Raw genomic sequence first — 70,933 nt, 5'->3', positions numbered from 1 at the left:
AACTGGTTGGTGAACGAAGCCTAAAAGAATCTAATTAGGATCTCAGAATTTTGAAACCCATATGATCTGTTTTCACTTCCCACCGGAGTTCTTTTGGGATAGAACCACCAAGGCAGCTAAATGGAGCTAATACATAGGTGCTACAAAGGATAAACCTCTGGATTCTGGTCACTATTGACAGTTTAAGTATGTAACCAAGTATAATAATAAAAAAGTAATCAACCAAGTGGAGCATATCTTCCATATGAAAAACTAGATAGAGGGAGAAATTACCAAATTGACTACATTCTGAAATCTAACAAAAATCCTAAGTGAAAACAAGCTTTAAAGAAAACCAATTAAGAAAGATTAATCAATGGAATGATACCAAACCAGTTAGCAGAATACAAGAAAAAAGGAGCTGAAACAGTCCATTCATGACTGCAGTGAAAGACGGACTTGGTTATAAGTTCATCAGCTTGTGTGCAAGACGAGGTCCTTGGTTTGAACAAAGGTGTTGGAGTTTTACTTTTAAAGAGAAACGACAGCCAGTAGGTGGAATACGAAAATCCCTTGAAATATTCATTACGCTAAAAATTTTAAAAATATAAGTTCAAGTTACTTCTTCCTTGAGACTATTTTTTTCGATAACTCCAGATTGTTTACTTTTGTTCAGATTACTCCTTATATAGCTTTGCTAATGGTTGGAGCACATCACAGGTTAACAGATCAGGAGCAGGAAGATGGCATCATAAAAGGCCAAGTGGCAAACAACTCATAAACTATCAGTTTAAGGCTTCTTAGAGAGGATACTGCCCAACAGAGAAATGAGACCTCAAGAAATAGGATATCATTGCTTTAAGGTCTCTAAGCTCATAGTTCACTAAAGAATATCAAACAGGCAAGGATTTAACAGAATAAAGCCAGGGTAGAAGCTGAGATCGTGGAGGTGGCCGGTTTCCTACTAATCACAGGATTAGGTGATATGTCGACTCCATCCACTTTTACAACGTAATAACCTTTATTATCTGCATTGATTTCAATCTAGGAACTCAGGCATATTGAACACACAAAAAGAACTAAAAGAACTGAAAAGCGATTAACTCAACCAGAGGCTGAAACTATCTGAACAACAACAAATCACAAGAACCCAATCAATACAATAGATAACTGAACAATTCCAACTCTTTAGTTGGGAGAAAAAAATAAAAATTTTAAATCAGATCCAGGCATGATAATCATGTAAACAGAAAATAATAATTCAAACAACTGGTGGAAGCATTGAGTTAAAATCAATGAACAATAGAAGCAAAGATAGAAAAAGTTTGAATCTTGGGAGAATATTTAAATGGGTTACCTTAGATTCAAAGGATTTATCTCTGTTCTTGGTGAGGAAGTAAGGAGAAGTAAATTTCTGGCATAGAATTGAGGGAACAAAGAAAATGTCTAAAGATTTTCCCAAATCTGAAAACAAATAAGGTTGGGAAAGAATATACTATAAAATTGTAAAATAATAAATGAAAATATGGGCATTTTTGTCTGCAATAAACTTGACTGTCCACTGTATTTAAGTTGGAGCTTTTACCTCCAGTTGGAAATGAGGCTGGTAGTGAAGTTCAAACCTTCAACTGCACCTCACCATTGTTTCTCCAAACACCAACACAGTGCAGGGAAAAAGAATATTCCTTCAAAATTCCATCTCACCATGGCTGATTCTGCATTCAAAGGAAGCCTAAATCACCAAAAAAAAAAGGAAGCCTTCTCTACCTATTTTTGGTCCATAAAAATACACAAGTAACCAGAACAAAAAACCAAATATTGAAGGACAATAAGAAGAATAAAGTAGGAGAAAGAGAAATATATGGGTTTTTAGTATTTTTCCAGTTTCTAAATCCTAGTTTTGGTTTCATTTTTTTTTTTTATTGTCTTCCCCTTTCAATTTAAAGTGATTAGAAAGAGGAAGCAAATAAGATGAAAAAAAACACTCAACACATAGAGAAGAAGAAGAAAAAAAAGAGCTTTTCCACTGTTTTTCTTTTTCGGATCTGAGTTTTTTCTTTTTTGTCGTTTTCGTGTGGGATACTAATATGGCAAGTTAATGTGCCACTAGAATGAATTAATGGACCATCTCAGCTTTCTGTTAGGTATGTGACAGTAGTGATTATTTTGTTATTTTTTAAAAGTAGAGTGATTAAATTAAAATTAAACTGATTATTTTGTTAACTACTTCAAAGTTTGAATGGCTATTGGTGTAATTTAAAAAAAAAAATCTAAAACTTTGAAGGTATCTTCCGAACAGCCTCCTTCGGCTTCCAGGAACATTCCCGAAGTTTCCGATAGACAATTTTAATAATTCATCTAAAAACATTTTCATTGTGTACTAAAATTTTACTTGCAATCAGGGTATTCACCATTAATAACACTGATTAATTCTCTCACCTTCCATACGTCGTTTTACCAGACTCCCCGGGGTTCCCTCATTACCGAAACAGTCGACGGCTCAAAACCAGTCTTAGTAAGCTGCTAATAATAGGTGAAAAAAAAATAGCAAACAGTTTAATCTGTGTGGCAAAAGACGTTTGTAGAAATGTGTTTGTCTATAGCCTAACTTATACTTAAACCAAATGGTTTGGCCATTTCTTGGCAGCTTTCTCTAGCTCTAGCTACAGTTATGTGGGTGGTGGCCTGCCAAATATCTTTGCTTTTCTTTATGCTATTTTCCTCTTCTGTTTGTTTCATTTATAATCATTTTATTTGTTCAGGAACAATTTCTTTTTAAAACTCCAAGAAGTTAAGAAATATCAGTTTCAATAGGGATGTTACTTGAAGTTAGTCATTGTAATAGGGTATTGATGTTAAGCTGTTTTATTTGCATTTTTTAAATTGATTCTTCAGTTGTGATTCACCTTGTAAACTTTTTCATTTATTGATGATATGACTGCTTGGGAATGTGCTATGTTGTGAATGATAATGCTAGTATAGGGTCTCACATACCATAGAGTACTTTCAAAGTTTGCAAGTTCAAGTGTCGTTGCTGCAACAGCTTCTCTAGGTGGCTTCTTAAGTTGACTTACTGGAAGTCAGTCCCAGTCCATACCTTCACTAGATTTTCCCCTACCAGGTGTTGCCTTACCTTGTTCATTACATGATCATGTTGAACCTGGTACAACTAAGATTACAACTCTGCCAAATGACTTTAAAATATGCCAAGCAGAATCCTGCAGCATCTATAGGATTATATGTTGACTGTGGTTCAATCTACAAGTCACCAGCCTCATTTGGGGTCTCACAGTTTCTTGAGCGTATGGCCTTCAAGAGCACAACTAGTTGCAGTCATTTGTGTATTGTGAAGGAAGTAGAGGCAATTGGTGGCAATGTGATTGCTGCAGTTTCTTAGGAGCGGTTTGGATATACCTTTGATGCATTAAGGACATATGTTCCTGATTGACTGTGTAAGAAACCCTGTTTTCTTGGATTGAGAGGTCAATGAACAGGTAAGTCTTAATCTTGCTGTTTTTGTGCTAAGTAGTTTTGTGCAATTTCAGATTAAATGTCTGAATTTCGAGAGAGGAGAAAAAAAACCAAAATAGGGAGGTTGCTGCCAGGAATGGCTGCCGCCTTGAGAAATAAAGAGGAAAGGAAAAAAGAAAGAAAAGAGAAGAAAAAGAACGATAAAGGAGGAGATAATTCTGTATTTTTGTGCATCTCTTTATTTACAAACTTCTTTTGCAATTATACATTTAGTGTCTTTACTATTTTATTTAATTTGATCCAGTCAGCATGAAAGTGTATTGGTTATATTAAGAGCAAATCTTGGATGAGTATCAGACATTATCTGCATTTACAATCATAGTGGCATATTGGAATACAAGCTACCACTGTAAGTCTGCTCTTATGAAGTTCTCTATTTCTATCTCTATCTTGTCCAGCCCCCTTACGTTTTTATGTAGCAGGAACTCAAGTTGATATCTCAACTTTTATTGTTTTTCTCTTTGAATTGTTGGGAAGGGATATTTTTCCTATCTATTGTTCTTTTCGGTTCTTTCCTTTCTTTTTGTCTTGTTTTCTGTTTCCTATGGCACTGTAGATGTTCAGGCCACTAGGTTTGCCCAAAATTTAGGTCAATTATATATTGTGGTGAGGTTTGATGGTGTTATGGGACAGCAGGATTTTGGTGTTCATATTTCCTTTGGTAGATTTGAATTATGAAATTTCTTGCATAATAAAAGGTCAAGATTCATGACAGCCGTGGGAGATTCATGTTGGCATCTTCCATGTAAAATGATGTTGTCTTGTAATAGTCATACTGGCATAGCTGAACTATGTTGTGGTTCTTCCTGTGCCTAAATTTTTAATGACCATTTTTTAATTTAGTGACTTCCCATATTAATTTAATTGCATATAGATTAATTATTTGATTTAATTAAGTGTTATAAAAATATTATTTGGTTGATTTAAATAAAAAAATCTCTAAGATATGTTTTGAAGCCATTCAAATTAATTTCCACGAAACAGTAGATCCAATTTACTTGATTTAAATAAATCCAATCTTTAAAAATTTGTTGCTTCATAATATCAATCTTCAAATATGGACTAATACATGTCCATAATATCAACTAATTCATGGCCCAACTATATTGTTTCAAAAAATTGCTAACTTCAAATACGACAAATTATAAAACCTTGGGCAGTTATCAATATAATTGTAAATACTTGGTGTCGTTGCTCTTAAGTGCCTCAACAATTTTAAAACATTTTTTTTAAAAGCAATATCAATTGGAGTCTATAGGGTACCAAACTAACAAATTTAATTTTATTAGGCATAAACTTCTATTGCATTTTATTAGAGTTCATTCAACTAGAGGTGAGTATTCAGTCGAGTCGAGTCAAAAAATTTCGAGTCAAGTTAACAAATCCTATTATTTATGCTCGATGTTGTGTTTATATGGACCAATTATTTAACTAGTAGACAAAGTACAAGATTATTTAACTACATAAACAATATAATAATTTTGACTTTTAACTTAATAGCTAAACATTTATCAAAACGAAATAGTTTTGCCTTTTAACTTAATGGTTTTGACTTTTAACTTAGAAAATGTAAACATTTATCAAAACGACATAGTTTTGCATTTTCTTAGTCAGATTTTCGAATAACTCAAATTGTATAATTCACATTCGAGTTAAACCAAAAAATTTGATATTTTTATTCGAGTTGATCTGAATAACTCGATTAACTTGAATTGTTTAACTCAAAATTTAAAATTTTTATTGAGTTTTTTGAGTCGAATCGAATTTTACTCACCTCTACATTCAACCATTTCATTCAATCTTGAAACATTAGATTTATTCGTGGGTCGAGATTAAATAAAATATAGCATGTTATTTGACTAAACTTGACTTTACTCAAAGCGTAAAGTTACTTTTCTACCCAAATTTAACTCAAATAAGTTTAAAAGAATTTGAGTTTGACTTGATCTGCATTAGAGGTGATTATGGGACAGATTATAACAAAATTTTAGGCCTGTTTTATAAGCCCAACCCAGCTCGACTTGATACCAAAAATAGGCTTAAATTTTTGTTCAAACTTGGTCTGGATAAAAAAAGTTAAAACTCGATCCGCCCGTATTATTATATATATAAATAGATTTAAAAAATATAATAAATCAAATATATTAAAAAATAAAAAATAAATGTTTATCAACAAATTGAAAGTAAATTAAAAAGAAGTCTTTATATTTAAATAGCACTAAGATAAGTGCCTCTAAAAATAAAATAGTAATAAAATTAACAATAAAACAATACTAATACAATATCCAAACAATAATACATAGTAATATAATAGTGAAATGACAGGAAAACAGTGACAAAATAACAATAACTTTTTTTTGCAAATTTAGGTCGGGTCGGGTTTGGGCAAAAAAAAGCTTACTTGAGGCTCGACCCATTTTTAAATGGGCTTTATTTTTTTTTACCCAAACCAAAATTTTAAGTCTAAATTTTTGTACAGTAAATCAGTGAGATTAGGATTGAAATATATGACCTGGCGACACAATCGTGTATCATCTGATAATTTCCTTAGGGTGCAAGTTAGTGAGTTAAACGGCCTATGTAACGCCCCGGAATTGGGTTAGAATTATTAAAGTTAGTTGGTTGGGTCAGCGGTTAGGGGGGACTGTTAAGTTAATTTTTGTGTTTTAGTGCCAAAATAAACCATCTAGGTTAATAGCTAGTAGGGGTGAGCATTCGATCGAATCGAATCGAAAATTTTCGAGTTAATCGAGTTTTCGAATCTCATTTTATCATCCTAACTTTATTTGAAGTTTTCTCGAATCGAGTCGAGTGAGATGGAATTCGAATCGAATCGAATTGAATATATTTGTTCGAGTTAAATTTTAAAAAATAATTTTGGGTCCTTGTAACCATTGTCACCCATCGTAATAAAATTTGTCCACCTTAATCAAATTTTTTATTAACTTTCATCACTTCATAATTTATTTATTAATTTTTTTATATACTGATTAGCTTCTTTGCTTGCTTAGTTGTTTCAATTATCTTCAGATTATTGTCACTATGTATTTTAGAATTAAAAAATATATTAAATGTAAAAATATGATTTTTTAATAAAAATTATTTTAAAAATAAAATGTGAAATTGATACCAATATAAAATTTTAACACGAATATTTTATGGCATAATTAATAATTCAATTTTAATATAAATATTCAATATGACTAAACAAGTCAATAATATAAATAATATAAAATGTAAAATTTAATTTAATAATATAAATAGTAGATATAAATAAAATTATTATTATTTATGTTTAGTGAATTTTTTTTTGGATATTTTGATTTTTTATTTGAGAGTAAAGGGTGGGAAGTAAAAGTTTAGGGAAAAAATAAAAAGTTTTGGGGAATAAAAGTTTGAGGGAAAGTAAATAGGGGAGTAAAATTTTGGAGGGAAAATATTAAAAAAAAATTGGAGGGGGAGGGTTTGGGATAGATGGGAGGTGGGATGGGAAGAGAATAAAAGTTTTAGGAGAAAAGTGAGAGGGAGTAAAAATTTTGGGAGAAAATAAAAGGTTTTGAGGGTTTTTGGGAGTAAAATTTTGAGAAAAAATAAATGGGAGAGTAAAATTTTGGTGGGAAATGGATTTTGGTTAGATTGAGGGTTGGGAGGGGAGAGGAGTAAAAGTTTTGGGGGGAAAGTGGGAAGGGGTAAAAGTTTTTAGGGAAAAGTAAAAAAGTTTGGGAGTTTAGGGTAAAAATGTAAAATATTATAGTTTGATATTCGAATTATTCGAGTTATTCGAATTCGAAAACTTAACTCGATTCGAACTAGAAATTTGAAAAAAAATTCAAGTTGATTCGAATAACTCGATTAACTCGAATAACTCGATTCGTTTAACTCGAAATTCGAATTTTTTTTCAATTTTTTCGAGTCGAATCGAGTTTTGCTCACCCCTAATAACTAGGTGTTTGGTAGTTTTGAGTCCACGTGTGAACAATGTGGAAATTTATTTTCTCTTTTTAAGTATTTTTTTTATTTACAATTTTAACTCCTTAACATATATGTTAAGCCTTTAGAGGGTTTTTGATAAATTGGATATTAATTAAATTGTTTTGGATAAGAGGATAAGAATAATAAAAATAAAATTGTTTTTGTAGTTCCACACTTTACTTACTTCCCCCATTTTTTTCCCATCTTGGCTTTCACGTTTGTTTTCTTTTTATTGCTAGGATTTCCTTTCTGTCGTTTCTTTTCCTTCAAATTAAACCCAGCCCAATTTATTTTCTCTTCTCTAAGAACCGAACTTGTTCTCAGCACTCAGCAGCCGACTTTCACTTAACACAAATCCTATCTCAATCTCAGTCGAATCGGGAAAACCCACCATTTTCTTACCTTTTTGCTGTCCATTTCTCTTCCACCACACCAATACCCAGACTCAGGTTTGCTTTCTTCTAATTTCCCTTTCGTTTTTCTTTTTTCCAATTTCTTCAATGGATCTTTATTGAATCTCTAGTTCTAGAAATTGATTGTTAACTTTGATGTTTAGTAACTAGTAGAACTTTTCACGGTTAATGATTTGCAATTGTTTAGTTTATTTTGGCATTTTCTATTTTTTTTATCATGTTGTTTCTTTCTTTTTTTTTAATTGATATTCCTGGCAGATATATTTTAGGGTTTTGTTTTGTTTTGTTTGCTTTTTAATGTTAATTGGTCTCATTTATGCTATAAGAATTATTGTGTACAAGTTCTCGAATTGCATTGCAGCTTTTAACTTTGGGGTTTCAAATCACATGCCCATTTATTTATGTACTGCTACTAATTTTCGTATTCTGGATATTTACCTGCAATTGATACTCTCAAACCCTCTTGCTTCAATCGTACCTTACTTACATAACCCCAGCCGCAAGCCAACCTTGCATCGCTTGCTCAATCGTTGCTGCTATCTGCTTCAGTAGCCTGCTTCTCCAATTGGCTACTGCCAATTGCTACATTGAATTGCTGCTACACTGACTGCTACTACATTTGTTGGTAATTTGCTGCCCATTTCAACCAAGGCAACCTGCTACCTTATAGTTTGCTTTGCCGCTATTTTGATGGTCAAGTTGTCCTTATTCCTGGCTGCTATTGAACCGATTAAGGCCTTTGTCGCACCAATTCTTTAGTAAAGTTATTGCCTTTAGAAGCTGTTGTTGTTGCCATTCAAAATTATTGTTACATTTCCAACTCATTGTCTTGACAAGTGTTTTAGTTTGCCACTAAGAGTATAAGCTTGTGAAGGTGCATGCTTTACATTTATGAAATCCATGCTATTATTAGTTTCATTTGTTCGGTTAAGTTGAGTTAGCAATACTGGAGAGTGGGGTGAATTGTCGAAAGCAAAGGTCATTGAGGATTGCCTTAAATTTTGATTAATTTAAATGTATGGCTTTTTTTAATTTTATTTTGTGAAATTGATTTAAGTTGATTGTGATTGTGTCTATAAATTGTTTTTATCATTATAAAAATGCTCAGTAAAATGTGTTGAAATCTTTTGGATATAGTCGACATGTTGTAGAGTATAGGGATCCCCATATTGTTTATTGTATTATGTGGATCGCCTTGTGTGCCCAGGAGTATGGTTATTGTTGCATTTTGCGCATTGGTGTTTGGTTGGTTATTGATTAAGGCGCGTATACCGCACACCGAAATATTGCGATTGTTAAAAGAAGTGCCTTGCACCTTCTTCATTGATTGTTTGGTTCTCGGTTGAAAACTCATGTGTTTGAATGTATTTCATATACTTGGGTTAATTTTAAAATTTTTATTTGTATTAAAAAATGTGAATTATATTGACATTTTGTGAAAAATCATTCAATCATTATTTTTATATTGCTATTGAAATGTTTTAAGGATTCTCCTTGTTTTATTTAAGTATTCTCTTTATTGTGTAGTGATTCAATTCGGGTAATTCGGGAAATTCGGTTATTTTTTAACCAAAAATAAAAAAGCATATAATTTTCTGTTAATTCGGTTAACCGACCGAATTAACCGTAAAAAATTCGGTTCGGTTAATGTTTTTTAAAAAAATTTCGGTTCGGTTAACGGTTAAAATTTTTGGAATGTCGGTTAATTCGATTAATGCTATTTTAGGTCGGTTAACTGAATGAAAACCCCTACGTGAAACTTCTTCTTAGATGGCAATTGGCACCTCCAAATCATTGCTAGCTGATTTTCATGCAAGTCATCTTTTCTGTTGCTAATGCTAATAATATGCATGGTTAAATGGCCTGCATTTGAAAAGTTTTTTAGCTTAAGTTTTTCCTGCATATTTGTTACCTTCCTGTTACACTTTTTTTCCTTGATCCTTAATTATTCCAAATTTCCACTTATTATGTAGTCATCTTCTGATAATTTCCGTATAATAGTACTACTCTTGATATATTTTTGGACTCAGTGTTCTCATTTTGTACCAACTGCCATTAATGTTGCTATCAAGGAGCTTATTTCTGTTGCAACACCTGGACAAGGTTGGCTGCTCTTTATTTTTGCAATTATTTTCTTTGCAGCAACATTCACTCAATGGCTTGTTATTGAAATGCTCTTCATGATGTTCGTTGCATTTGACTGGAAATATCTAGATCGTGGTAAACAATCAACCAAGTCTGCCATTTTGATGAATTTAGAATCCGGAGTATTATATTTTCTTTTTCTTTTTTATTGTAGACACCTTCGATTATGATTCATGCTCAATGGCCAAAAATTGATGTTTACTTATGAGATGTTTTCTGCAGATGGTTGCTTTAGAAGACATTGCTAAGCAAGTCTCGACATATGGTGAGAGGTATGACTGTTTACAAGGTTCTTATCTTTCCTTTATTGCGAGGGATATGACACTGCTAGTAAGTTGCTTCTCATAGACTTCAATATCTTTCCTTTGCTGGTGTGGTGGTAGTTCTCAGTTTATTTTAACTCGAAACACTGGATTCAGTTCTTTTATTGGAACACATGTTAGATTAACTTGTTGGTTTTTTTCACGTTTTGCAGCCATCGATGTCCCAAGCTACGATTCAATTAGCTCTAAGTTCAAGTGAAAATCAAAATTGCTTTCTTGTGTTAAACTCGACAAGAATTTTTTTCCTCAAGTTTGAAAATAGGGAGTTTAGGTGATTTCATTGTTAACAAAAAATTGCTTATCCCCCTACCCAGGCAAGGAACATATTATAGTGACATTACTTCTGAAGACTGAAAACAATGGGGGACTCCCATGTTTTCTGCTGAATTTCATGACCTTGGTCATGGTTGGGGATAAAAGTCCATGTTCTTTTACACTTACAGCATGTTTGGTTGGCATGAATAGCCATTCCATTCCTTGCCTATTCCCGCGCTACAGTAATTACAGCCCTATTCCAATGTTTGGTTCACCGTTTTACTAATTCCACAGTTTTGCTATTACATCCTTATTCCCTCAGCAGCTGTAATAGGTATTCAGGGTTTTTAGCTTGGAATAGCTATTCACCTTTTTCTGATTCACCTTTTTCTGATTCACATTTTGAGACCAAAATAGCCTACCTTCTTCTCCCCAAAAATTTCCCATCGATTTCATATCCCCAAATCAAGTCAAATCGATTTGCCTTCATCTTCTTCCAGCCAAAGGTAGGTTTTCACAATTTCTTGCAGTTCTCGGGTAAGAACAGTCATTTTATTTAGGGCTTCACCATTCTTCCGCTTCTTGCAGCGACTGAGAAACAGTAGCGGGAAGGGAGGTAATCTTTTTCTGCCCTCATCAAGCTTCATCCTCTCCGACGTTTCCCTTCCATTGATTGCAGCGGTAATCTTTTTGCTTCTTTTCTTCATTGATTTTTCCTTCTTACATTTGGGAACTTAAAACCAATTTCTGCCCTCAGCTCCATCTTCTCCTACGTTTCTGCTCTTCATTTTATCAGGAACGAAAAATGTTTTTTCACTCTTTGCTTAAAACCGATTTATTGGGTTAGGGCAGGGAAGATAATTTTTTCTTTTCTTTCTACTCCTAACTCTACAGCAGATACATATACAGGTCATTACCATCAGTAGCAGCTCGCACTCTTTCCTTGTTTATTTTACAGGTTAGCTTTGCTTTTCCTCAAATCTGCAATATTTGTTATATTTGTTCTCCTAATTTTGATTCTTTTCTTACGATTTCCATTGGGCTTTTCTTTGACTGTTTCTGTTGCATGTTCGATTGAACAGATGAAATTATATATTCAAGGTGGTTCTATTACTTGTTTATTCTATTGCATGTTTGACTGATGAAATTATATGTTCATGTTTTATCATTTTAAATCGATTGAATGAAAGCAGTAAGATCAATAATTCATAGCAAAGTTATGCGCTATGCAACTTGCCAGATAATGGAGAAACAAAAGAAAAATGCTAATCTTCCCGTATTAGAGACAGTAGAAAAATCCGAGACCCCGGCATCACCTGCTGTGAACTGGGTAGAGAAAATCAGGTCAGTGAAATGTAAAACAGATGTCAAATTGTAGAAATGTTTTAAGTTCGGGTTTCTTGTTTCAACTAGTTTAGTAGTCTACAGTGTACCCTTCATTGAGGCTGGTAATGCCAGCACAAATAAACTTGCCAACATTTTTCTTTATCATGAGCTTTAGGATGATTACTGCCGCCAAAAGCTCAGCACCAAGTTGAGCTTTAGGATGATTCTATAGTCTTAATAAGAGAGGGGGAGGGTCAAGGATTTACCCGGTGTGAGATATCACATTGTTTGAGGAACCCTAGATGCTGTCACCTGTCTGTATGAAGGATCGCCAACAGGATGAGATGTTTTAGTTCTAATGGAGCAGGCTAGCATACACTAGAAAAGAGATCTGGATCTTGATTGAATCTTTTGTGTGTGGGTTCTTATTTAGTTTGTCAGTAGGATTTTGCTTGAGAAGTGTAATATAGTTTTTTGACAGAAGGGTCTGTGTGGTTGGCATATTACTAGTTTTATGTTCGTGATACTGTGATTTGAGGTTGGAAGCTTGTATCAAGGGGTAGGCTATTAATATCTTGTTGATTTATCTATATATTGGTCTCATACTTCCAACTTGGTTGTTTTAGACTTTCTAGCTTCAAATTTATTCTACATGCTGATAGTAAGGTTCCTGCTTAAGTGGGCATCTTCAATTTTATATTTTGTTTCCTGTTGTTACTTTCAAAAGAAGCTACCTCTTGATGTTATGGTATCATGATCAAGTGTTTGTGTTTTTGAATAATCATTCTTTAAGTGGGATACATTCCTGAATCGTACCAACCCAAAAGAATTTTGAAATGCTTTATCATTGTTCAAATGTTTCTGATATTTGTAAACTAAATCTCATATTATATTAACTAAAGATTGACTTTTTACCTAATATACCAGCCATTAGTACAATGATGGGATGAGGAATGTTTCCATGCTATACAATTCTCTTTTGAAAGTTAGATGATATCTTCCTCTATTTCAGAAGTGCTCTCTAAAAGCACCCAAAAAAGCTCTGGTGTTTCGTTTGAATGCTGCACTAAAGTTTAGCTCCTTGAACTATGGTGGTTACAATTTTGGATAGGATTTTTAGAAGCTTATCAATAGAATTAACGTTCTACATTGTCATTTTGATGCCTATATGTTTATATGTTGAAGCTTTTCTGAAGGGAGACATGAGCAGAATATGTCAATGGGACCATAACTACATCATGCTGACTTCTACAGCTTAGCATATAGATTTGATGCAGTGCATTTGAGGAAATTCAGTTTACTTCTTAATTTATGTAATATGATGAAAATCTATGCAGTCTTAGATGAGACTCAATTTCTACTTGCTTCGTAACTATCTTGGTAGTATCAGATGAGACTCAAATTCATGCTTCCTTGAGGAATCATGTTGATGTAACGCATTTTTTTATAAATTTGGTCAGCCTGTTGTCATCAAAATAGTGTGGAGCTCCTGGAAAAGCCTTTTGGTGAACTAGAATTTGGCTTTGGTTTTGGACTGTAAAACAGAAATTGTTTGCTTGATACTTGAAAGCTTTAAATGACTCTACTTTATATTTCGGTACTGTTGATGATATTTTGGTAATGAAATCATGTAAATATTATGTTTATGCAAAATATAATTCTCAAGTTATTTATTACTTTTAATCCAAATGTTTATTCTAACTGCCATCCTGTCTTTGGGAAATTTCCCTCAAGTTTTAATGAACAAAGAAATAGAAATAGAAATTATAATCCAAATGTTGCACATAAAATTAATATATGAATATATGAATATTATGTTTGGATATTATGATATATAAACTAATGAAATTATGTAACTTTTTGTTAATATATGAATATTATGTTTGGATGTAAAATATAATTCTCAAGTTATGTATTACTTTTAATATTTTTGTTTTTTTATTGTAGAATAATTAAATTATTTGTTTCACTAATGATATTTTAGCACATTAAATAAGTATTGCGGTTTAAAAATAATAAAATAGATTATATATTATTTTTATACTATTAATTATGTTAAAAAATTAAATTATTTATTATTTATATTAATAATCTTATTAAAATTTAATAACAATAACAATAATCATCTACCTAACAAAATTTTTGCTAAGGGTATTCTAATCATTTTAGTTTTTTTCTTATGCTATTACAATATTATTCCATTCAACCAAACACAAGAATACCATTACAGTTCTATTCTAGTCCATTCAACCAAACAATTGAATTACTATTACAGTTCTATTTCATTACAGCTCTATTCCATTACAGCGAACCAAACGTATTACCCACAGCTTCTACCAATGTTCCTTAGAAAGCATACATTTTGACTGGGAATTTTTTGGTCAAATTCTGCTAGTAGCCCCTGTACTATGTGTAACTTGTGAATTTAGTCATTTTAATTTGGTCAATTTTAGTCCCTATACTTTTAGAATTAGTTAGTTTTAGTCATTGTATTTATTAAAATTTAAAATTTTAGTCTTATCCCAAATAGTTTAGTTTTGTACTATTCATAAATTCCTAGATTTATTATCAATAGATGGGACAAAAACTGTGTGTTGCATAAGTTTGTGATTATTGAAGTTCATACACTGGCTTAATCCATTCTAATTCCCAAAAATGAAAAAAGAAAGGTGAGGAAGTTGTGAAGAAAGAAGGGTGGAAAGCACCATAAACATGAAATTGGATTGGAACAGAACAAAAGCAATTAGGGCCGAAATTAGATGAACCTAACATCTTAAAAACTCGACTCCACTGGCGGAATCTTCCTTGTGGAACGGAGATTTCTTTTTTTATTTATTGGCGACAAATAATACCAACACACTTGCGGCAGTATTCCATTCTTGTGAAAACAAACTAGGTTGGTAAGCAGCAGCTAATATCCTTTCTTTAATTTTCAAACTTGTTTGTTTACCAGTTTTTTCCTTGGAAGGTAATTCTTTTCCCTTTTTCTTTTTTCATTCTTCACTCATTAAATGTGACATGACACGTGTTATTGTCGGTTATAAAACAGCTTGACTCGTTTGTCATGAATGCGTATAATCTAGAAATATCTTCATTTTAGCATTCTCAATGTTTTGTTATCGATATACATTTATGTATTTGAACTCACATTTTCAAATGCAAAGAAATTTTAGTTTTGTTGTCATGGTCTTCTATAGATTCAAATCTACTTGAATATATAGAGGTGCATGTGAAAAATAACAAAACAATGAAAAACCTCGAGTACTTAAAAAAGAATGTCGAAACCATTTTTTATTGAAAAAAACGAGAATCGATTTTGAAAATGGAGTTGGGAGTCACCACCGATTTTTTATTAAGGTGTGACCAGTTCACCGTTAAAAACGATTTTGGTTTGCGAAATTTTGAGAAAATAAGTTCGGGAGTCAGTTACGTACGAGGAAGGGCTAGCACCTTAGTAACGCCCAAAATTGGTACCAAATTGATTGTTTAATATCTTAATGTCGAAATTTTGAAAAGATTTTAAAATACAATCCTTTGAAGTTTAAATTTGAATAAACCAAATTGAATAATAAGACGCACTTATTTCGAAGAAATAAATTGCCACACTCAGTGAGTTAGGTTGCAACAATTCAATCGTCAAAATTAAGTATGTCCTTTTAATTTTTAAATTTTAAAATTCATGCATTTTGAGAAGGTTATTTGGTTATTTAAGCCAAACGAGAAATCAGAATCCAGTAAGTTAGGTTTCGATTTCTCGAAGTTCTTAAACATCAAACATTGCCTTTATTTTAAAATCGGGATAACAGAATGTCACATCCAGTAAGTTAGGATCCAACATTTTAAAATCTCGAAAGCTTTATTTTTAAAATTATATGGTTTTACCAAAATGAATACTTGATCATCTAAATTCATCGAGAAAAATTGAAGCCCAGTAAGTTAAGGCACAATTCCCTCAAAAACTTATGCACATCAAGCCCTTTTTTTAGGAACTATGAAATACAATAATTGTAGCGCTTTAATAAAATATAATTCTTATAAACAACATAATTGAATAGCAATCACTACACCAAAACAGGCTTTGCGCCGCTAAAAGTATTTGCAACGCTTTGAGAAGCACCGCAAAAAAAGCCACTAATGACAGCATCGCTAACTTTAACGGCGTTTTTAGAAACAAATGCCGCTAAAGACCACGACCTTTAGCAACGCTTTTCCCAAAAACGCCGCTAAAAAACATGACCTTTAGCGGCGCTTCTCGCAAAAACGCCGCTAAAAACATACCTTCAAAAAAATTATTTTAATCAAATTATATTTAATTTTATGATAAATATTATATTATGTTTTATTTTCTAAATTTGAATTTAAATATACTTTTAAGGATAAATAAAAAAATATTATTTAAATTAAATTTTCTATGAAAATTTTAACTTTAAAACTAAATATAAAAATTAATAAATTTAGTTTTAAAATTTAAAATAATAAATTAATAACACAATTAAAATCCAAAAGTTAGAACACTAGTTGTCGTAAATATTAAAGTAAAAATAAAAATTTAGAATCAAAACTAAAATAAATAATACATGTGAGAAACTTGTATGGCTTCTTCCATCTGTATTGTGCATTTTGGAACAACTTCCTAATTACATTTCAAAATGGCAATGAGTAGGCATGAGTCAGTACAACTTTAAACAACCTTAAATAGTTTTATGTATTACGAAATCTACACAAGTGAGGAAAATTGCACTAGTTTAAAAAAGTAGACCAAAATGCATAATATGAGGATGAACTTGCTTGGAAGTTTTCTCATCTGCATGTTCTCATGTTTTCTCTGGGAAAATTAGCAGAAAAGCTGGTTAATTTTTCCAAGGGTAAGTGTTGGAAATGCCTTGATAATGGATAAAAATTAGGTTGCATGAAGCTCATCCATGAGAAAATATTCCTAGCAAATGATGGCAAGAAAAAGGCACCTATTGTTCTTGCTCACATCCTCCTAATCTCTCCCCAGGGTCATAGTTTGTGAACACCCGAAACTCATTTCCAAGTTTGCTTGAATGTCGTGGCCGAAAATTACATGCACGCAAACCCAAAAGCTCTGCAGCTCTATCCCTCTGCACCTCTCCTGCAAGTCATTCTCTTAGCTTTTACTTAAAAAAAAAGCCACTAAAACAACCATTAACATCCATACTTATATTTTGCACTATATTGGAGTTATCCATATATGGCAGTAAAGATGACTAACTCACAGCATTTATTACAAGTTATGTTCAGTTGGAAAGGAAGTAAAAGCTTTACCCGTAAGCAAAAGCAAGTGAGATTCTCGTGGTTGAGCAAGAAAAGATATTGTTTAACTTTCTCTAAACACTCCTTGCTCTGCAACCATGCACAACATATGTAATATACTGTCAAAAATTTCCTCCAAACATGAACTCAAGTGAACACCAGTACAGCCATGGCAAAGTTAAGAAACAGGTGCCCATATAAAATATCCGCTCAATCGAGATTATGAGAAAAATAGAAACTGATGCTCTAACCCTAAATGTTCCATATGAGACCCAAATAGTGGTTTACCTACCATCTTGTGATTGAAATATGTCAAAATCTTCACATTCTCCGACGATAATATATTTAAAATAGCTTTGTAAAATAAATCAGTAGGATTACAAATTTCCCAGACTTAAAAACGTATCACAGGAGGAATTTTATATCAAGGTAAAGTGGTAGAGAATCTGTGGTATTTACAAATTAAAAGTCTTTGATTTCGTTTTCATCAAAAAGAAAATCTCATATTAATGGGCACAAGATAAATAAGCATAGGCAAGTGGGTTTTATACTCTGTAATCAAGATAAACAAGCAAGTTCGTCCTCATATTCAAGATAAACAATAAGATGCTTGGAAGTAATATGTGGAAACTAAGTAGAAAATAAATTGTAGATGCAAAGCATGGGAAGAAAGTGATCTGAGATTATGCATTCTCAAATGATCAAAATAATACAGGTCAGACTATTGATTTCCATATGCTGCCTGCATTCTTTCAAGATCTAAAACACTTAGCAATCAATAATACCAAACCACGAGAAAGGATGCAGATTAATTGAGACAGAATCTTGCAAAATCTAATCGTAAGTATATTTCATGTTCTTGTGGGGAAAAAATTATCTCCCTGCAGAGTAGCAACTATAAACCTATAGTTGGAAAAATGTAAAACATGAGGATTGGAGAAAATACTCACCACAACAATAATGATGAAGAGATCTTCCCAGTGTTTTTCATCTACTAGTTGAACTGCAAGACTATCACTTCCATCATCCTCCTAGAGGTATTAAAAAAGAAGAAAATATAAGAATTGGTTACTCAAAGGTACTACCCTTCCTGATGAAAGATGAACTGTTAAATACATGCAAAAATGAACCGTTCAATACATACAGAAAGAACTTACTTTTCCCATAATCCACTTAACGAATCCACCAAACAAACTCCGACAAGCACTACCTGAACCTTGCCTACAAAATATTTTTAAAAAATCAATAAATAATCAATTGAATTACAATTAAAATTCTTGCATCTCTATAAGTAAAAAAGGCCATACCTAGCTATAGTAGAAAGTTGACTCTCATCTTCACTGACATTCATAAGCTTTGCAAGTGCAAAAACTGCATCAAACCCAAAACCATTAGTCCTATAAACTGTATTAAACAACAAAGTAAAAAAGAAAAAGAAGGTTAAAGGGTCTGCACAAGGCTAGCTAAATTTATTCCTCTGCTTAGCATGGTTTGTATTAACTTCATTGATCAGATTCAAAGAACAACATATAATCTGTAACTAACTGAATTTATTTCTTAAACACGGAAAGCTACAAATTGATATATGGTTGATATAAAACTCACCGTTAGGAACCAATAACGAGACCTTCCCGAGCGATGTTTGTTGTCACACGAAGCACTGCTTTACAAGACAAATATTTAAATATCAATACAAATACAGAAACTCTTCTTTACAAGACAAATATTCTAAGCTATCAATACGAATCTCATATTTAGTAAGTTTGAAAATTTCATAATTAAAGCAAAAGATATTTAAATATCAATAATATAATAGATATGAACAAAAATTAATTATAACTCATAAACTAGTAAAAACCAAATCCTAAATTTATAAATTTATAATATTATATATTAATTTTGCATTATAATTAATTTTGCATTATAATATTATATATTTAATTTAATTTAATGTAAATTACATCACATATAAAATAAAACAATATATTATTAAATATAAAATAGACTAGGTTGGAGTCCAAATCTAACCCTCTCGTACATATAAATTTAATATTTTAAAAATAAATAAATTTGGTTGATGTATCAAACTTAATATAAAAGAATTGCACTCAACTGGCTCATGTAAACTGCAGACTTTGAATATGCCTAAAAATGAAAAGGCCAACAACGTTATATATCGAATGGAGATAAAAAGGCTATTTTAGATGGATTGCAATTAAAAATTGGGAATTAGTATTAGTACCAAAATCTCAGTATGCATGGCAAAGCTGATAAAATAGGCCAAGAAATAGCAACTTACTAGTTGGTGTCAAACCACTTGGTCATTTCCATGGCAGGCGCAGAGGCATTTCCTCTGGTCATTGAGAAGTAATGATTTCATCATCAAAATAAGCAATTCAAATCCATTTTAACAATTATCATTAACCATCAATGCACACATAAACTTAACAACAAGTTGACAACTATGAACCTATATATTGAACAGTCAGCACTTCCACTTCAATTTACAGATCCACCAACAATAGAGTAGCATCAGGATACAGATCCACCACCTTTTAGCACCATTTGCAAAACTATCATAAGTTTATATGCTCATAGCTGAAAACAAATAATAGAACCTATAAAGCTAAAATATTAGAAACTGACCTTTTCCTTTTCCAAAATTTCTCTTATGGGACAAGGTAGTGCTGCCTCTTTGCTTGTCGTTGAACAGTTTTACTAGCAGATTTCTACTCCATCTGTGGAAACTTAATCTTTTTCATAACATCAGTCTTCCCCTCAGAACTTGCTCAGTAATTCAACAAAGAGCTCGTTAAATTCACAGGATAGAAATTTTTAAAACACAATATTCGACAACAAATGCAAACAAAATGATGAGGGAAAAAATCAGTCAAAAATAGGATAAAAATAGGATAAAATTCCTTAAATGATATGTGGATAGAAAGTGGTGAACATGATTGATTCAGGTCATCGCTTGATAAAATTCAAAAATTCAGTACTTACCATCTCTTGGCTGGGCACCTTTAAATTTTCTACTCTCTCTGCCAGTAAATTTATGATTAAAGACATTTCCTCTGGTTGTCCCTCTTGACGGGTGATCTACATTAGAAATATAAAGGTGTAAAGATTACAAACCCTCAAATCATAAATTACTTTATGTTGACTAGTTTTCAACGATATCTGTGAATTCAATAAACCAAAGATAAAGACAGTTTACTACATTTTTTAATTTTAATCAACACTAACCATTTTTGCATAGATTTAACTTCACCAAGCCATGTGTGGGCTGTGCCAAACCTTTTTACAACCACACTTAAACAAACCGGAAAAGAGAGGAACACTAAAACTTTGAATGGTCTTGCACCAGCTATCATTAAAAGCCTTTACCTTGAATATGTTAAACTAACTGAAGAAAGTGTCCTGGAAATAGAAAAACTTTTCCTTCCCTAGTTTTAAGACTTATATCCTACCACTCATAAATAAAAACAAGAGTGCCCAAAACGCTAAACTCCATTCCAATAAATAAAAACAAAAAACAAAATAATAAGTAAAACAGTTCGTAGCAGGATAAGCATGCATAGGTTTCAAATGGCATTATATCAAACAAGAAATATGATCTAGTCATCCATCATCTCCACTTTGTTTTCCTGAAGAAAAGAATCAAAAGTCAAATTCTCAAAGCAAGAATTTCAGCCCACGGCATCACAACCACAAATTTAAGAATTTCAGCAGAAAGTCTCTGAATCCCGAACTGTGAATTCCAACATACCCCTTACACCACATAAAAAGAAATGAAACAAATTAAAATCAAATTACTTTACACAAAAACTAGCAGATTATATTAGAACATTGTTTTCCTTAAAAATATGTATAAATTAAAATGACTAACTTCTTAGCAGCATCAGCAGCCTTGATGGAGGCAGAGTCAGGGGCTTTTTCATCTTCTTCTTCGTAGTCGAGAAGCTCTTCCTCGTAGGCGTCGCTGTCCTTTATCTCCCCCATTCTAATCAACCAATAAAATGAAACAAAATAATAACAAATTCATAGTTGGGAAAGGGATATAATTTCCATTATACCTAATCTCCCTTCTCAACTTCTTGTTTATCTCCTTCAACCTCCTGTAATTTTCTTCCATTCCCTGCAAAAACACACACAAAAATGGAATAAAGAACAACAACAAACAGAACCCCACAAAGCTTCAAAACTAAATTGTAAACCTCATGGAGAGAAAAGAAAAGGTTTAGGGATTTGAATGGTATTACAAGATGTTGGGGCAAAGGAACTCATGGAATTTTGAGATTAAAAGGAAAAAAGAATTAAGTACATACATTTATTTGGGGTATTTAGGGCGCGCGATGGAGATGAGAAGAAGAGGGAGTAACGAGCGGGTAACCAAAATTTTTTTTTGTTGGGAGTGAGCGGGATTTTGAATATTTATAAAAACGCCGCTATTGCTTACCTTTTGCGGTATTTTTCATAAAAACGTCGCAAAAAATTATTTCATTTTAAATCTATTAAAAATTATTAGTTAAGTGATTTTATAAAATATTTATTTTTTTTATAAATTAAATTTTTTTTAAAAATCAAGTACTCTCAAAATAAATATCGTATATTTTAATAAGAAAAAATATCGTATAAATAACAAAGTCGGCCCAAAATCGTAGAACTTACGGTGTAATGAATGCAGTACCCTATATATACGCTTTTGAAATTTAAAAGGAAATCTCTACATTTTAATTTTGAGATATTAAATTTTTTTTAATTTAAACATCTAATTTTGCAGTTAAAATTATCAATGTAGCAATTAGAAAATGATAAAATAATTTTGTAGTCTTTAATGTTTGTAATTTTTATTAATTTGGTCTTTTCTTTAAAAGTATATAAATATTATAAAAATAAAAGTTTAAAATCTTTTAAAATTCATTTTAAAATTTTAAATCATGAAAAATATAAAACCTTTCAAAATTTTTTTAAAAATATGTTATTTACTCTTTAAATGATAATTAGAAATGTTCACTACCCATACAACCCTTTCTCAGCCTAAAAAACCTAGTATTAATTTCTAGTGGGTATTAGACCAAGTAACAACAATTTAAGTTTTATGATATTTTATTTTACTCATAATTTAATATATTTTTCTAGTAAAGTAGTTTAAATAAACTGTAATTGAAAAATAATAATAAATAGTTAGGAGTTAGGACTTCTCTTTAATAAAAACATTTTGTATTAAATAATATTATTTGTTATCATTTAAATGTAAATTTGACCAATATATAATAAATACAACGAAATATTAATTTTTTCAACTTATAATAAAAAAATATAATTGAAACATTACTTGAGAATATATTATTAGATTTTATTATTAGCGGCGCTTTTTCAAAAACGCCGCTAAAGGTACGAGCATTAGCGGCGCTTTTTGAAAAACGCCACTAAAGACCCCCAAAAAGTTGAAAAAAGCATCGTTGGGCTATGGTTTTTTGCGGCGCTTTTTGGAAAACGCCACTAATGCTTATTTTTAGCGGCGTTTTCCAAAATGTGTCGCTCATGCTCGATCTTTAGTGGCGTTTTTGTAAAAGCGCCTCTAATGCTTGATTTTTAATGGCATTTTTTTGTCCAAACGCCGCTAAAAGTGCCGCTAAAAACTTATTTTAGTGTAGTGAATATACAAAATAAAAGATAAATGGTAGACTAAATTTACATTAAGGAACAACCAAGCATATAATACATCAATATTAATAATTAGATATCTAATAAATTAATAATTAATTTCCTAAAGATACTTTGATTACAAATAAAATAAAATAAAATAAAATAATAATATGAAGATTTAGAAACAATTTGATAATAATGCTAAAAAACAAAGAAAATGTTTAAATGAATCTTAACAAAAGAATTGTAAGAAAAGAAAGAAAAAATCTTAGAACTAATATGTACATTTTAATTTATAAGCAAAAATCTTGATGTAAATAATAGTATACATATAGTAGTAATATATATATAAGTCAAAATAAGTAGAATGGAATAGCAAATTTAAAATGGATAAAATATTTGTGCATAAAAATAAGTAAAATTTCAATTTGAAATTAATATCATATCATTACATATACATATGTCTACTATAAATAATTTAATCTGATATACACATATATATAAAAACTTGAGATATTATTATAAAAAAAATTTTGAAATTAAATGTATATACATACATATATGAAATAAAAAATAGAAAATATGTATAAATTGTACTAAGATAATATAGAAATGTATAAAATAAAATAATAATACCTAAAAACATAAAATAATATCTTATAATAAAATAAAAGGATCTATATAATAAGATTAAGAGGAAAAATAAAATAAAATAAAAAGACTAATAATAATAATAATAATGACCAATAAAAATAATAACAATAAACCAATTAATTTAATAAAGATGGATCTATTCTGAAATCGAACAAAATTCTAAGGACTAATTTGAAATAAATATACAAACAAACAAATTGAGAAATGCTTGATATTGAAGGGACTATTACGCAATTAAACACGAAAATCTTCTTTGGCATACGAATTTGAATATTCAAAACGGTGCCGTTTCCACATGGACTCAATTGAAACTAAAATCAAATATAGCGTATAAATTAAAATAATAACAATTAAATTAAAACAAATCAAAACACAAAAGGATCTATAGCGCAAATAACCCATTGAAATAAAATGCGCAGATCCTGAGAAAATGGGTCGAGTAATCGGGTCATTGGCTTTAAACGGCGTCGTTTCCTTTGCTGTACAAAACCTATCTTGAAACCCTAAGCACTTAAGAATCAGAGGACTTTCCTCTTCTATTCTCAGCCGCAAGTACTGCGCCGTTCATGCGCCTACAACCTCCACCATTACTCCGATTGCGACGGAGATGGATGGAGATCGACGGCCTTCGACGACAAGGTATGACTCCTTTTTTCTCCTTTTTTGTTGTTTCGCATATAGAAAAAAAAACAAAAATGAAAAGAAACGGAGAAAAGAAAAAGAAAAAAAAACTGCAAATCACCTTTCAAATCTTTTGTTTTTATTCCTCTGAATATTTTTCTTGTATTCAATACCTGTCGAAAAAGATCCCTTTTACAGCGTTGGAATCGGCCTTATATAGCCGAATCGAAAAGAAAATAAATAAAAATAAAAATCTCTATTTTTCTCTCTATTTCTGTTATTCGACTTCTTTGCCGTTATCCTATTGCTTTTTTGCTGTTGTTGGTTTGTTGTGATGCAGGTACTGTTGGATCGCCGGCACCCCTACGGCACAGCGGAAAAAATTAAAATCGGCGACCCTAACCATGGATCCATGTGTGAAGAACAAATCGGGGTGAAAAGATTACGAAATTACCTAATATTTCGATTGAGAAGACAGTAACTTCTCGACAATGTGTAGTCTGATCTACAGTCAAACCAAGCCGCAATCTATCGAGACTCCGACCTCTACGTAATCCACCCAGTTGACTACGAACGGAAGAAAATCCCCAAAACAGTTTTGAGAGTTATATTTCTTTGACGGCTATTAGACCTTAAAATAATGAAAAACGGGATTCTGATATATCCCTTTTATTTTTAGGGTTTTTAGGAATTAAATAAATATAATAATATTTTAAACCGAAAATTATAACTACATTAATTATAATATAATTTCGGTAAACCATATATTTATTTAAATTCATATGCTAATCAAATTCATGTCCTCATCATGCGTACAACAACCTTGTACATAATGTGTTGGAAATTTGATTACTGAATTAAATTAATTCTATAATTAATCTAATTCAAGTGTCACCCAAAAATAAAACCAACTATGGTTTATTCCGTTCATTTCAACTATAGGGTGTGACCCTGTAGGTTCTTGTAACGTTAGCAGTAATACTAGAACGATTCCAATGTTACAAACAATGAGTGGCATCTAGCAATGCATCATTGCTACCTAAGTCACAAGAGATCATGATTCGACATAACCTTTTATGATTAACCTTTTATGCAATAATCCTTAAGTCCTTTATCTCTGGATTGGACACAAGTCATGGAATAGTCACACTTGTATAGTCCATTCCATGTTCCTTGATATCTTAAGCAGACTACGATATACAAATAAGTATGACATCTCATATCAACTTATTTGAGCATGGCCATGCATTTCTAGTCTCACTTAATCAAGTGGCCTAAGATATTACTCCCATTATGTAGGAGGGACTTATTCTATATCGACCAACCATATCCCTCTACATCGATTGTGATATATCCAACATCAGCCTTTATAGAACAACCAGTTACGGTGTACGTTTAACTGTATCAAAATATACTACTCACGATGTTGGGATTATGATGATCTCAAGTCTGAGGATCATATACATATTAATCACTATGAGTAATGTCGTGATAATTACATAATAATCCAAGAGACATACTCATAATGAGTCAGTCAAATATGTTGTTCTCTAACACACATATTCATGCATCGATTCTGACATTCCATATCAATGACAACTCTTTATCATCAATCAACTACATGTTAGTCTTAATGCATTATCGTTGTCCTATCCAACAATAATACTTGACTAAGGATCTTTTAAGAATAATCATATTATTCTTAGGACATTATTATAAAACAACTTATTTATACACACAGAAAAGAAACTGAAATAATAATGGTAACGCCTTATATTAATAAACATGATAAATCAAGTATGTTATTACAACCATCTCATGATTGGTCTTTGGGCATACTCTAACAGGTACACGTCAGCTGGAGGCGCACGTGGAAGACGCGGTGTGTGCAAGAGGCGGATAAAAGTGATGGTGGCTGAAACTATTGCGGTGGCTAAGGGAAAATGGCCACTGGACCATTCCAAAAAAACTCTAGGGTTTCTGGAATCTGGGGGTTTTTTTTTTTTGCACTGGACTGGGGTGTATTGGGTTTGGTGGGTCTGATAGGTTTAGTATTTGGGTTAAGGACTGAATTGGGCTTAGAACATTTGGGCTGGTAATTTTATTGTAATTGGACGTTAATGTTTTTGGACATTATTCCTTATTTGGTTTGTTTTATTTTATTTTATTTTATTTTATGTATGTGAGCCGGGCATAAATTGGGTATTACGAAGAAAATAATTTTACTTATGCGTAGTGTCAAAATAAAATAGCAAAAGAAAGGTTTAATGTTGTTTGAACAACGGACTTCTCCATTTCTAGTCACTACCAAAGAGAAAAAAAGGAAGTTGGGACTTTAATCAATCTAAAGAGAGTCACTTAGAAATGTCTGAATTTTGAAAGATGAATTCTCAACACCTGATATGTTTTTCTTCTTCAATGTTTGGCCTCTTTTATATGTATTATTAATGTCAAAAAGAAAATTTGTAAGTGGGACATAGGCATATAGGAATGTCAACCTAATTTAATTAATAAAGTTGCACTGTTTTTAAAATTTATATATATTATCATCTTAATTAATTGCACTGCACCTAGTTGATTACTGACCGTACAATGTCACCTTCTCTTCTGCCTAATAACCCTACCACCCCTTTCTAATTACAATAACCTTGAAATGATTTTTTTTTCTGATTAAGGTTAAACTTTGAGAAATAAAATGACAACACAAATTTTACACTAAAAAAAATAATTATATGATCATAAAAATTATTATGTATTTTTAAGAAAAATATCCTAATTATTGAAAACCCAAGCGACTGATTTTCTATTGAAATTTCATTTGGGACAAAAAGGAAAACCTATTCTAAGCTTTTCTTGAATTTTATTTGGCCACTTTCTTTCTTTTTCTCCTAACCTTATTTTTCTAAATTATATAAAAATAAATAATGGCGTAAAAAAAACTTCACACAAGTTTATTTAGAGTTTTTTTTTAATTTGCATATTATTAGATAACATCAACCATACAACTAGGAACAACATCACAGGTCATATATCGGTCAAAGAAAACAGAATTTCCGATAAGCCTATGAGCTGCCTCATACAAGCTTAATATCACTCAAACTCACTCAGACCAATCCGACTCTGAAGACAACAATGCAAAGTAGAGATCTTGTGCGTCTATAAAGATTGTCCCTTCACCTGCTCAAACGAAAGAACTATCCTGTTTGTTAAAGTCAAATTGAATTTCAAAGTCGGCAAAAACATGAAGACAAGAGCAAGCTTCTATATGTTTCTACAAAACGTGGCTTCAAAATAATTGCAAAGTGGCAACCTTAAACCATATTTATGTGGTGGTTGCCATTGAAGAATAAAAAGATCTGTCACAAATATCAATTGGCGAACTTGTGAGTTTCCTCCAAGCCCATGAGCATAAAATGAAACAAAATGATGATACTGAAAATTTGGAGAAAGTCTTACAAAATAAGCTGTCCTTCAATAAAAGTGGAGCTAGCAATAGTTCTGGACAAGGTACAAGCAATCATTGAGGATATCATGGAGGATATAGAGGCAAAAATAGAGGTGGACGAGGTAAATCAATCATATGGTAGAGGCCAAACAATTGAAGAATTCAGACATCAAGTCGTGGACGGGGAGTTTGGGATCGAGGTCGAAGAAGAGGTAGATTTTAACAAGGAAATAAATCTCAGATACAATGTTATAATTGCAATAAATATGACCATTTTAGTTATGAGTGTAGATCAACTCCCAAGGTGGAAGAGAGAAATCATGTAGCAGTAGCTAAAGAAGAAGAATGTGCGGAGTCTAATGTATTTCTCACTTATAAAGAAAGTGGAAAATCAAGTAAAAATATTTGGTATCTTGATAATTGCGCTAGCAATCACATGTGTGGTTGAAAAGATTTATTTTCAGAGTTGGACGAGAATATTCGCAGACAAGTAACACTTGAAGATAAATCACACGCCACAATCAAAGGTAAAGGCAAAGTTACTATTACACAAAAGAACGGAGAGAAGAAGTGCATATAAGATGTTTATTATGTACTGACTTTGAAAAACAACATCATCAGCGTTGAACGACTTCTAGAAAAAGGATATAAAGTACATATGAAGGATTGTATGCTCGCTCTAAAAAATAAGAGTGGTGAATTAATTGCCCAAGTTGATATGACACGTAATCGTCTGTTCACTATTGATATTGAATCTGGAGAAGTGAAGTGTATGAAGAATGCAATAAAAGATGATTCATGGTTGTGGCATTTAAGGTACGGACATCTTGGATTTTCTGGCCCAAAGCTATTATTAAAAGAGAGTATGGTAAATGGATTGCTAGAAATTAATCCTCCTGATCAACTATGTAAAGCTTGCATTAAAGGAAAATAACACAGACAGAGTTTTGAAGTTGGAAAATCTCGATGACTAGGAGACCATTGGAGATCGTGCACTCTAACATAGTAGGTCCTTTTGATATGCCATAACTTGGCGAAAACAGATACTATTTTAATTTTATTGATAATTTTAGTAGAAAAATTTGGATATATATTCTTAAAACAAAATTAGAAGCATTTGACAAGTTTGTCGAGTTCAAAGCTATGGTAGAAAAACAGAGTGGACATTATATTAAGATACTCAAAACTGATAGAGGCGGTGAGTATACTTCAAAGCTATTTGAAAGCTTTTGCAAGGAGCACATAATTATTCACCAATTGACAACTGCGTACATGCCACAACAAAATGGAGTCGCTAAAAGAAAGAACCGCACTATTCTTGATATGGAAAGAATCATAGTTAAAGGTAAGCATTTACTAAGAACTTTTTGTGCCGAAGCTATTCAATGTGTTGTTTATTTGTTGAACCGGTGTCTAAAAAACAGTGTGAAATACAAGACGCTAAATGAAGCCTAGAGTAATCAAAAGCCAAGAGTCGGACATCTTAAGTTTTTTGGATGCATCACATATGACCATGTTCCTGACCAGACGAGAAAGAAGCTCGATGATAAATGAGTAAAATGTATTTTCATTTGTTATGAAAACAGAAGTAAGGCATATAGGCTATACAACCCTCTCACCAAGAAAGTTATTGTTTCAAGAAATGTTGAATTCGATGAAGCTGATTACTGGGGATGGAGCGAAGAAGAAAAAATAAAGGATTAATTTTTAGTGATGAAAAAGACGATGACTTCATCAATCAAGAACAAGGTGATGATCAAAGCCTTCCACCAAGTCCTGTTGCAACAACTCCTACAACATCATCATCACAAATCAACAGCGGTACTAGTAGCTCAGAGGAAGCACATGCAAAAATGCGTAGTTTACACAATATTTATGATATCATATAACCCATAAAAACAACACTCGATTATTCTTTATCCTACTTAATGTTAGAATGTGATCCAATAACATATGAAGATGCAAATGAAAGAAGGCAATGGATGTAGAAATTACAACAATAAGAAGAAATGACACATGGGAGTTAACAAGTATACTAGAAGGATATAGTCCAATTGGAGTCAAATATGTGTATAAGACGAAGACCAACAGAGATGGAAAAGTGGAGAAATATAAAGCAATACTAATTACAAAAGGCTACAAGCAAAGATATGGAGTGGACTATGATGAAGTATTTGCTCTAGTCGCCAGAATTAACACTATAAGGCTCACGGCAATTGCAGCACAAAATAAATGGAAAATTTATCAGATGGACGTGAAGTCAACATTCCTTAATGGCTACCTAGAAGAATAAGTCTGTATTGAAAAATCACCTGGATATAGCAAATAAGGACAAGAAGAAAAATTTTATTGCTAGAAGAAAGCTTTATATGGGCTGAAGCAAGCCCCGAAAGCATGAAACACAAGAATATATGAATGCTTTCAGAAGAACAGGTTCATAAAAAGCCCATACAAGCATGCCCTATATACGAAGAAAAATGAATTTAGCAACATCATGATTGTGTGCTTATATGTGGATGATATGATTCTCACAGGAAACAATCCAGGTATGTTCAATGACTTTAAGAAAGCTATGAATAAAGAATTTGAAATGAAAGATATTGGTGAAATGTCATACTTTCTTAGAGTCAAAGTGAAACAAATGAAAGATGGAATATTTATGTCTTAAAAGAAGTATGCAAAATAGATTTTAAGAAAATTCAGAATGAAAGATTGCAAGTCGGTAGCCACGCCAACAGAACCAGGCATGAAATTAAGTGTTGATTCATTTAGAGAGTCGATAAATCCAATGTTGTTTAAAGTATCATTGGAAGTTTAAGGTACTTGACTATCACTCAGCCAAACATCATGTACGCAGCGGGAATAGTTAGTAGATACATAGAGAAGCCAAAACGAGATCACTTGATTGCAACAAAGAGAATTTTGAGATACATCAAAGGTACGATGGATCATGGTTTATTTTATACACACTCACAAAGCTCAAAATTTAGGGAAAACTAAGTTTGAATTTTTTTTTTCCAAAACAAGATCTTGGTTGTGATATCTAAAGTAATAAACACTAAATCAAAATTGTACCTTTTCGATTCGTCTAAAATGAGCACTTTGACCAAGTAGTCTTCTCAGCTATTCTTAAGCTCACATCTGCCAAGTGTGGGCTCGCTTTAAATCAGAAAAAAATTTCACAAAAGTTACCAATGAGGTAATTTTGTAATTTCTCTAAATTTTTTGGTCAAGTTGTAAATTAGAAAAATATCTCTAGAAATTTTCTAAAATAATCTCTTTAGAGAATTTTCTCTCTACAAATTTCTCTTGAATTCAAGTGTGTGAAAAATAATGACCCAAGGCTCTCTTTAAATAGAAAGAGTTTAGAGAGTCCAACTATGGTAAATATTATATTAATTCAATATTAAATCTTATTAAAATAATAGAATATTATCTTATAAATAAATATTAAATTAAATTTAACATTAAGATAATCAATTTAATATTAAATTAATAAAATAATATTAAGATATGTATTAACTTTAATTTAATATTAAACTATTAAAATAATATTATTTTTAGACAAGTTAATCTGAAATCAAATTCTTTGGTAGAGTCCCAGTAGGAGTGTACCTCTTCCACTGTTCAACCACCGAAGACCAATCGCCGTTGGCCACCGAAACGTCGTAGTCGCAACCGCCAACACCTTTGTGTCCAGTGATGTAAGTGCGACACCTTTACGGCACACCAAGCTAGTTCGGTTGCTGCCGGTTTGGTCTGGGTCAATGACGATCCGACCGATCTAGTCTAGCCACCAGTTGGACTGTCAGCCCGATTTCACATACAGGGCTCGGTTCGACTAGTTTTTGGGTCTTGGTCTCGGTTTTGGGCTCCCGGGCCTAATTTATGATCTCATGTCCAATTTTCAAGTTCAATTACCCATTGGGTCAATTTTTTGACTTGAAAGTTAATTTCTAAAAATATCATATTAATTTTAATTAATTTGATTAATTCAATTTTACTTGATCAAAATTAATTTTCCTAAAAATCATTTAGATTTTCCAAATTAATTTTTCAAGAAAATTCTTTAATCAAATTATCTAGTTAAACAATTCTCATGACTACTTAATTTAATTTCACATCGAATAAATCAACTCAATTAAATTATTTTCAAAGTTTTAGAATTTTCTTCTGATTCAAATGCAGTCCAATCGAGCTTTGTTAAGTTAACAGATGGACCAATCAGACATATACAATTAGGCTTAGTAATTGCAATTATGTCCAGAAGCATCATTCCGATAATTCACAATTACTTAATCATGGAGTCAGTCTATAAGAAATACCATGATTGAAAATTCCTTATTGTATACTTTTTACGAAAGCAATTCATCCAACTGCTTTGTCCAATGACCTCGTCATGTGTGTGTTACCCTTATACGATATCATTGATTTCTTTGAGTTAAATTCGTTCACTCAATACAATCATATTTGATCTCATTGTCAGCATTGTATCTTCTTAATGATTAATATGACAACTGTCAACAAATGACTGTGATAAATTACCCGTTCGAGAACAAGCAACCTGTGGCCACGTTCCATATTTATCAATCCACACAATGTCAATGAGAGGATATAATTAACTCTTTAATTGAGCTGTGAATTCCACTTTTGCTAGTAAAGCCATGCCATACACAAGTTATGTACTCAACACACCGACTATGGGCTCAATCATCTTTAGAGCATAAGCCTTCATTTATATCAAAGCACATGAGTTGCATCTGCATGGTTAGTGACTAACTTAGGATTTAGATAAATCACACCATGAACGTAACAAGTGAATTAATTCACAAACACATTCAGAATTAATTCATCTTGGGTTTAGTCCAATGTATCATTCTACTAATGAATACATCTATATCTCTACCCGTGGAGTCAACTGCTCCGATAGCCAAGACTAGACATCTTCTCAATTGGAATTTTAGACGACATAATAATCATTCTCATTATTTGAATCAAATACTCACTTTGATTCTTTTACGGGATTACGGGCTTGTTTAGATTATCTACTGAAGTAAGTTGTCTTTCTCGCAATGTAAACGTTCTTACAATGCCATTTATCTTCAGTTTGAACTTAGACAATTAATGAGCTAATATTTGCTTGTCACAATTTCACTATACATGCAAAATATAAAATATAGAAATACAAAAGACATAATAGTGAAATGTGAAATTAACTTTATTTATTTATTCATATAATTCAAATAAATAGAAAATAATTACATGTTTACTACAATATGGACACATTTCTCGACAGTTGCAGCATGCACATGTCAAGCAACTTGGTTGAAGAATATTTTGGGTGAATTATCTATTATACATGAAAATCCAATTACAATTTATGTTGACAACAAGTCCATAATATCTCTTGCAAAGAATCCAATGTCTCATAGTCGAATCAAGCATATCGATACAAAGTATCATTTTATTCAAGAGTAAGTGAAGGATAAAAATGTGAAGTTAGTCTACTGCAGAACAAAAGATCAATTGATAAACATCTTTACGAAGCCATTGAAAGCGAACGTATTCCACAAACTCAAAGAAAAGCTTGGAATGAAAGCTCAGTTTGAGGGGGAATGTTAAAGTCGAAAAAAACATGAATACAAGAGCAAGCTTCTATATGTTTCTACAAAACGTGGCTTCAAAATAATTTCAAAGTGGCAACCTTAAGCAAATGGATAAACATCATCAATAAACAGCTGGATTTCATGAAGCTTAAGTGATAAGAATGGATTGTGGCGGCAACACTTTAAGTTGGTTTAATAAGTCTATAAATATGGTTTATGAGTTAGTATAATAGCAACTGAAAAAAGTGAGTGAATGTTGAGGAAAAAAAAAAGAAAACTGAGTGAGTATTAAGAATAAAAAGAAAGAAAAATAGTGAGAGTTTTAAACTAGCAGCTAGTATAGAATCAAAAGATAGTTTGATTGTGAGTTATTTGTGAGAAATAAAATTAGTATCTCAACCAGTATTTTTTTTTTCATTACACTTCCAACATTGTTTGTAAATGATTGCGCTTGCTCCACACTTTCTTTCCTCATTAAAAGTCGCGGCATCCACCCAACAACACCAAGTTCCACTCCTAGAGAATATTGTTTATTTTTTTATACAATGTTTGAAATTATCTATAACCCTTTTCAACCCTTAAATAGAAAGATAAACTCACCTTATTACACCCAAATTCAGGGGCGAATTTGAATTTCTTTTAGTAGGGTTCGAAGTTTAATTATAATTTTTTCATAGATCAAAATATAAGTTTATTATGTATTAGTTCATATTTTCATCATTTTTGAAGGGACTAAATAGAAAATTTTTTATTTTTAGGGGGCTAAAGTGAAATTTTATTATATATTAATTTACAATTTCTTTATTTGTAATAGAATTGAATTGAAATTTTTTCATTTGGGGAGGCAAAGTGCAATTTCGCTATATTAATTTATAATTTATCTATTTATAGGACTAAATTTAAAAAAATCACTTTTGGGGGAGGCCAAGGCCCCTGCTAACCCTTTTAGATTCGCTTCTGCTCAAACTTACGTCCTCTTGCATAACAATAATATCGTTGCCAACTAGGGGTGAGTAAAACTCGATTCGACTCGAAAAAATCGAAAAAAATTCGAATTTCAAGTTAAACGAATCGAGTTATTCGAGTTAATCGAGTTATTTGAATCAACTCGATTTTTTTTTTCAAAATTCGAGTTCGAATCGAGTTGAGTTTTCGAATTCAAATAACTCGAATAATTCGAATAATTCAAATATCAAACTATAATATTTTACATTTTTACCCCAAACTCCCAAATCTTTTTACTTTTCCCTCAAAACTTTTACTCCTTCCCACATTTCCCCCAAAACTTTTACTCCCCTCCCCTCCCAACCCCCCAATCTACCCAAAATCCATTTCCCACCAAAATTTTACTCTCCCATTTACTTTTTCTCAAAATTTTACCCCCAAAAACCCTCAAAACCTTTTATTTTCCCCCAAAATTTTTACTCTCTCTCCACTTTTACCCTAAAACTTTTATTCCCTTCCCATCCCACCTCTCATCTACCCCAAACCCTCCCCCCTCCAATTTTTTTTAATATTTTCCCTCCAAAATTTTACTTCCCCCTATTTACTTTCCCTCAAACTTTTATTCCCCAAAACTTTTTATTTTCCCCCTAAACTTTTACTTCTCACCCTTTGCTATCAAATAAAAAATCAAAATTATCCAAAAAAAAATCACTAAACATAAATAGTAATAATTTTATTTATATCTACTATTTATATTATTAAATTAAATTTCACATTTTATATTATTTATATTATTGAATTGTTTAGTCATATTGAATATTTATATTAAAATTGAATTATTAATTATGCCATAAAATATTCTTGTTAAAATTTTATATTGGTATCAATTTCACATTTTATTTTTAAAATAACTTTTATTAAAAAATCATATTTTTACATTTAATATATTTTTTTAATCCCAAAATACATAGTGACAAGAATCTGAAGATAATAGAAACAACTAGGCAAGCAAAGAAGCTAACGAGTATATAATAAATTAATAAATAAATTATGAGGTGATGAAAGTTAATAAAAAATTTGATTAGGGTGGACAAATTTTATTACGATGAGTGACAGTGGTTACAAGGACCCAAAATTATTTTTAAAAATTTAACTCGAACAAATATATTCGATTCGATTTGATTCGAATTCCATCTCACTCGACTCGATTCGAGAAAACTTCAAATAAAGTTAGGATGATAAAATGAAATTCGAAAACTCGATTAACTCAAAATTTTTCGATTTGATTTGATCGAATGCTCACCCCTATTGCCAACCGATCTAAAATTTAGGGTGAGTTTGGATGGGCGGTGCGTTTATCTGCGGTTAGTGTAAAAACAGCGGTGGTGGTGAGATTATATACTGTAGCGATACTGTAGCGTGAGACAAAAAGTAAGCTAAACGCACCGCACCGCACCCAATCGCTCATCCAAACCCACCCTTAGTCGACACAAAACTTAATGGGAGCTAAAAGGGCCTTAACCCCTTTCAAAATGCCATAAAAATTTCAAATTTCATTAAAATTTAACTAACAACATTCTAAACTTAAAATTTTACTCTAATAACAATATATAAAATAATTACCCAAAATAGATAATTTAAAAAAAAAAGTAAAAAAATAAAAATGAGAGGAAGAAGCAATGAATGAATTGCAAACATAAAATTGGGTCCATCATCATTCACTGTTTAGGGGAAGGGATGATTTCGTCCTTGACTAAACCCAAAAAACATGAATGTTATAAACGTGAAGCCTAACCATCATCTCTCTTACACTGGCCCCACTCTTTTCTACTTTACAACCTTAATTACCACTCTAAACACTCACTTATAACCATCTCTTTTATAACTTCTATTTAATTAAATATTCTAAAACAAATAAATAAATAAAAAGAGACTCGTATTTTCCATACCCAAATAAACAAAATTTTCAAATGAAGCATAATTATTACATATAATCACTTATTTGGCTAAATTGTTTAAATATGTCTCATTTTTAATTAGTTAAATAGATCGTTTTTTAAATAAAATTTAAAAAAATAGGTCGATTTTGAAATGAGACACAAGTGGCAGGAAAGTCCGCCCAGCTGGACGCGCTTTCTCTTTAAGTCACATTTTTCCTTTTACATTTTTAATATAATCAGTTTCTTTAATTAGATGGTTAAATATTAATGGTTTTGTCCTTGAGTCCTGAGTTTAATTTCTTTGACACTCACATTTGTATTTTTTATTTTATTTTTAAGCTTTTTATTTTTTTAATTAATATTTTTAACATATTAACTCCTTTAATTAAATGGTTAAATAATATTGATTTTATCTTTAAGTCTCAGGTTCAATTCCCCCTCTTTTAAACACATTTTTAATTTTTATTAATAAATATATTGTTTTCATTTTTTTATTTTTTAATTCATCTTTTTAATTAACATCTCTTTTATTCATAAAATTAAATAATAAATATGTATTATATAATAAAAATATATACTTTACATATATCATTATGTTAAAAATATTTGAAATTAATAACTCCTTTATATATAATATAAACATCAACTAATTTTTTTGATATATTTTTCTTTATATATAATATTTATATGTTAAATATTTATTTTCTCCACGTATTTTGTGGGTATGGTAATTTCTAACATTATAAAATGAAATAGTTATTTCAAATATAATTATTATTTTATATGTAAGATATTTCAAATATAATTTTTTTCATCTACATTGTGGATGTGATATTTCAAATATTTTTATATGTAAAATATTTTAATTAATTATTTCAAATATCATTATGTTTATATGTGAAATATTTTAAATACACATACAAAAATATATAGTACTAAAATTTACTATACTCATGATATGGATTGAAAAATAAATATTACATATATAAAAATTATATTTACTAAAAATAATTATATTTGTAATAATTATTTAATTTTATAAATAAAAGAGTTATTAATTAAAAAGATGAATTAAAAATATTTTTTTGAAAATAATATATTTATTAATCAAAAATTAAAAAAAACTTGAAATAAAAATTATAAATGTGTTTAGAAGAGGAAGAATTGAACATAGGACTCAAAGATAAAATCATTATTATTTGACCATTTGATCAAGGGAGTTGGTATGTTAAAAATATCAATTAAGAAAAATAAAAAGCTTAAAACAATATGAAATAAAAAAAATACAAATGTGAGTGGTAAAGGAATTGAACACAAGACTCAAAGACAAAACCACTATTATTTAACCATTTAACCAAAGAAATTGATCATATTAAAAAAAGTAAAAAAAATGTGTCTTAAATGGACAACGTGTCCAACTAGATGCGCTTTCTTGCTAACTGTGCAGAAAGCACACCTAGCTGGATGCTCTTTCACACAATCTCTCCAAAATTAACCTATTTCCTTAAATTAAAAAAAAAGAAGAAGGTCTATTTAGCCAATTAACAAAAAAAACATATTTAGACAATTTAGCCGACTTATTTAGTCCTTCAACTTTATGAAAAAATTCATTCTAATTTTCTATTTAACTTTTTTGTCTGTTTTACCCATCGAACTTGCATTGTTTGTCAAATCACCTCAAAATAGATAGAGAAATTAACGTCTATTATCTTAATTTACTGACGCAATATACACGTGAATTGCCACAATAATGTCACATTAGCAATTTATTAATTTTTAAAATTAAAAAAATATTTTAAAATATTAAAATTATAAAAAAAATTATTTTTAATTTTAAAAACTTAATTAAATTGCTTACGTGGCATACACGTGGACTGCTATATCAGCAACATTAATAGACATTAACTTTTTCATCCCTTTTGAAAATTTAAAAGATAAAAAAAATTAAATAGAAATTAAAATATAATGTTGAAGGATTAAATAAATTATTATGCCTTTTAATAATAATTAAAAAGAAATTTCGTTAATAAAAAAATAATTAGTTTCCTTTTTTCCATAAAAATTAGCTTCCTAATTATTTCCACAAAACTTTATTTTTTTTATTTAAAATTCCCATTAAATATAGATTAAATTCAGACTTGAATTAAGTCAAACTTATAAATTAAGAACAATTTTTTTCTAATTATATTCTCTCCCTACGAAATTTAAACTCAAAAAAATCCATTACCTTTAAAACTTGAATCTTTTACTTCCTACACGTTTTTTTTTCCTTTTCTTCTTTTATATATAAATATATATATCTGTATGTATATGAATAAGATTAAAGTATATGATTTAAATATAGTAATGAGGGGTGGTGGTGGTCCATCGAGTACACACTGCTCATTTGCCTTGTATATCAAGCAACTCCGTAATTCTCCTCTTTCTCTCTCCATCTCTTTCTTTCTTTCTCTCTCTGCAACACTAATGGCGAAAAGAATAATCATCACCACTCCATCTCTATACCCATGTGAGTTCGTTTTATTTCCCCCCCCTTCTCTTCTAACTCTATATATCTTTCCACAATCTCTCCTTCTATAAACATAAAGATTTTTTGCCCCTTTTTTCATGATATGGTCTCACTCTAATCTCTTAATTAGGTACTCATATATATTATGAAAAACCAAAAAAAAAAGAAAAGAAAAAGAAAACACTGTAATTTTCCCGTATATCGTCTTCGTTACTCAAAGTTTTTTCAGTGCCACGTCTAACATCATGGCTTACTTTTTTATATACATATACATATACATACATATATGAATAAAAATATTAATTTATTTAATTGTAGGGAGGGGTTAAAAAGATGATGTATATTTTAAGTATAGAGATACAGATAGGGTTTGCCATGCTTTTGAATGTGTGCCTTAAGTAACAGCTGTGAAGACCGTTTCTTCCTTTATTTTGCTTTAGCAGTCAAGCAAGACCTTCAAAATAAAAATAAAAAACAAAGGTGTGGGAGGCCTTAAGCTTTAGAGAAGAAAGAAAAGCACCCAAAAATATGCATTAAAACAGCCAACTGGGGGGGCGGGGGGGGGTGTTTTTTATTTTATTCTTTTATTTTTTTTCTATATTTGTTTGGCTTGGTTTCTCTCTCTTAAACCGCCTAGCTACATGAGCTCACTTAAATTAGCAGAGGGTTAAAGGTGGAGTGTGTAGGTGTTATTAGGAAGGGGCAGGCTGCTTTTCCTTTTTGCTCACTTGGGGGCTTCCGTTAAAGTAAAGGCTATGTGAGGGAATTCTGGTGTGTGTGTTTTTTTCCATCTCGTTAAAGCAGGTTTCTTTATAATCCTCTCTATCCCACTGTGTCACAGTTTTCTCTCTCTCTTTTCTTCCTCTATTCTTCCTTCACAGTATATGAAAAATATCTTCTTTTGAACCATACTTCTCATCTGGGTTTTCCTCAAATTTCTTGTTTTTGGTTATATACCACCTTTGGCTGATGATAAATATCCCACTGTTTTCTTCTTCTTCAATCATTTTGTTCACTAGGAAACCAAACTACTTTTTTATTCAGACCCATCACAGTTTAATTATTTGTCTTTTTCTGTGTTTTTTCCTCTAGTTTAAGGAATATCAGATCTCAAAACAGCTTTTATGGTTTCTGTTATATAGAGAAAGCTATAACTGGGATATGAGTAGTTGGCTGGTGTATGAAGTTGGTGATCTGATACAAGATTTTAAGAGCTTGAAGCATCTGCCACAACAAAACAAAGGGGAATTAAAGAAGCAATGAATAAGAGTAATTTGGGTTCTGTCAGCAGCTCTGATCTCATCGATGCAAAGCTTGAAGAGCATCAGCTGTGCGGATCCAAGCACTGCCCTGGCTGCGGTCACAAGCTTGAAGGAAAGCCGGTACCCAATCACTCTTTAACATATTCTTTGCTTCAACACCAAGATTTTTTTATTGAAGCCGCCTTCTTTTTTCCTTTTAAAAAAAAAAAGGTTTAAACTTGTATGAAAAATTGCAGGACTGGTTAGGTTTGCCAGCTGGAGTGAAATTTGATCCCACAGATCAAGAACTGATAGAACACCTTGAAGCTAAAGTTGAAGCTAAAGACATGAAGTCTCACCCTTTGATTGATGAGTTTATCCCTACTATTGAAGGTGAAGATGGGATTTGTTATACCCATCCTGAGAAACTACCAGGTAGCTCACCATACATACATACATATATATATATTATATTATAACTATACATGCATAAATATATATACATTGTTTCATATTGTTTGTTGCACCTAAGTGAACCTAACTTTGATTTTTATTACATTACTTGCAGGAGTGACCACAGATGGGTTGAGCAGGCATTTCTTCCACAGACCATCAAAGGCGTACACCACCGGGACAAGAAAAAGAAGGAAAATACAAACCGAATGTGACTTACAAGGCGGAGAAACCAGGTGGCATAAAACCGGCAAGACAAGGCCGGTGATGGTAAATGGCAAACAAAAAGGGTGCAAGAAAATCCTTGTTCTTTACACCAATTTCGGCAAGAACCGAAAACCCGAAAAGACCAATTGGGTGATGCACCAATACCATCTGGGTCAGCACGAGGAAGAGAAAGAAGGGGAGCTTGTGGTGTCGAAGATATTTTATCAGACTCAACCGAGGCAGTGCAACTGGTCGGATCGAACTGCAACGGCGGTTGAAGTAAGCAATGCCAATGATCCTAATAGCCGAAGAGACAGTGGCAGTGGGAGTTGTTCTTCAAAGGAAGTAATCCCTCTCAGAGATGAAGTTACCGGAGCTGGGGTTGCCGCTGCTTTATCGAGTTATGCCGCCGGTGCCATGGATATCCAACAGTTAAAATCTGATCATTTCAGTTTCACCCCATTCAGGAAAAGCTTCGATGAGGTACAATTTTGTTCATATTATTATAATGTCAATTTATGCATTGTGTTTTCTTCCCACTACAGCTTCCAAAGACTTTTCATATGATACCACTACTTTTAACATTCATCATCGACCATGAAATAAAAGCATAAACTGACATCGACCTTTATTCCTTGTAATTTTATGCAAAAATGTTGTATAATATCTATCAACTTACAAGTTCTAAGTCAAAAACAAACAATGGAAATTAATTTGATATACGACATGAAGTATCTATATGGACCTCACTTGATTATCTAAACAAAACTTTGTTAACCCACCAATAGGACCAATATTTAAACCGAGAGTAAAACTATAGAAAAACTTGAATAAAGCAATGGAAAATGGTTGTGTTTGAAAATGGTTCTTGGGGATGTATTTTGCAGGTGGGGATCGGAGAAGCTTCGGCAGCGAGGGAAGCTCCAGTTCAAGGCACATGCGAAGAGATACCCGAGCATCCACGGCCACATCATATGGCACATGATCATCATCAGCAACAGCAGCAGCACCAGCAGCAGCAACAACAGCAACAGCAACATCATCAGCATCACGCACATCATCAGATAGCTACGACGGCCTTCCACATTAGCAGGCCTTCACATCCCATCTCCACCATTATAACCCCACCTCCCCTCCATCACACTTCTATCATTCTCGACGAGGACTCCTTTCATGTCTCCAGAATAATGCTTCAAAATGAAAGTTTCCAGGTAATGTATATAACTGTGTATATCTTTGTCACTCAAATTAAACTCCATAAATTCTCCCTCGATATAATAATCCATCAATATTTTAAACAAGCTCACATTGTGTGTGAACAATAAATTTTATGCATAATTCATTGTAATCAATAACTTTCTCTAGAAACCATAATTTTAAGTGGTATTTTATTTTATTTTTAAAAAAATTCCAGTTTCTGATATAATGTCTATGTACTCAGCAGGAACAAAATGACACAGTGTTTTACACATGCATGCCACATTTACATATTAAGTACGGTACTTATTAAGCTGAAGCTTTTTTTCCCCCAACTTTCATTTATTGTTTTTTAATTAAATGAGACCTTAAATATAAATGAATATACGGAAGCAACTCGACCATGAAATTGACTCACTGGTTTCTTGAGGGGTGTAGGTAGTGGCAGACTTAATGTAGTCGTGCTATTTCTTTAGCCCTGTGTCAACTAAGTTGGGAACAATGGACTGCCTTTTTCACTTTTAAATCCTTTTTTGTTCATAATATATAGTTGAATTGAATAATATGCAGCAGCAGCAGCAGCAGCAGCATCAACAACAGCAGCAACAACAACAGCAGCAGCAACATTATAAACTGGCAGGAAGGTCTGCATCAGGTTTGGAGGAACTAATAATGGGTTGCACTTCATCTGATATCAAAGAAGTGAGTATGAACTTTTTGACCCTGAAATCCATGAGCATTGTTTTTCATAATACCAACTAAGCAAATGGTAGAAAGGAAGAAAGAAAGAAAAAGTGTGGGAAGTATTGTTTTTATTAAAAAAAAAACAAAGGATAAAAAGAAGAGAATATATATACCAAATCCTTTAGTAATATATATATATATATTTGAATAAAGAGAGAAACGACCATAGTTTCTTTTCTTTTTCTCTTTATCTCTTTTTCCTTTTTTGTTTTTCATGTTTTGATCAGAGAGTTTAGCATGGCATTCAGCATCCTCTAAAGAAATGCACGTAGCTATCATACTACAATAAAGTGCTGTTGAATAGAGTGCACAGCTTTTTCTTCATGGGAAATTTAATTAAAACATAAACTGCCTCTTGAAATGAACAATAATTCCTTAATTCTCCTTTATCATTGTCATAAGATTCAATTAGAAAGATTAAATCAAATATATTAGAATGTGAAACCATGAAGCCTTCAAATTAAATCAAATCCTGAAAACAAAATAGAATCTTCTTTTATATTTCTCTTTAGGACAAAAAAAGAAAAAGTAGTTGGAAAACTAAAGCCTATGCCACTTTCCCTACACCTCCTTTGTTATTTCTAATTTGAATATATGTTTCTGAGAAGAGCTGTAAATCCTGGAAATCATCTCAGCATGGAAAAAAAGTGTAAAAAGCAAAGAAAAGAGGTAGTCAGTGATAACATTCTTTTGGTTGGGTTCATGGGAAAGGAAAGGAGACTTGTAAGAGTGAATGATAGCAACATATGCATGAAAATCCTTATTATCATATGTGTAGCCTATGATAGATACAGCAAACAAACAATTTGATTGTGGAGTGGGAGAGAGAGGACAAAGAAAAGGCAGCTTCTTCACTTGTGTTTATATAATAGGTGAAATTTTTGTGGTTAAAAAAAAAAACCCTAAGTCTAGGCGGTGGTTGTTTTTAATTTTTTTTAAAACATGGGTGTTTTTTTTGGGCAGGAATCATCCATTACAAACCCACAAGAAGCTGAATGGTTGAAGTACTCCTCATTCTGGCCTGACCCTGACAACCAGGATCATCATGGGTAGAAGCAAAATTTTAAGACAAACAAAGGAAATTCCTTACGGACATCATTATTATCATCATTATTAGTACTTGAAGCCTAGCTTTGGTCAAGTTCTTTTCAAGGAGAGAGGCCAACAAAACCATCTATTACTATAGTTTGCTCCTTTTTTTTTATTCTCTCTCTTTTTTTTTTTCTTCTAATGGGGGAGGACCAGAGGGACCTGGTTTATGACTTTCAAATGCTCTCAAGTCCCAAATGAACTAACTGTAAAACAGTCCATGTTGGAAAGAGAGAAAGAACAAAAGGAAAAAAAGAGAAGAAAGTAAAGTAAAGAAAAGAAAAGAAAAGAAGAAAAAAAAGCAGGAAAAAAGGCTGGTCTCTATACTGACAAATAGAAGGATAGCCAAAGACCCAAAGCAAATATCCTTCCTGCATGAAAATCACCACCATTATGATGACAATATCATCTTTATTTGGCTCTATTCTTATTATTTTATTATTTCAAGACTCTTGTATAATTTCTTTTCTATCTTTTTTTTTGTCAAAAAAATATACCAATGAGTTTGTGCAAATTGCAACAATTACTTGTTGATTATGTTGTGTTGTTAGTGACTTTTCTAGTAAATATATGTATGGATTCCCTTACATATATAGAGAAATGAAAAATATCGATTTCAGAATTGTTTATTTCATTGCTGTGCCACTTTTTCTTTTTTTGTTCTCCAGTTATATTATGAAATGAATAAGAATTGTAAAGATGGTTCTAACTTCTAAAGAGAGATTTAGATAATTAGATCAAGTAGGTAGGGATTATGACTTGTCTCTGCAGGCCATATGTCTGCAAATAGCCTATAGGAGAAGAGAATTAGCCCTTCAATAATTAGAAATTTTAGACCATGATCATGACAACTTTTCATCATCTAAATATTTTTTCCATAGTCAAATCCCTTATTTGAAGTAAAATTAGCTCCTTCCATTGCTTTTTCCCTACAATATAAGCACCTATGGGGACAGCAGTGCGACTGCTACCATTATATATGCTAACCAAATCAATGTCAAAAGAAAAAAAAAAAGGAAACTACTATTGCTAATGATGCATGAAGAAAGTTGGTGCAATTGATTTTTATCAGGTCAAGTGTTCTTTTTTTTTTTATGCTTTGGATTGCCTTTAGCATGACAAATGGTGGAGATGTTCTGGGGGGGAGCTTTAAATGAGAACTCCTTTCCTTTGGAGCTTGTATTGGTATTGATGTTAGCCTAATGAAAAGTAACTGTACTTTACCTGGTTTTGGGGTTTAAATGTTGGGTCCTCACACTAAAAGACATTCCAAACAGTTTCTTAAAGGTCAAAAAAAAAAAACCATACTGCCTAAATGGAAATTTGCCCTTGTTAACAATTCCAATTACCCTTTAAAAAGTAGCCTTCACTAACATCATTTTAAGGTGACAAATGGGTGATTGCCACGATGAAGTTTACTTGCATGTGTTCTTATCCATGGTTTTTTCTTTCCGTAAGTGCTTGTCATCCTCCAAATAAAGGAGCTAATTTGTTTGGTTCTGTGGATTTTACAAATATCAAAAGGAGGAGAGAAGAGAATTTTGGGTTTCTTTAGTCTCTTATTGAAATCTTCGAATCTTTCAATAGTACAGCAGCATAAATCACATTTTAAAGTACCGGTCTCTCTTTGTCTTTTTGCTGCTTGGGAAACTTCTTTACTGCTCTTATCCTAGATTCGAGCTCGTTTTTTTTCTTTGTTTTGTATATTATACACATATATGTAGAGAAAGTAACGTACATAAATGTTATCTTTGCCTTTCAAGGGACGTGCATGAAATGCAAGATGGAGGGGTGAGGCAGCTTCGTTGCAGTTTCTGAGAGGGGAATAAAGCATGGAATGCAAGGGAATGAGCAGAGAGACAAGGATAACCTTTAAGCTTTGAAAGGACCCTTCATATCTTATTGGAAAGATTCTTTTTTCTTGTCATATTATATATATGTATATATACTGTACTATTATACTATATGATCTATATCTATTTGGTATTATAATTATTCCCATAACATGAATGTATCTTAGTACATTATATATATACCCATTTATAAGTACCAATAAAATATCAACTTGTGCACCAAGCATATCCTGATATACCTAAAAAAGGATGCAAAAATTCATTAAACTATTCCAAAATGACATACATTCCCCCCCCCCATTTTAACTATATATAATTTGGTAAGTAAATTTATATTATATTTGCAAAAAAGGGGTTTGAGGGTTGGGAGAATCCAAATACTGTGGTGCAAAGATGCTTGAGGTTAGTATATAATATAAAAGAATGTGTTGTTACACATGCAAGGAAAATAGAAAAAGAATATTGACATGTCTTGTTCAACCTAAAAAGTGATATTCAATTTCTTTCGCTTTTGCTGAAGATTTTGGATGCTTTTAAAAGACAGAAATAAAGAAATCAGTATTAGCAGTACTGTTTAGGGTTACTGAGTTTGCAAAGATTTGGTCCCATAAAGAAGTTGCAGGTAGAATTTGTGTAGTGCAATAAGGAATATCACAACATGCCAATTCTTGCCTTTCTTGGATTCGCCAACACCAACGCCATGGATGGCCGCTCCAGCCCGGTGAGGCCAACCATGCTTTTTACATACTAAATCCAACCCTTCTCCATTCTCATCTCAGCTTAAAAGCTTATTTTTCGAGATTAATATTTATGTACTTCAAACAGACTTAGTCTATTAGATATCACTACTTTACATGATGAACTATTTTTTGAAGCAAGTTGTTAAAGCTCTTCATTGGCTTCATTGGCACGTAGATGATTCGGGTTAAGGTCCTATCATCCCGGATATCTCTCTGTTTGTACATGAATATTTATATATATAAGGGAATCGTGCTGTATTATTGAAGAGAGCTAAGTTCACTAAAGTAATCATCCTGTTTTGTACCTTTTGTTTGATTTGTACTCTTGACATGGTCCATTTGGCTGTAGGCAAAACTTCTTTAATTGCTGATGTATGGTAGGTAATAGTCTTCCCTGTCAAATCACACTTGTATAAATTGGTTTTTACTTAGGAAAGCTTGGTGAGGGTTTCATGCATATATGAATAGTTTAATCTAAGACAACAAATAAAATAACAATTCAAAACAAAGGGTAATATTACATATATATAAATACATATAGTACTACAATCAATGATGTAACAAGTAACTGATGCTATAGCGCCTAACAGAATCAGACTTTTAGTAAAGAAAAGTAATTGAAGCAGCAAAAGTTGAAAGGATCAATTGGGATGGCAAATGCTCATCAACCATTTTCTGTCTTAAAGTATTATAATAAATATATCATTTTCCTTTGAGGGTTTTGGAAGGACTGTTAGAATTTCACATCTTGTTTAGATGCACAAAACAAAGTTTTGAAATAAAGTATAATACTGTGGGATGAAGATAAGATAGAGAATAATGTATAAAATTATATCCTGCTCCTTTCATCTAGATGTTTGAAAATGTATGCAAATACCAAAATGACTTTATGGGAGTAAATTCTTTAATGTGATGTTGCACCAAATAATAGTCTTTAAAAAGGTGTCAGCTCATATATAAACAAACAATACCAGACAATTTTTTTCCCTCAAAATGAATCACCTTTTGGAAAAGGAACAGTAAGATATGGAAACCAATCAATATAGTAAGCAAAAGTGAATAGGGGAAGAAGATGGTAGTATTGGAATGGTAGCCAGCAAAGAATGATAAAATCTTGTAGTATACCTGCGAGTAGCTTCCTTTAATAAAGACTTGTTTGGATCCTTTCTATCCGTATAGCAGGTGCCATTTCTTCTTGTTATGAGACAACTGGCAAACAGAGCATAATCATACTTCCATCTCACCATGATGAAGTTTCCTTCTTTCCCTAATTAGTTCCTCTCTTTTTCATCAATTTGTTCAATGAATGTTAAAGTCTGTTTGAACAGGCTCAGGATCGTATAAAACAGGGAATAGATAGATGCACCAAAGATCAATCTTTCAGGTCTAATGCTTCAATTAATGGTCTGCATCAATTTGGTTTTATGTATGACAATGCTCCATATATAGTTATTGCAAGTTATTCATTGCTTAAAAAAAGTACTTCTGACTCTATAAGCACTTTTGAAAGAAAAGCTATGAGGAACAAGCTGCTTTTGGCTGAAATTTTTAGTTTTTCAGAAGTGCTTTTGAAAAACACTTCTGAAAAGGAGCTGAAAAGGAAAAGCTAAAAATTTTAGTTTTTCCTCTTCCAAAAACACTTTTGATGCTTAATTATTTTCACTCCTCCAAAAACATAATATTTTCTTTTTTTTTCTTGGTGCTTAATTACAAATGTGTTAAAATTATTAATTAAAAATAAAAAAATATTTTTTAAAATACTAATTACAAATATTTAATGGTTATATTTAAATATTTAAAATATAATTTATATATTCTAATTAAATTTTATAAATAATTAATATTTGTTGCTTAAAAATATTTAAAATTTATATTTCATATATTAAAATATTAACAAGTTATAATAATTTTTTTATATTCTTACTAAAATATAATAATATTAACTAATTTAAATATTATTTAAATGCATATTTGCGATTTGATAATAACATGTTTAAAATGGACATTTTATTTCTCAAAAGTACTTTTTGACAACATTACTAAACACTCAAATTTTAAACTAAACTTTTCAAAAACACTTCTCAAAAACACTTTTCTCCGGTATTTTTTAAAAGTAATGAAGAAGTGGCTTAAGTATCATTTTTGGTAGGACTAGTTCATGCAAAGAATCTTTGCTTTTGGAGTAAGTCCACAAACACTTCAGCCTGGAAACTTCAGAAGCTATTTGACAAGACCATTGTACCATAGGCATCACATCAAAATGGGATAAGGTTTTGGCAACTTACAGGGTACTGTAAAATGCAACATTGCTCACTCCCTTGGAGACCTGTTTGGAAATACAGGCAAGGATCCAAATGACCTAAGTGCAAAGTTGCTTTCGTTGAACAGTTTCAGCTAAACGACAAAAGAAATAGGCACCAGATAAAAACAGGGAAGCATCAAGTATGCTACTTCTTACCAGGCTATTCAGGACACTTGAAACTGCTAGAATCTCTCTTTTGTTAGTCCATTCCCACAAAACATGCAAAGCATATGCCTTTTCACAAATGGAAACTTTTGCACAATTTAAACTTTGAGTATATAAAATAGTAAAGCTGATTGTATGATTGAACATATGCTACACATCAATTACCATTGAAGAAGTCTTCTAGGTTTCTGCATTTCATAGTTTTCCTCCTATTTCTGTCGTACACACTTAAATACATATTTAGCAGACCTCTACAATCTTATGCCTATTTGGTTTTTTCTATACAAGCAACAACAACAACAAAATGTTTTCAAGTAGCAGCAGTCAGCAAGCACGTGCTTCATGAAGCCTCCCACTTACAGGTCCATATACACCAGAGACTTTGAATGATGCCAAAAGGCATGACAATCTTGCTATCATTGGCCTGGCTCTCACCATCCTCGGTACGATTACAAGCTCCTTACTAGTAATATCATCAAATGTGCTATGATAACCTTCAAGATCGGCTTTTGTAATCATAACTGCATCTACTGAAGGAGAGTGTATAGTAGCCGGTTGTTGGTGCATGCTGTACTCCACAACTGCCTGCTCATAACCATTAACAAGCAAGGAATTAACAAGCGGGAACATACAGACATAGTTCATTGTTGCCCGTAACTGGAAGAAATCTGGTGATTAGTTCTATTAGGAAATATAGATCTATTCTTAGTTCATATATAATACTGGTAAAATCTTGTTCCTTTTTCCGAGCAAACAGTAAATGGCAATGGAGACATGAGGTTTTATCTTTTGCAACAAGAGAATGATGCCAATTCATGCACAACCTACAACTGACTAACAAAAACAGAGCCACTGGTGAAAATAAATAAAAGTCTTGCGGAGGGATACAGGCGAGAAACATACAGAAAACATGATTTCTAAGAAGGTTTCACACTCTGCAAATGATATTACCACAAGACTTACCTTCCACTGTGAGGGGGCAAGCAAAACTCGAGGTCTTCGAGACCGAACATATTCGAGGGCACCAGCAGGTGTCATCTGCTTATGCTCTACCTGTCGGAGTTTTAAAACAAATTCAACCATTAAAATAACAATCAAATAAAAGATTACTTGACAACAGTATGCAACAAGCAATATCCAATAGATAGAGATTTACTAAGTAGCAAAGCACAATGGTGCTACTCCTTCCTCGTCCAGCTTTACAATGTACATAGGTGGTTCTACCGCAAGATGCATTGTCTACAGCCAAAATTGGGTGAGTGAGACGGCCACTAGACCACAGTGACTAACACAGGTAGTTGAAAGAAATATATTCTTACTATGAATGAAGTCCACAGCTCTACTAATATCTGAAACTGTAGGAGCAAACAAATAATCTCTTGTTGGAATTACAAGGTGATCAATTCCATAAGCCTGTCGATAAACCATAGAGCAATAAAAGTTAACATCTATACCCAATAAATAAAATTGGAAACCATTTCCATGCTTAGTGAAGTCAAGCTATATATGATGAATTTAAAAAAACCTCAGTTAAACATTTCAAAAGAAGAAAAGGTTACATGATATAAGGAAGTGGAAACCAGAGTTTCAAAGGGCTCATTGAGAGTGATGACCCCGCCAACGCCCAACTGCTTCAATCGTCGAACATCCTTGGGAAATGGAACTGCCCCCAGCAAAAGAAACTGAATTGAAGAGGAAAAGCAAAGAAAGTAAGAAATTTTAAAAGATCATGAAAGAAAAAGAAAAAATTTAAGGATAAGATGAAAAGAGAAACCTGGTCAACTTCGTCCCACCATCTGAATTCGGATTGGATTTTGTTTCTGAAGACATTATACAAAAGGGTGGGGTAAAAGAGGATACGAGCACCGGCTCCGACTAGGAGTCGTTTGGCGTCGTCCACTCTGACTATCTGCAACTGCTTTGCGCCGTAATCGCCGTCTTCATTCTCCACGTCATCCAAATCCTCGATCTTCATCTCACGGCAACCCAATTTTCTTTTCTGCTCTTTAGATAGAATTGAAATTGGGTAAAGTTGAACAAATCAAAAATAATTTGCAAGTATTGAGAGCTAATAGCATGAAATCAAACATCCCAATTTATTGGGAATTTGAGAAATATACGAGAGAGCGTCTATCTCACTTCGATGCGAATAATAAATTTATTTTTGAAAAAGTCGATGGAAAAAACTATTATAAATTTGTTGGTTAAATTCTGCTGTTAATTCTTATGCTTTGTCAAATTTGTGACTTTAGTCCCTGTATTTAGTTTGATCAATTTTAGTCTCTCTACTTTTCGAATTGGTCAATTTTAGTCTTGCCTCAAACAATAGTTGTTAAATCCATTTGTTTAAATTCAATTACTAGTCCTATAATATGTGTCAATTGTAGATTTAGTTCATATTCTCCAATTGGATCATTCTAAGTCCCTATGCTTTTCGATTTTTGAAATTTTAGTCTTGACACAAATGACATTCGCTAATCCATTAATTAGAATTTTAGTGAGTAATTTTTGAAAATAACAAGTTGACATGGCATTACACATATAATAACATGTTTACCGCATTAGATTTTTTAAATACAAGAATATAACTTAATGAATTTAATAATTATTGTTTGGTGGGGATTGAAATTTCAATTTTCAAAATGTATAGGGACTAAAAATGACCAAATTTAAGTACAATGACAAAATCCACAACTTTCACAAAAGTATGAAGACTAGTAGCAAAATTTAACCAAATTTGTGGAAATAATTTCAAGTTAATCGAATTGACGAGTCCTATTTTATCATTCTAACTCGATTTGAAATTTTTTCGAATTGGGTCGAGTGAAATGAAATTCGAGCCGAATCGAATCGAATCAAGTGAAATTGATTGAGTTTAATTTTAAAAATTAAACATGTCAAATTAAAATCTTGTTACAATATAATTAATTCCATGTTAGAGCACATAAATTTGAAATCATATATATTTGTAAATCTTTTCAAAGCAAAATAATAATAATAAAACTTTAGTATGGTAAACTTGAATCATTAATTTAACTTATTTAGGTTCCCAAAATTATTATTCTAGAAAAAATTTTAATTTTTTAACTTTCTTTATATATTTTTAGGATTTTTTTGAAACTTTTAAAAAATAATTTGGAATTTTTATAAATATTTTGAATTTTAAAAATTATTTTGATTTTTTTATGTAATTTTGTTGAGAGAGAGACCAATTTGCTCATTTTCAAACTTAATATAGACCAAAAGAGAATTTACACCAATTTAATTTTCGAGTTATTCAAGTTATTTGAATTGTAAAATTCAACTCGATTCGAACTTAAAACTCGAATAACTAGATTCGATTAACTCAAAATTTAGAATTTTTTTTAATTTTTTCGAATTAAATCGAGTTTTGCTCACCCTTAATTAATAAAGTTCTATTAGTGAATTGACCCTTCGGTTCATATTGGTCATTAAAATTTTTTTTTAAAGAAGTGTTGCTTAAAAACCTATAAATATATGGAATTTGATAAAAATGTATCGCATATTGTGTTTTTATTAGGTGAAATCGTTTGATAGTTTAAGATCATTTCTGGCCAAAAACAAAAGTGAAGACCAATTTGAGAATTTGGATATAGTTTAGGGGCTAATTTAAAATAAAACCAATTTGAAAAGAAATAACATATATAGATTATAATAATTATAAAAGCCCTTTGAATTGCTTTAATTCGTTTGTTTTCTTAGTCCATATCCTTCTGTATTCCACTCATATTAAATTTAAAATTCAATCCAACCCACAAGTTGTTTTTTTTTGTATAAAAATAAGTAAATTAATATTTTATACATTGGATTAAAGAGTAAATCGATCATTTTTATTAAAATTTCATCTATCTGTGTTGTTCAAAACTAATATAGTTGACGGAATACATGGTATACCATGTGTACCTAATTCTGATGTACATGAACTATTTTTTAATAGTACAAATGGATAAAATTTGTAACAGAAAAATCAATTTATTCTTTAATCTAACATGCAATAACTAATTTAATATTTGATTAACAAGAATAGATAGGCTTCAGCTTCCCTTCAAAAGGGAAATAAATATTATTATAACGAAATTCATTTCTCACTAAAACCACATGCCTTGAAATTATCTTGTGAAAATGATAACATCAACCCACTAGTTAATTGCTTGAGACTACCAACCCCAACTCATGGTGCTAATTAGCAAACACCCACTGCTACAAGTTATTTTTTAATTAAATTGGTGTTAGAGTAGTATCATAATTAATATAAATCATGAATTTAGTATTTGTATATTCTTGAATTTCTAATTATGAGACAAAAGGTAGCAATTAAAGACTGTACTAGTAGTTCTATAATAGCAAATTTAGATTATTTAAGAATCACCAAGTTAGAAATACATATAAACTAAAAACAAGCAGACATGTAATACTGGTAGGTGATGCACGTTTTGTAGGAGAAGAATAGAGCATTGGATTCATTGGGTTTGGTATTTTAGTTGAGCTCATCTCTCTATTACTATACCATCATTTAATAGACCAAAAAGGGCAATTCTTCATCCCAAATATTTAAGAATAAAAGCTTATGGCCTAACCCAAATGAAGCTAAGTGGCCCATTCCAGTAATTCACTGCTGTTTTCCTTAACTGCGACTCTTTAATAACTTCTTTATTTATATATATAAACAAAAGAGTTTATTAATTAAAAAATTTGAAAATAATATTAAGCACAAAGAAGTTGAGGTGTTAAGTTATTGTAGCAAGAAGTGTTTTTGTTGTTTCTATACCAAACCCAACTGCCTTTTGCTTTTATTAATGATTAAACTAAGAGCCCCTTTGGATACCAACGCACAGCAGCGCGTTGAATTTTTTCCTCTTTATTATCAACTTGACTGCACTGGGGTGGACTGAGACAGCCTTTGGATGCCAAGGCTTCCAGCACAGTGAGGGAATTCTACTGCACTGGACAGCCTTAAGCTGACTGGTGATAAAAGCATCAGTTGGGTGTAGCTGGGGCAATAGATATTTTTAGAAGACAATAACACCCTTGTTGCTGTTTCTGTTGTTGCTGCTACTACTGCTGTTGGTATTGTTGATAATGGGAATGGGAATGGGAATGGGAGGAGGGAACGGTGGAAGAGGGGAATCGATGGAAGAGGGGAGATGGGAATGGGAAATGGGAGGAGGGCACGGTGGAATGGGAAATGGGAATGTTATTGCATGGGAATGGGAAATGGGAGAAGGATACGGTGGAAGAGGGGAGATGGGATTTCATTGTATTTAAAATTTTAAAAATAAAAAAATATATGTAATGGATTTTAAAAATAAAAAAATACATGTAGTGTATTTTCAAAATAAAAAAATATATGTAGTGTATTCTAGAAATAAAAAAATATATGTAGTGTATTTTATTAAATGAATTTATAAATTTACATATTTTAATAATTTAAAAAAAGTAAAATAATTTAAATAACTTCTATTATATATCAATTCTAATCTGATGTCTTTAATAGTCATTTCTTATTCTCACCTCACAGCTACAGCTGCGTTTGAATCCAAACACACACTCCACCATTATTTCTAATCTCACCGCTACAGTATCCAATCTCACCGCTACAGTAACTAATCTCACCGCCACCGCTATTTTTAACCTCACCGAAGGTAAACACACCGCCCATCCAAACTAGCCCTAAATTCATTTAATATTAAACCTGCCAGCCTAACCTCTTCTATTCTAGAAATATGAATAATAATCCTAAAAACATTTAAAATAAAACAATAATTCATATCATCTTTCCTTCAACTTTAAAAAAGGCATTAAATGTGAATGATTAGATTAGTAATCCTCAGCAATGACCTAAATGCTACTTATGGAGCCATGTGCCGTAACTCCAATTAACCGCTTTCCACCAACAAGCAACCACCACCCATCTCCATTATTCAAATCCAGGCGACTTGAGTAAATGTGTTTCAAACAAACTGCTGCCACCTTATTGGTATTCAGGACTGGATGGTAATCTAAGCTACCCCCTTTTATTTTACCGATACTTGTAAAATAGTACATTTCTCAATTACGAAGAATTACAAAATCATCATCCAACTATTCAATTTTATCTTTTTTAGTCATAAGTTGACTATAGGGGTGTAACCGAATCAAGTCGAGCCGAGCCAGAATACTACTAAGCTCAAACTTGAGCTTGACTCAAAATTCAAAGCTCGATAGAACATATGTTTTTAAGCTTGTATTCGACTCAATAATTAATTTAATAATGTAAAAAATATGAAAAGTTCGATAAAATTCGTGAGTTGTTCGAGTCAAGTATTACTAAGCTCGAACTTGGCTTGACCGATAGCTTGAGTTGCTTGAGCTCAGCTCAATAATTACCGGATCAAGTTCGAATGTTTTTCAACTCGAACCCAAATAACTTGCGAGTACCAGTGTCTCATTTACACCCTAGTTGGCTAATAGTGGCAACTTTTAAAATTGGTATAATAGCAACTTTAACCCTCAACATTTATAAATTATGTCAATTTAGTCTTGATTCTAAAAAAAGTTAACCCTCAACATTTACACATTGTGTAATTTGTTTTTTTTTTGCAGTTTTGGTTTTTTATGACATTAATAGTTAATATTAAAAGAATGAGAAAAGATGAAAATTATTATCTTGAATTTTTTGGGTGATTCTATTTTTTGTATATTTTCAATCAAATTGAGATGATAAATCTGTATGTTTTTTTTAGCTTTTTAGGTAAAAGGATCACAAAAAAAAAGTAAAACTACAAAAAAGAACAAGTTACACAATGTGTAAGCGTTGAGAGTTGGAATTTTTTAGAATCAATTCTAAATTGACAAAATGTATAAATATTAAAGGTTAAAGTTACTATATGCCAATTTTAAAAGTTGCTACTATCGGTCCGCTCGTAACCAGAAAAAGTAAAATTGAATAGTTCGATGACCCAAAACAATATTAATAATTGGACGACTATTTTGTAATTTTAAATAATTGGGCGATAAAAAAATTTTACTAATTAACTGACCCAAAATTTAATTAACTTTCCAAAACCGTCCAGATCCGCCGCTGTTGTTATTACCAACATTTCAATAAATAGTGTTTTGTTTTTCCCTTTTTGGTTATTTGAGATTTGAATGTAAGCTAGCCATACGAAATGGAAACAAATGGTGCATGCATTTTGCTTTAGTCATTCAGATTCACATGGAATTCTCTATTTTTTTTTTCTTTGGATAAATGTTTGTGAACCACACTCCCACTCATCAGTCATCACACACGGAAGGGACCATTACATGTGAACTATTTTGCATATGAATCCAGTCGTGTGTGCTGGTTGGATTGAGCCCAAACCTGAAAATGATGACCAAAATTGGTTCTATCTGTTTTGCATAGTTTATTGATGGCGTTAAGCCTGTAGAACGCTCTGGCCTGTCTTACACTATAGGCATGGCCATGGATGTTGGCTAAGCAACTCATCATATTCATGAGCTCAGCGCAGCAACAGCCACCCTTTTCTGCAACATTAGTCTCTCAAGTCAACTTCTGCACAGGGAAAAAGTTACTCGTACAATACAATAGGTCCAACCCTATAACCAACCAACCACACATAAAAAAAAATAAAGAAAGCATTCAAGAGAAATAAACCCCACCATGTACTCTCTTCAATGCAACACAGCCTCATTTGCACGACATTACAAGCAAACTAACCCCATCACAATAAGCATCTTACGGTCTTCAACATAGGGGGAAAAAATGGGGATGCTCTGGCTCCTTGCTTTTATACTTTGGCAGATAATTCCGACACAAGCAGCTATCACTGTGGGAGGTGGTGGTGTTGGCATTAATATCGGCAATGCTGGTGGTGGCGGTGCAGGTGTTTGGATTGGTGGAGGAATCAACAACGGCCCAACTCCATCAAGCCCTTCAGTGTCAAAGCTCACCACTGCTTACACTGCTCTACAAGCATGGAAATCTGCAATCACAGATGACCCATTGGGGATTTTGAAGACTTGGGTTGGCTCAGATGTGTGTTCTTATAAAGGGGTATTTTGTGCAGGCCCTGGACCATTTGTTGCAGGCATAGATCTCAACCATGCCAATCTGCAAGGCTCTCTGGTTAAGGAACTCTCAGTCCTCACTGATATTTCAATCCTCCACCTTAACAGCAACAGGTTCTCAGGCACCGTTCCCGATACTTTCAAAGACCTTTCGTCACTTCAAGAGTTGGACATTAGTAACAATCGTTTCTCAGGACCTTTCCCTGCAGTTACTTTATACATTCCCAATCTCGTTTACTTAGACCTTAGGTTCAACAGCTTCTCAGGACCAGTCCCTGAAGACCTATTCAACAAAAGACTTGATGCCATCTTCCTCAACAACAACCAGTTTGAAGGTGAACTTCCTCAAAATCTGGGTAATTCCCCTGCTTCTGTGATCAACTTGGCTAACAACATATTCAGTGGGAACATCCCAGCTAGTTTTGGCATAGCCAGTTCCAAGTTGAAGGAGATTTTACTGCTTAACAACCAGTTAACAGGCTGCATTCCACAAGGAATTGGACTGTTCTCAGAGATGCAAGTTTTCGATGTGAGCCACAACTCACTGATGGGTCATTTGCCAGACACGATATCTTGCCTGAGTGACATTGAGGTTCTGAATTTGGCACACAATAAACTATCTGGGGTACTCCCCGATTTGGTTTGTTCTTTAGGGAGCCTTATGAATTTGAGTGTAGCATACAATTTCTTCTCTGGGTTTAGCCAGGAATGTTCAAAGTTGTCGTTTAGGAAGGGAGGGTTTGATTTCTCGTTGAATTGCTTACCCGGGAGAGACATGCAGAGACCACAACCAGAGTGCTTGGTGATCCCTGGTGGGGGGTTGAGTTGTTTGAGAATTCCTTCTGCACGGCCTCTGGTTTGTGGGGCATTGCTTGGGAACTTGGAGGTTAATGTAACCTCAACATCTCCATGATCTCATCTCCTTACAGAGTAAGAAGTTACTAGTTTTTTAGTATAACAGGTTGGCCATATGGTTGTCAATTCTCCCATTCTTGCATGGACGGATTTTAAAATGTTAAAATCCAAAGCAATGTTTTGCGTGCATTCAAACACTAATTCCATTTTTCATTCAGCAATTCAACGTTTATTCTGGTTTAAGATTATTGGTTTCTGGTGTAGCGGCATCATGCTTCCAATTTTTTCCATTTTCTTGTTTTGACAAAGATGATTTGAAAAGATTTTCAGGACAGGCAAAATCCATAGATCTGCAAGGCCCGCTTAGACTTGTAAGCCATCCAAGATTCTCAGAAAATAAAAGAAATTAAAAAAAATCACTTGTTTAAGATAAACTAGTCATGAAATTTGCATGCTAGAAGTGAAGAATTACAACAAAAGGATTGCTTGTTTAGGCAATGTAATACATTGGATTTGGCAGCTTAAAGGAACGTTTAGCCACTGCAAAACCCAGCAAGTCACTCCATTGATCTCCAGAATTCCCATGAATCCTGTAACCTTCATTTACCAGAACTGATCTCCTCTCTGATTTGAATATAGTCGCCGGCGTCCCTCCATCTGAGGCTCCCCTGTACCATAACCAAAAATTCCATCACCCATTTTTCAAGTAATTTTGTTTAATTAAAAACTAGTCCTACGTAGTTTTCCATTTAAAAAGAACCAAAACAGGAACTGCTTGCTTGAAAACTAGACAGACCTCAAGATGAGCCCTTCCCAGCCAGTATACCCAGCTAACTCAAGATTTTTTCTGGTGTCATTCCTCTGATGTTCGCTCCGGCCGGTAAGCACAAATATTTTGAACCTCATCTGCTTCAACCCATTATACAATTTCAAACTCGATGGTATAGCTGGGGCCTTGGCTTCTGCCACCCATTCATCCCAACAGCTCTCGTTAAAAATTTCTGATCTACATTCATCACAAGATAGCTAAGCAACTTCAACAAATGAACACAAGCATAAAAACTTAGGACAAAGTAAACAGATTAAGCAATTCCTTTAAACATGATTCACCGTGCTCGTGTTTTTGCACAATGAAGTGTCAAATGTTATTAACAATACAACTCCAAACCCTTTCTTCACAAAAAAGAAAAAAGGAATCCTTTGATTCCCTACACTGAACTTTGCACAAGCCATATGCACATTCAAAACTAGTAACTAGGATCATAGTATATTCACATTCTTTCTCCAATGCCAAAACACAACCAAGTCGGATGAAATCAATTTCAAAAGCACCCAACACAGTTTAATCATCTATAACATGACAATTGGCAATAGGCAAAAAGCTTACCTTGGATGTCAAATTTTCATTTTCGGCAAATGTTACCCAAAATCTTTCAAACCAAGGTTTTTGTTTTGTTTTGTTTTATCATGAACAAATTAATAATTGTTTAGTTTACAATACTGACGTTACAATAAGGAAATTCTAGCATAAGTAAAACCCCATATAAAGTTCCTATTTCAAACCAATGCATTGAAAATCATGAGAGAACGAAACTGCCGAAAAGGGTATTCAATATAAATGCATAAGTATAAATAACATATTATACAATCTTTAAGTCTTAACTAATTTTAAATAATATCAAAGGATATTAAGTAGCAAAATCACTTTTTTTAACCACTAAATTTAGTCATTATATTCAAGAAAAAAGCATAGAATACAATAATTTTCAATTTCCTTCCTCAAATATCAAATTTTAATAGGAAAATGGTTGAGGTTACCTTAATAATCATAACTTAATGATCGCCTGATTCATAATCATATCAAAAGTTATCTTGCCAAGAAGAAGAGAGCATATCATGCATCCGATAGCGACTCTAGCATTATTTAATGTTAAAAATTTGCGATTGGTTTCCTCATTTATGGTTGACCAAGAATGGCCATCTAACCTTCCAAGCCAAGACAAATCTGGGTGTGTGTTTTTTTCTATACCATTAATCCTACCAAAAGCAAAGAAAGCGCATTCATTCGAATCTTATCCGATTCATGGTGTTAAAAAAAAACGAGGACAGGGTTGACGTACATACCCGAACCCGTGATCTCGATAGTAGGGTAAATTGGTCAACAAAGTCTCGTCGACGTCGAAGACCCAGGCGTCTTTGCCGTCGGATGCGATCTTGACGGTGGAAGCGTAAGCGAGGGAGTAATTAGCGACGACCTCGCAGTCGGAAGCGTAGCGTTGACCGGTCATATAATCTCTGACGAAGGGAACGCAGCGGGAGGGGATTGCGGCCCAACTTCCTGCGTTACTGGTCTCGACGGCTAACTGCCAGCTGGCACAGTAAAGGTCGTCATCAATGTCGGATCGAGGAACGATCGTTGCCGTTGTCGGGAGGCGGATATTGGGTTCAAAAGAAGTCGAAGATTCGAGAACGGAGGCGGTGAGGAGGAGTAGGAATAGGAAGGTTAGGGGCTGAGACGCCATTGGAAGTTGAATTCAATAATTGAGGAGGGAGAGTGTTTTTTTGTTCTTTTTTCTTACCTCTCCCAAGCAGTGGCTTATTGATTGTGACAAAAAGTTCCTATAATTTATTGTGAAAACTGTTGGTGCTCTTCACATTTTAACCATTCATTTTTGGGTTAATAGTTTCCACATGAGTTTGTCCAACATTCAATTTTTTTTAGACTTGACTGATATTTGAATTTGTATTCTCATCACCTAAATTTGTATCTATGTATTAATACCGTTAATTTATAATTTATACTCACATAGCACTCGAAAGAAGTTTAAAATATATATAAATTAATAAAAAAAATATTATTTTCACAATAAGAATGAACTTTGACAAAAATTTATACTCTTTTTTTATTAATTAATCTATTTTTAAAATTTCTTAATTGAATATTGAGAAATTGTTATATGTCACCCATTAGTGCCACATCAGTATAAACTAATGGTGTTAGTGCGAAAGTACCAACTTGAGCGGTGGAATATAAGCTCAAGTACCAACTAGGTACTACATATTAACCCTTTATTTTCCAATGATTGTTTAGAATTTGTATTTATGATAAGGTTAAAATACGCTATTAGTCCCTATACTTGCATAAAATTTAGAATTTAGTCCAAATACTTTAAAAGTTAAAAATTTAATCCTATACTTTTTCAATTTAAAAATCTTAATTGATAGTTTGTATTTATGTGATTATAGTTTAAGAAAAAGAGAATCTCATAGATAGGCTTCTAAAAAAAGATAGGTTATTAAAATCAAGCGTAGAATTAGTACCAATTTGGTAAGAATAAATCTCAATTTAATTTTAATTCCAAAAAAATAATAATATATTCGTTTCATAAATTATGATAACCAAATTAAATATCTCAATTTATCTAATATTTTAAGAGTTGGAACCCATTTTATAATATGAATTGAATTATTTTTTACCCAAACGTCTCCCATTTCATTCTACTTTCCCAATTGCTCACACAATAAATACTTTTTTCTTGCTTATTTTCTTTTATGTAAAAAAAAAAAAACTTTATAATTACCTTTCAATTATCATTTTCCAAAATAAATATAATTAATTAATATATAAACAATTGAGATGAGCTCCAGTTATATCCAAAAAATTCTATTCAAGATTTGACTTGAATAAAAAATAAAATCTCATTTTTTAAGTTTTATCTTTTGTCTAAATTTTCTTATATTTTAGGCAGCCCCTACTTTTAACGCTTTATAAACAACTTGTACTAAATTGCTTTTAGATTTTCCAATTGCAGGATGCCCATCCACGAGAAGCTTTGTCAGACACTCGAGTTAGGTCAAAAAAATTCTACTCAAGGCTGGGCTCAAATAGAACTCAAAATTTTGTTTGATCTCATTTTTCGAGCTTTGTACTTTTGTATAAACCTTCCCGTATTTTGGCTAGTATCTCCTCTTAATGATTTATAAATGACTTGTCCTAGATTGCTTTTAAATCTTCCAGTTCCACTGGAAACCCTATCAACAACACTGCATCTTTTAGTGTTATTGTTGCTTTGGCACATTAGAGATTAAATGCACAAATCTCAAGTCTCCATTATTCAATTGGAGTAGACACGAATGACAATAGGGAAATTAACTTTCCCAACTAGGGTGATAGAAACTAGCATCCATTAATTGAGGAATGATTTTGTTGTAAGCGAGATCTATATTCATATAGCCGCAAAGTCAAGTCGCAAGAGAATACACAAAGATGTTGAGGTTCTATAATCATATCATAATGATTACTTGGATGGAGCACGGAAAACTTAGCAGCATTGACATCCACACAAAATTTAATGGTGGGTGTCGAGGTACTCTTTAAAAAATGTATTCTAAACAATAACTTTTCATACACGTATTTTGATAATAATAAAAAGGGTTACTATTTGATGTACTGGCAGTTTATTGTTTTTATTCCACAAGTAGTTTTAAAAAATTGTCATGTAAATTTTTTTTTAATATTTAAGTATAATCTTATAGGACACCTGTCAACTCTCTAATCCTGTTTATAAAGTTTAAAAACTACATTGACAATGTACCAAATATTTTTTCATAATAAAATATGAATATAAAAGTTAAAAAAATATTTTTCAAATTCATTTGATCTAATTTCTGTTTTTTGTTGCTTTTTTTTTCAGGATTTTTTAAAATTTATGTAATTTTTAAAAATATCATTTTATAATTTTTAAGAATTTTATAATATTAAAAAATCCAGGAGGAAAATGGTAACTGGAAGATGGATCAACGGGATGAGGAGTATTACCGTCGAAAGGGGATCCTGATTTCTAAAACAGACATGTTGGCCGATGGAAGGGGAGGGAACTTAGTTCAATGACTGGTTCTTGATAGTATCATTTGTTGATTGTTTTTTGCTTATTCTATTTGGAATTATTTTTTAAGAAGTTGTAGCTTGTAAGATCGTTTCGACTTTTTGGCCTCAGAATTAATAAAGATTCAGCTTTATTTTTTTTTGAATTTCTCTGTTTTTTCTATACTTGGAAATTTTTCCTATTTTTTAATTTATTTTACGTAATTAACGTGGCACTTTCTTAGCCCACCATGTCTTTTTCTTGTTGTAACCAAAAGAAAATGATAAACTAATTTATTTGTTCTTGTTGAACTAACAAGTATAATGATTTGCAACATTAAATATCAACTTCAGGGCTAAACTAAAAATGATTTGTCCTAAAACAACCCTAATTCAAACTCCAAAATACCATACATCAGCTAATACATGTTAGACTTGTAAACTAATCATGAAGTGAATACTTACACTAATATATTCCCCATAATTGCTTATATATTGTTTACCCAAGGTACTATATTGGAGTTGAGGGGTTCATAGGCTGGGTTGGATCTAATTAAAATTTTAAAATCGTTTGTTAGGGTTGAGTTCGGCCCAAAAAATGGGTCTAAAATTTTTTTCAAGCTCGACCCAAATAAAAATACTAAAACACGGGCCCGGCCCGGCTTGACCGTATTAATTTTTTATATAATTTTTCTAAAAATATATATAATACGTCAAAAATACTAAAAATATTAAAATAAATATTTCCCAACAAATTGAAAATAAATTAAAAAATAGTATGTATACTTAAATAACACTAAGATGAATTAACAATAAAACAAGGGTTATAGAATATCCAAACAATAACAAAATAATAGTGAAATAGTAGCAAAATAGTGAAAAAAACAACAAGAAAATAATAACAAAACAGTAAAAAAAGAAAATAATAAAAAAACAACAATTTTTTTTTTGCATATTTGAGCTGGGCTCGGGCTAAAAAAGTCTTACCCGAAGCTCGGCCCATTTTCTAAACGGGTCTTATTTTTTTGCCCAAGTCCATTTTTCGGGCTTATATTTTTACTCAAATCTTCCCACTTTTCGAGCAGGCCCTCGAGCAATGCCAGGTGACCCGGCCCATGGACAGGTCTACTGCAAAGCACAATAGCGTATGATGATAAAAGCAAGAATGAAAGTATAACAATGAATTGAAACAATTGAATTCATTTTATCTATAAGATTTCAATCTCTAAGGTATGAACCTAACCACAAAAGATATATTCCCTTTATATTTTGTGTTAACAAAAGCCCAATCTACAAATAAAATCACGATAGCACAAGGGGGAAATTTGCTATGAATTAGGAGTTTCAAGAAGAAGGATCCTCTTCATCATGGCAAAGCTCCTAAGTTTACATGAAGTAACCATGCTAAGATCAATGGCAGTTGAAAGTGCAATAAACAGTGCATCATCAGGCATACATGTTACATGATGGATCCCTACTTGTACCACTGGCTTGCTAACTTTTCCTTCACCTTCAACACTCGACCCCTTAACGAATCCCTTCACAGGTGACTTTAATACTCCCTTATCTATACACAATTAGTCACCCTTTTTCACACTAATTGAAGCGTCAGCAATGGGGATTCCATTATTACTTCCATGCTGACTAGCAACAAATTCAAACTTGTAGCCTAAGCCATCAGTTGGACCTCGTTCTCTCCATGTCTCAAGATGACTTGATGGTTTCCAGATGTTGACGGAGAAGCCATTGGGGTGGAGTATTAGCCATGCACCAAGGTTCAATCGAGAAACACGGTCTGAACTAGGGGAAGGTACAAATGGAGTGATCATTGAGGCAGCTGCAATAGGTGAGCTTGAGAGATCATATATCATTATAATCCATCCCTTCTTCCTCGCCTTTCTTTTTTCTCCTGATAATGTTGTCATCCATCCTCTCTTCTTGACCATAAAATCTAGTGGGAAGGATATGGTGTTCATAACTATTTCACAAATGTTAAACAAAGTAATCTACGAATACCTTGAAAAATTCATACAAACTCAATTTCTTAAATCATCCCTTGCATTACAGCCATATTGGAAGTGAAAAAAGGAACTTACCAGAATTTTGAACGATTGGCGCTAAACTTGTAACTGAACATGGGTTTTCTAATGTTGCCCTGATTTTGAAACACAACGGGGCTACATTCCGCTTCTTCACTGAATTGGAAGAGAAATCGGGGATCAAGTTCGGCCCGGATCGTTAAATGAAGTTTAGCGTTTGCTTTATCTGATTCGTTATCCAGTTTCATCCGCCCATTTCGAAACATTGAAGGCTTGGCTTGTGATAAACCCAAGTCCATAGTGACCTGAACCCAGCCCACCAGTTTCCTACAACAGACGCCATAAGTGCAAACCCATATGACTAGTGTAAACATCGATACGTAGTGTGATGAGCTTGTTGGAGAGATGCTGGAGTCAGAACCGTTCTTAATATTTTTAGGCCGAAACTATAAATTAGGCCCTTTTTTTAAAAAAAGCTATAAAATATAATACAATAAAAATTGAAAAAATTTTAGGGTCATAAGAGATGAAACATTGATGAAAAATTAAAAACCCTAAGCATTTAATTAATTTATTTTATTTTGAGATTTTTTTTTCCATATTAAAAGTTGAAAAAATATTATTTTGGCATCTTCTAGCCTTGGGTTGCAAATAACCCCCAAGGTCGGGCTTGGTCGGAGTGTGAGAGCGTCAAGATGGAAATCGAGGGCGAAGGTGGAGGACTCAAGGGGAGAGTCGTCAGAGTTGTTCTTGAGAGGAAACCAAGTAGTTTGAGAAGGGAATTTCTTGAGTCTGAGCTTGCAAAAACACAGCATCGTAATAGGGTAAACGCAAGAACCTGCTAGTTTGGTGTCTTACGAGAGTTCCAGAGCTAACGACTCGACGATCAAACAAACAAATGGGCAAGGATCCATTGTACAAAATACTATTTCAAGAGGTCTTTTTAAGTAGTTTTATTTTGTTTAAAAGAACAATGGTGAGCTGAAAATGCCATTGACAGTACAGAGCTTAGGAAACATCTATGTTTTGTACTGTACATAAACTAGGGAAATGGGGCTGGTCCTAAACAAAACTGGTCTTAACGTTCCACTGTCATAATTTTATAAACAAATCATTCCTTTTTCTGACTAGTAATGTACTGGCAGTTTGGTGGATTTTGCGTTGGTCTATATTGGATTTTCTTTTTTTCTCTTTCGACACTCTCTGTAAAATGGATATCAGATAAGAAATTAGATTGATTTTCGTAGGATTAAAAATAACCAAATAAAAATATAGGGATTAAATTCACAACTTTCATAAATTATAGGAATTAATTATAAAATTTAATCAAAATTATTTTATTGATGTTTCACCATTCATAAAGATTATTAAAAGACATCAAATTTCTTATCACCCCATCTAATAAGAGTTTATACCATCTCTTTACTTTTTTTCTTCACAAAATAAACAAAAAATTTCTCTATATATAATTAAAAAAAGAGAAGGTAAATTCTATCGACTGTTCTTTAACGTTAGCATCATTAAGCAAAAGAAATCATTGTGGATGATTTGTTTTCCATCTATTAAGGACTTTATCCCATCTTATCAACTATCAAGTACTTTGATGCATGCATGAAAAATTTAAGTATGATAATGTTATCTAAAAAATGTCTAATTTTGTTAATGTAAATATTATTAAACTGCCTAGAACAAATAAAAGCGAACGAATGTTTAAAGTTGAAGTTGTTATGATCAAACGATTTTCTTAAATTAGAATAGAATAACGTCTAAAGTAAAGAAACATTTTTGAAGAAAGCCTAAGAATTGAAAAAGAAAATCAATTTGAACAAGAAAAAAATTAAGCTTCGAAGAGATTTGCAAAATATAAGTAGATTCATATTTTGAACTTGATAACTCATTCTAACCCTTCAAACAGTCCCTTAAAATCATGAAAAAGTGTAAACTGAAAGTTTAGAATGTTAAATTTATAAATTTAAAAGTAAACACCTCAAAATCACTTCATATCACAAAGATCTAATAAAAAAAAAGATTTGAATGAAAAATAGAATACAAATTTTTTGAGTTAGAAAGATGAAATTGATAAATAGAAGATGAATGAATGTTCCTATGCCCTTAATTCTGAAAGAACCAACAAAGACAATCACAAGACTTTAACCCTCTAAGGTAGAAACCTTAACAACCTAAAGTGTAAAAATATTGTAAACACCGTGAAAAATAAGTTGAGTTGCTACCAAGACTTCAAAAAAAAAAAAAAATCAAACAGGAAATGGATCTTGTATAGAAAACCTCTCAAAAGATATTTTCTTTTCCAAATTCAAGATGTCTTATAATGATGGCTTCATAACATTTAAATAGGAGTAAAAACACATGAATTTAAGAAACTTATAAGGCTAGTCAACTAAAAGCTAATAACAAGGCTAATTTCAAGGAATTCTAGTCAACACAAAATAAAGAATAAAAACTATTTAGATTTCTAACGGGTCACATGCCCTTATTAAATAAAAAGAATAGGTTTAACTCATCGTAGTTAAGCCTCGTAAAATATTGATAGTCTTCTCTTTTTGTTCCAAGCCTAGTTTTTTTTTTCTTCATTCTTTTCATACAGTTACTCCAAACTCCTTGAGATAAACTTTTGAAAAATCATTAAATTCAATCCTTAAGTTGGTAGGATCTTGATCTTGTAATTAGCCTACATGAAAAACTCAAATCCTTCTTGTTGTCCAAGCTTGTATGCATGCATCTTTCTGACCCTCCTCAAAAAGATCTTTCCTCGAATCTTAGGCTACATAAAAGAGAAATGATTAAAATCAACAAGAGTAGAACTAATCAAATACTTACATAAGCTTCCAGTTGGATCATCCTTTCCTTATTTCATCCAAAAACTATCTTCAGGATCAAAGACATGAATTGATAATCCAATTCAACTTGGATAAAAAACTTATCCTTGAAAAACAAGTCATCAACATTAAACAAAGAATTGTGAGGTGCATGAATGTTCAAGTAAAAAATAATCTCTAACTTTCCTTGAACATGCATGGTCATTCCTAAGACTTTCCAAAGTTGAATTAAGAATTTCACATTGCAATCAAAATCACTAAATTTAAGAGCATTATGTAAAAATTCATCTTTAAAGCTTGAGTTAGATTTTTTTTTTTGCAATAACAAATTCATAACATTATTTAATAAATTTACCCAATGCAACCATCCTAAACAAACCTATAAGATAAATTGAACTTTCAAGCTAATGTTTAATAAGATTTGACAAAGGTTAAAACAAGTCATAAGGCAAAATCTTACAAGCAACGTTAGTAGCATAGTTATCAAGAACATTCAAGGTATACATTTTTAATAAATCATCAATTTCCAAAGTATTTTACCATGTTCACATTTTATCATTTGTGGAGAATTGTCAAAGTTCAAATTCCCTCTTTCCCATGAGTAAAATATTCTGTCAATGATAGAGTAAAGTAATTGAAAGTCGTTCAATGAGTTCTTTAAATCCTGTAGCGAAAAATAACCACTAAACAAATTTGAGTTATAGTTTGTTAAAACATAACCATTCTTCTCCATTGTATATGTATTTTCTTTCTTTTCATTTTTTTCATCTTGATAAAAGTTCTCAATTTTTATCTCATTTGAATTTTCACTTACCACCACTCACCAATGTTGGACCTTCAATTAGACTTTTATCACTTAAGGTCTATTTTCCCTTAGTCTTTTCACAAAAATTATCTTCACTCCCTATATCCCCTCACAATGATTTTGAATGCTTAATTCGTCAGAATACAACTCTTTAGGATGTCATGTTGTATCCGATTATTCTAAATTCATGGACTCTAGGAAACATTACCAATATCATCACAACTCTCACTAAATGTATCATCTCTAGTTTTGACACCGTTTTTTTGATAAAACAGGGACGAAAATTGGAGTCGCCACCAATCTTTTTAATGAGGTGTGATCGAGACACCTCGAATAGTGATTGTTTTTAATAAATAATTTGATTTTATTAAAACAACAATTTTGGTCCACAAAATTTAGAAAAACGGGTTCGGGAGTCAATTACGCATGAGGAAGGATTAGCACCCTCGATACGCCCAAAATTGGTACCTAGTTGATTACTTAATGTCTTAGTATCAAAGATTGAAAATTTTAAAGAGATTTAAAATACGATCCTTTATTGAAATGTTGAAAATTTTTAGGAAAATGACATATTTCACGTTAATCGAAAAAGAGAATTATATCCAGTAAGTTAGGACACAATGTCTTGAATTCCCGATGTGCGAATGAATGCCAAAAAATTACTTATTTAAAAGATATTTAGCTATCTTGGATTTAAAAAAAGGATCATGCCCAGTAAGTTAGGACACGATCTTTTCTTAATTCTCGAGATCATTTACAACTTGAGAAAAAAAGGATCATGCCCAGTAAGTTAGGACACGATCTCTTCTTAATTCCTGATATCGTTTAAAACTTGAGTTTGAAAAGATTTGTATATTTCGATTTATTGTGAAAATCGAAACCCAGTAAGTTAGGGTACGACCTTCTCGAATCTAAATACAAGATTTTGCTTTTTCAAAAGTCGAAAATTATGCGTCGAGATAAATTAATCTAACACGAAATAGTAGAAATGAAACACAGTGTTAATATGCGTAACAAAATGAATACAATGATGTAAGCATAAATAATACGAGCAATAGCAACGAAAATAAGATAAATAAAAAGGACAAATCAATACATACAAATAAATATATAAGCAAATAAAGTTAAAGCATTCTTTTAAAATAATAACAAAAATGTAAATAAATAAAGAAAATGAATAAAATATAAAAATAAAAAAATGTAAAAAGATGTATATATTTGTATATATATATGCATATAAAAATTATAAAATAATATATATACGTATGTATACATATATTTGTAAAAATAAAAAATATGAATATAGATATATGTAGATATGTATATAAGTTATAAAATGTAAATATATATATAATTAAATTATGAAAATATGTACGTGTATAAATATATATTATAGAAATGTATATATATATATAACAAAATTTGAGATTAAAAAGATAAAAATGAGTAAATAATAATAATAATAATAGTATCAAATTTATTAATTTTAATGAGAAAATAACCAAAATTACAAAGAAAATGGCTAAATTGAATTAAAAACAAAATTCGGGGTCAAATCGCAAAGCAATTAAAGGGGAGGGACTTTTCTGAATGCGCACATAACATGGAGGGACTAAAAGGGAAATTTTTCCTTCTCCTCCAAAACGGTGTCGTTCTAGAGAGGACCAAATTATAAATCAAAATAAATTACTAGGTGAATTAAAAAAAAGGCACTTGATTATAAAGTTATTTAAAAGCGGAAGGGCTGAAAGCGCAATTAGCCCCTCCGCATAGAAAACACGCGGATCTCCTGGTCGGGTCGGGTTACACGCGGGTTGTCCCCCTAAACGGCGTAGTTTTGGCGCCTGGAGCTATGGCCCAAAACGGCACCGTTTTATGTGCCTTTATAAATCAATTTTTTTTTAAAACTTCATTTTCTGCTTTCCCCTTAAAAAAAACTAAACTTTCTCTCAAAAATCCCTCCCCTCTAGTCCATAGCTCCGACCGATGGCCACCGTGCTGGACTCCGGTCGCCGGCGTTAGCTCCGCCGCGCACGGTGGCCGATAAAGGCAAAAAGGCTTATTTTCTAGATCTCGACCCCTCTAAACCCAAATTCGGCCTCAAAATACCAAAAAATAAAAGAAAAAGGATCCTCAGTCCTTTCAACGACTGATTCGGACGCCGGAGGAGCCTTCGACGACAAGGACGTAGCGCAGCTCCGGTGGGTTCCTCTTTTCTTTTTTACTATTTATTATTTGTTTATTATATAGAAAAAAAAGTGAAATAAAATATAAAAAAAACGAACAGGAGGAGTAAAAAAATCGAATCTAGAAATCAACCTTTCAAAAATCATTTTTTATTTTTATTTTATTTCTCAATCTCTTCCGAAAAGGCCGAACCCCTTTTATTTTTACAATAATCGGTTTTATAGCCGAAAAAAGAAAAAGAAATGAATCTCTTCCCCTGATTTTGTGGTCTGTTTCTATCTTTTCCTTGGTTGCGTGTTTGCAGGTGCAAGTGGCGACGTGACCGTGGCGGTGGCAAGTGGGCAACTGAGCAGCGACCGACGTGACAGTGGCGACTGGTCAGGGCAAGTTGGCGGCAGAAGGCTGTGGCTCCAGGCTAGGGTTTTAGTTTTCTGAAACCCTAGTTTGACTATTGGGAATTTAGGTATTGGGCTTGTTGGGCTTGGTTTTGTTTGGGCTGGATATTGAGCTCGGGTTGTAATGGTTTTTTGGGTCTAGTGGGCTGCTTGGGTTATTTTTGGGTCTGTTATTGGGCTGGGCAAAATTGGGCTTGTACAGTTGCCCCTCTTTGCTCATTGTCGTGTAACAAGAACAGAGCAAAGACCAAGAAAGACTAATTTTTCCCGGCCTCGCCGATTCTTGACATGTTCTGG

At 32.2% G+C, this 70,933-nt stretch overlaps 5 protein-coding genes, 2 long non-coding RNA genes and 1 pseudogene across 71 annotated transcripts in view; 3 read left to right on the top strand and 5 right to left on the bottom strand.

The window, feature by feature from the left end:
* LOC107901152 (uncharacterized) overlaps positions 1-2,105 on the bottom strand; it is a 2,477-nt gene extending 372 nt beyond the window's left edge. The window contains exons 1-2 of the long non-coding RNA XR_001685144.2: positions 1,565-2,105; positions 1,337-1,443 (exon numbers count right to left, since the gene is read on the bottom strand). This is a non-coding gene — a long non-coding RNA (uncharacterized lncRNA). The remainder of the gene's footprint in view (positions 1-1,336; positions 1,444-1,564) is intronic.
* Positions 2,106-7,644: 5,539 nt separating this feature from the next.
* LOC107901153 (uncharacterized) lies at positions 7,645-13,534 on the top strand. Of its 8 annotated transcripts, none has more exons than XR_001685151.2 (7): positions 7,646-7,931; positions 10,038-10,115; positions 10,263-10,312; positions 10,516-11,124; positions 11,207-11,299; positions 11,528-11,576; positions 13,130-13,534. It is a non-coding gene; the product is annotated as an uncharacterized lncRNA (long non-coding RNA). The 8 variants fall into 8 exon arrangements; XR_001685148.2 differs by adding an exon at positions 8,393-8,520 and having other exon boundaries at positions 7,655-7,931; positions 10,263-11,124; XR_001685152.2 differs by having other exon boundaries at positions 7,657-7,931; positions 10,263-10,370.
* Positions 13,535-16,524: 2,990 nt separating this feature from the next.
* On the bottom strand, positions 16,525-21,689 carry LOC107901154 (diphosphomevalonate decarboxylase). 49 transcript variants are annotated; one of them, XR_005914726.1, is made up of 14 exons: positions 21,484-21,560; positions 21,298-21,359; positions 21,111-21,224; positions 20,225-20,320; positions 19,868-20,005; positions 19,692-19,773; positions 19,521-19,574; positions 19,335-19,366; positions 18,827-18,881; positions 18,529-18,592; positions 18,379-18,442; positions 18,172-18,252; positions 17,234-17,311; positions 16,525-17,060 (listed from the first exon to the last, which is right to left on the bottom strand). XR_005914726.1 is itself a non-coding variant. In XM_041095699.1 (9 exons), the coding sequence occupies exons 5-9, from the start codon at positions 18,570-18,572 to the stop codon at positions 16,909-16,911; spliced, it is 408 nt and encodes a 135-aa protein (XP_040951633.1). In that variant the 5' UTR covers positions 18,573-18,592; positions 18,827-18,884; positions 19,521-19,574; positions 19,868-21,359; positions 21,550-21,673; the 3' UTR covers positions 16,525-16,908. The 49 variants fall into 49 exon arrangements, 8 of the variants coding, with proteins under 8 accessions (XP_040951633.1, XP_040951639.1, XP_040951640.1 ...); XR_005914734.1 differs by having other exon boundaries at positions 19,868-20,992; positions 21,550-21,689; XR_005914710.1 differs by lacking the exon at positions 19,692-19,773 and having other exon boundaries at positions 20,468-21,224; positions 21,484-21,562.
* A 16,794-nt stretch (positions 21,690-38,483) lies between these two features.
* On the top strand, positions 38,484-44,158 carry LOC107901155 (NAC domain-containing protein 75). 9 transcript variants are annotated; one of them, XM_016827043.2, is made up of 8 exons: positions 38,484-38,593; positions 39,736-39,975; positions 40,092-40,269; positions 40,403-40,977; positions 41,382-41,705; positions 42,262-42,393; positions 43,214-43,307; positions 43,399-44,158. In XM_016827043.2, the coding sequence occupies exons 2-8, from the start codon at positions 39,853-39,855 to the stop codon at positions 43,428-43,430; spliced, it is 1,458 nt and encodes a 485-aa protein (XP_016682532.1). In that variant the 5' UTR covers positions 38,484-38,593; positions 39,736-39,852; the 3' UTR covers positions 43,431-44,158. The 9 variants fall into 9 exon arrangements, 7 of the variants coding, with proteins under 7 accessions (XP_016682532.1, XP_040951629.1, XP_016682531.1 ...); XR_005914698.1 differs by lacking the exon at positions 38,484-38,593 and adding an exon at positions 41,939-41,988 and having other exon boundaries at positions 38,639-39,975; positions 43,399-43,514; XR_005914697.1 differs by lacking the exon at positions 38,484-38,593 and adding an exon at positions 41,936-41,988 and having other exon boundaries at positions 38,639-39,975; positions 43,399-43,514.
* A 4,513-nt stretch (positions 44,159-48,671) lies between these two features.
* Positions 48,672-50,924, bottom strand: LOC107901156 (phosphatidylglycerophosphate phosphatase PTPMT2). The gene is made up of 6 exons (XM_041095694.1): positions 50,359-50,924; positions 50,144-50,266; positions 49,904-49,997; positions 49,741-49,823; positions 49,548-49,637; positions 48,672-49,169 (listed from the first exon to the last, which is right to left on the bottom strand). Exons 1-6 carry the CDS (start codon positions 50,557-50,559, stop codon positions 48,909-48,911), a joined length of 852 nt encoding a protein of 283 aa, XP_040951628.1. The 5' UTR covers positions 50,560-50,924; the 3' UTR covers positions 48,672-48,908.
* A 5,018-nt stretch (positions 50,925-55,942) lies between these two features.
* Positions 55,943-57,730, top strand: LOC107901157 (leucine-rich repeat extensin-like protein 4). Its single transcript, XM_016827050.2, has one exon. The coding sequence runs from the start codon at positions 56,350-56,352 to the stop codon at positions 57,565-57,567; it is 1,218 nt and encodes a 405-aa protein (XP_016682539.1). The 5' UTR covers positions 55,943-56,349; the 3' UTR covers positions 57,568-57,730.
* Positions 57,731-57,915: 185 nt separating this feature from the next.
* Positions 57,916-60,254, bottom strand: LOC107901158 (acid phosphatase 1). 2 transcript variants are annotated; one of them, XM_041095693.1, is made up of 4 exons: positions 59,634-60,167; positions 59,496-59,546; positions 58,306-58,515; positions 57,916-58,177 (listed from the first exon to the last, which is right to left on the bottom strand). In XM_041095693.1, the coding sequence occupies exons 1-4, from the start codon at positions 60,029-60,031 to the stop codon at positions 58,000-58,002; spliced, it is 837 nt and encodes a 278-aa protein (XP_040951627.1). In that variant the 5' UTR covers positions 60,032-60,167; the 3' UTR covers positions 57,916-57,999. The 2 variants fall into 2 exon arrangements, with proteins under 2 accessions (XP_040951627.1, XP_016682540.1); XM_016827051.2 differs by lacking the exon at positions 59,496-59,546 and having other exon boundaries at positions 59,634-60,254.
* A 3,408-nt stretch (positions 60,255-63,662) lies between these two features.
* On the bottom strand, positions 63,663-65,557 carry LOC107899964 (uncharacterized; annotated as a pseudogene).
* Positions 65,558-70,933: the final 5,376 nt, after the last annotated feature.

The sequence above is a fragment of the Gossypium hirsutum genome, chromosome D06 (assembly GCF_007990345.1).
Source record: "Gossypium hirsutum isolate 1008001.06 chromosome D06, Gossypium_hirsutum_v2.1, whole genome shotgun sequence".
In the NCBI taxonomy this organism is placed as follows: domain Eukaryota; kingdom Viridiplantae; phylum Streptophyta; class Magnoliopsida; order Malvales; family Malvaceae; genus Gossypium; species Gossypium hirsutum.
This window is presented reverse-complemented; position numbering and strand designations above follow the sequence as displayed.

Bases quoted from the DNA above. Each gene is read 5' to 3' on its own strand.
- LOC107901154 (XM_041095699.1), bottom strand. From the start codon at position 18,572: ATGAATGTCAGTGAAGATGAGAGTCAACTTTCTACTATAGCTAG. The intron at 18,253-18,378 runs GTAAGTTCTTTC...TAATACCTCTAG, and splicing joins TTAAGTGGATTATGGGAAAA to GAGGATGATGGAAGTGATAG. The intron at 17,312-18,171 runs GTGAGTATTTTC...GCATGGTTGCAG, and splicing joins TCTTCATCATTATTGTTGTG to AGCAAGGAGTGTTTAGAGAA.
- LOC107901156 (XM_041095694.1), bottom strand. From the start codon at position 50,559: ATGAAGATCGAGGATTTGGATGACGTGGAGAATGAAGACGGCGATTAC. The intron at 49,998-50,143 runs GTAACCTTTTCT...GTTTATCGACAG, and splicing joins TTTCCACTTCCTTATATCAT to GCTTATGGAATTGATCACCT. The intron at 49,638-49,740 runs GTAAATCTCTAT...AAACTCCGACAG, and splicing joins CCATTGTGCTTTGCTACTTA to GTAGAGCATAAGCAGATGAC.
- LOC107901155 (XM_016827043.2), top strand. From the start codon at position 39,853: ATGAATAAGAGTAATTTGGGTTCTGTCAGCAGCTCTGATCTCATCGAT. The intron at 40,978-41,381 runs GTACAATTTTGT...TGTATTTTGCAG, and splicing joins TCAGGAAAAGCTTCGATGAG to GTGGGGATCGGAGAAGCTTC. The intron at 43,308-43,398 runs GTGAAATTTTTG...TTTTTTGGGCAG, and splicing joins CACTTGTGTTTATATAATAG to GAATCATCCATTACAAACCC.
- LOC107901157 (XM_016827050.2), top strand. From the start codon at position 56,350: ATGGGGATGCTCTGGCTCCTTGCTTTTATACTTTGGCAGATAATTCCG.
- LOC107901158 (XM_041095693.1), bottom strand. From the start codon at position 60,031: ATGGCGTCTCAGCCCCTAACCTTCCTATTCCTACTCCTCCTCACCGCC. The intron at 59,547-59,633 runs GTATGTACGTCA...TGCTTTTGGTAG, and splicing joins TATCGAGATCACGGGTTCGG to GATTAATGGTATAGAAAAAA. The intron at 58,516-59,495 runs GTTAGATGGCCA...TGATGAATGTAG, and splicing joins GATTTGTCTTGGCTTGGAAG to ATCAGAAATTTTTAACGAGA.